At 47.1% G+C, this 70,324-nt stretch overlaps 3 protein-coding genes across 9 annotated transcripts; 1 reads left to right on the top strand and 2 right to left on the bottom strand.

The window, feature by feature from the left end:
* Positions 1-36,225: 36,225 nt before the first annotated feature.
* On the top strand, positions 36,226-40,539 carry gcnt4a (glucosaminyl (N-acetyl) transferase 4a). 2 transcript variants are annotated; one of them, XM_080480904.1, is made up of 2 exons: positions 36,226-36,446; positions 38,316-40,539. In XM_080480904.1, the coding sequence occupies exon 2, from the start codon at positions 38,317-38,319 to the stop codon at positions 39,592-39,594; it is 1,278 nt and encodes a 425-aa protein (XP_080337030.1). In that variant the 5' UTR covers positions 36,226-36,446; position 38,316; the 3' UTR covers positions 39,595-40,539. The 2 variants fall into 2 exon arrangements, with proteins under 2 accessions (XP_080337030.1, XP_080337031.1); XM_080480905.1 differs by having other exon boundaries at positions 38,407-40,539.
* Positions 40,540-48,369: 7,830 nt separating this feature from the next.
* LOC308119423 (uncharacterized protein) lies at positions 48,370-59,900 on the bottom strand. Of its 5 annotated transcripts, none has more exons than XR_013935952.1 (10): positions 59,799-59,900; positions 57,057-57,467; positions 56,936-56,972; positions 55,685-55,740; positions 55,528-55,608; positions 54,515-54,574; positions 51,546-53,379; positions 50,594-50,731; positions 48,538-49,176; positions 48,370-48,489 (listed from the first exon to the last, which is right to left on the bottom strand). XR_013935952.1 is itself a non-coding variant. In XM_080479425.1 (9 exons), exons 2-9 carry the CDS (start codon positions 57,465-57,467, stop codon positions 48,623-48,625), a joined length of 3,171 nt encoding a protein of 1,056 aa, XP_080335551.1. In that variant the 5' UTR covers positions 59,799-59,900; the 3' UTR covers positions 48,370-48,622. The 5 variants fall into 5 exon arrangements, 2 of the variants coding, with proteins under 2 accessions (XP_080335551.1, XP_080335552.1); XR_013935953.1 differs by having other exon boundaries at positions 56,877-56,972; positions 59,799-59,896; XR_013935954.1 differs by having other exon boundaries at positions 50,594-50,758; positions 56,877-56,972; positions 59,799-59,890.
* A 6,112-nt stretch (positions 59,901-66,012) lies between these two features.
* Positions 66,013-70,173, bottom strand: fxn (frataxin). 2 transcript variants are annotated; one of them, XM_080479374.1, is made up of 6 exons: positions 69,987-70,173; positions 69,825-69,911; positions 68,585-68,661; positions 67,060-67,180; positions 66,646-66,743; positions 66,013-66,306 (listed from the first exon to the last, which is right to left on the bottom strand). In XM_080479374.1, the coding sequence occupies exons 1-6, from the start codon at positions 70,068-70,070 to the stop codon at positions 66,159-66,161; spliced, it is 615 nt and encodes a 204-aa protein (XP_080335500.1). In that variant the 5' UTR covers positions 70,071-70,173; the 3' UTR covers positions 66,013-66,158. The 2 variants fall into 2 exon arrangements, with proteins under 2 accessions (XP_080335500.1, XP_080335499.1); XM_080479373.1 differs by having other exon boundaries at positions 67,060-67,183; positions 69,987-70,125.
* Positions 70,174-70,324: the final 151 nt, after the last annotated feature.

Here is a 70,324-nt window from a genome sequence, read left to right on the forward strand (position 1 = left end):
GAAAGGTGTTAGGAGACTTCCTAAAGGAGTTAGTGAAAGATGTTAGGAGACTTCCTAAAGGAGTTAGTGAAAGGTGTTAGGAGACTTCCTAAAGGAGTTAGTGAAAGGTGTTAGGAGGCTTCCTAAAGGAGTGAAGGAAATGTGTTAGGAGGCTTCCTAAAGGAGTTAGTGAAAGGTGTTAGGAAGCTTCCTAAAGGAGTTAGTGAAAGGTGTTAGGAGGCTTCCTAAAGGAGTTAGTGAAAGGTGTTAGGAGACTTCCTAAAGGAGTTAGTGAAAGATGTTAGGAGACTTCCTAAAGGAGGCTTCCTAAAGGAGTTAGTAAAAGGTGTTAGGAGGCTTCCTAAAGGAGTTAGTGAAAGGAGTTAGGAGGCTTTCTAAAGGAGTTAGTGAAAGGTGTTAGGAGGCTTCCTAAAGGAGTTAGTGAAAGGAGTTAGGAGGCTTTCTAAAGGAGTTAGTGAAAGGTGTTAGGAGGCTTCCTAAAGGAGTTAGTGAAAGGAGTTAGGAGGCTTTCTAAAGGAGTTAGTGAAAGGAGTTAGGAGGCTTTCTAAAGGAGTTAGTGAAAGGTGTTAGGAGGCTTCCTAAAGGAGTTAGTGAAAGGTGTTAGGAGGCTTCCTAAAGGAGTTAGTGAAAGGAGTTAGGAGGCTTTCTAAAGGAGTTAGTGAAATGTGTTAGGAGGCTTCCTAAAGGAGTTAGTGAAAGGTGTTAGGAGGCTTCCTAAAGGAGTTAGTGAAAGGAGTTAGGAGGCTTTCTAAAGGAGTTAGTGAAAGGTGTTAGGAGGCTTCCTAAAGGGGTTAAGAGGCTTCCTAAAGGACTGAGTGAATCAGTCAACCAGGAAACGGAGATCCTGGATGTGTTGATCAGGTTCCTGGTACAGGCCTCAGGTTCGGTCCTGGCACAAAGCCAGACAACGAGCTGCTCATTGAATGAGCCTGTTGAAGCAGGGAGACGTGGAGAACATGCAGGGCTGTGGCCCTCCAGGATCGGGGTTTGAGAACCCTGATTTAATGGTTAACTCAATATTCACCAGTGGCGGGCCGTGTATTTCAGACCTCAGCCTTCACGAGTGCTGGTCTGACTCAATCCATCCCTCAATAACTTTTTATGGCTACAAAAACCAAGTTATCATGCAGAAATGCAGTATAAAAAGGCTTCGCATCACAGATACTCGTGTAGCCGGAATAAATACCTTTATGAATGAAAAAAATCAGAGTTCACGTCTCACCTTCTGCTGCAGCTGCATAACATAGCGGCTGCTATTCCAGAAACCTCTGAGGGTTGAGGACGGAGACAGACGTCGGCTTTTCATGGTCTTGAAAATAATATAATGGCAAATAACATAATCCTGCATCCTGCCATTGAGTCTGTAGTGAGTGCAGATAAATTACACCGGACCTCTGCCTGGAGTTCAATGACCTCTGGGAAAAGTCCATTTTGAAAATTGTTTTGGCGAAAAATCTGCAACCAAATGTCTTTTTATCTTCTCCTTTAGTCTTTGTGGGTTGATAAAACCTCTATTAAATCAACCAACTATATTTTACTGCTCCAGATGCAGTCGGCTCGCTGGAGAGTGAACAGGAAGCATCTATTTGGAGTGAAACTATTTTTATCAGTGAATCCACATGAGAAAACTATTAATGGTTATGAGAGAAATTTAAATCAAATGTATAAAATGCTGCAATGAATCATTTGTTTGTCAATAAAGTTCAATGTTCACCTCCGTCTGTGCCACATAGAGAGAACTGAAATTGCATTTCTCTTCACACCCACATTTAAAAAGAATTTCACACGCTGAAAATATATAATATACGAATATATATATATATATATATATATATATATAAGAAATGATTGAGGTACACATATACAGGCTAAGAATATAATACGTTAAGAGAAGTATAAAAATGTAAATAAGATAAACACGGCAGTGAAATCAACACAGTAAAGTGAACAGAAAGTTATAACAAATATAAATGATGATGATTGACTTGGTTTTTTCAGAGACGGTTTCTATTGGATCATCAGAGCAAACAGAAGATTCCAGAACGTCTTCCAGAGACATCTGGTGCCACATGGCTGAGCAGAGAGGAGGACGGGTAGTAGTGGTAGACACGTCCACCCACACCTGGTCAGTGAAACTAGTTGTCAACAGTTAACAGGAACACCTGGTCAGTGAAACTAGTTGTCAACAGGTAACAGGAACACCTGACCAGTGAAACTAGCTGTCAACAGGTAACAGGAACACCTGGTTAGTGAAACTAGCTGTCAACAGGTAACAGGAACACCTGACCAGTGAAACCAGCTGTCAACAGGTAACAGGAACACCTGGTCAGTGAAACTAGCTGTCAACAGTTAACAGGAACACCTGGTTAGTGAAACTAGCTGTCAACAGGTAACAGGAACACCTGGTCAGTGAAACTACCTGTCAACAGTTAACAGGAACACCTGGTCAGTGAAACTATCTGTCAACAGGTAACAGCAACACCTGGTCAGTGAAACTATCTGTCAACAGGTAACAGGAACACCTGGGACCAGTGAAACTAGCTGTCAACAGGTAACAGGAAGACATGGTTAGTGAAACTAGTTGACAACAGGTAACAGGAACACCTGTCAGTGAAACTAGTTGTCAACAGGTAACAGGAACACCTGGTCAGTGAAACTAGTTGTCAACAGGTAACAGGAACACCTGTCAGTGAAACTAGTTGACAACAGGTAACAGGAACACCTGGTTAGTGACACCAGCTCCTTCCTCCCACTAAGCTTGACCCTCTGTTCTCCTTCCTTCGGACTCTTCAGCCTCGTCACTCAGGCCTCCAGCATGGACCCAGACTCTGCTCAGCCCTGATTCAAGATTCAAGATTCAAGATTCAAGATTCATTTTATTGTCATTCTACTTTTCAGTACAACGAAATTACATCAAGCACAGATGGAAAGAAGAAGACAACATTGGGAGAGGGAGGAGTTTGAACTAACAACATGTAACACATGAACCTTCACTCCTCCTCCTACATAACCTCTGATATGAAGATCACACCTGGTCCACCTGCTTCTTCAGCCTCTGCCAGGTGAAATGATGGTTCATAATGAGTGTGTGTGGGAGGCAGATCACTATAAGATTGCTCTTCTCTCCTTTTCATCCATTCACATTAAGTAGTTTTTTGTCCATATCTTTATTTATTTTATTCTAAATTAAATAAACAAACAAAAATAAAGTGAATACATCTCTTGTTTTGCAGGATTTTTTTATCCAGACACAGAAATGCTGGAATGGAAGCAGTGTAAACGTTGTAAAGTCTGGCTGCATGTTGGTTGTGCCTGAAAATCCCACCAACATCTAGATGAGTCATCCAGCTGTGGCTGTAACACCACGAATGAGAGCACAAGGTACGACAACAATAGTTATCAATTATTCAATAGCTGTGTGTCGCATGGCAGAAAGGACTGAAGCACTTGGCTGAGATATTTATTCTGGACTCTTTGTGTTGGACGCTGTGTCTTTAAATTACATCACTACATTCCCTAAAGAGGTTTTAATCATCAACAGTTGTTTGATGATCACATTGTCAAAGTAAAACATCAACTGATTCTACATCTTGTCTGCAGCCTGCTGTTAGTGGTTCTATTCTCTAGAGCTAATATATGTTCTCTCTTTGCTCTTTGTCTTCAGATCTTACATGATGACCTCATGGAGTCGAGGGTCTGTTCAGACAGAATAAACCTCTGGAAGATGCCGTCAGCATCACTTTCCCTGAAGCAGCAGCTCAAACTGAGGATGTTTCCTTTCGGTGACCAGCAGGTAAGAAAACACCTCATCAATCAGGTTGGACAGTTTTTAACGTAACATAAGCTGGATTTGTTTACTTGTCTTCCTCTGTATTGCAGCAGATGTTGGAGATGCTGAAGGAGATGGAGGAAGTCACAGGAACCAAGAAGGAGGACCAGAGACTCGTCCATTACGTTTTGATGTTTTGCTCCCAGAAGATCAATGGAATGGAGGACATCATAGAAGTAGAGTGGTCAATACTGTGTGTCTTTGTAAACCACTCTACCTGCACCTTGTCAAGGTCTTTCAGATCCTCATCAACATCCTGATGGCCGAAGGTCCTACAAGGCCTGAGGCAGAGGTCATCATAGCCAGAGGGAGAACGTTCTAACATGTTCTCACAGGGGAACCAACCGGACATGACAGTGGAGCTGAAGGTGGATTGAAGCCTCCTGTCCTGATCAGTCTTCACAGAGTGGATCTCTCTCTTGTCTATCTGTCTGTCCTCTCCTCTGTCCTCTGTCCTCTCCTCTGTCCTCTCCTCTGTCCTCTGTCCTCTCACCCCAACCGGCCAGCAGGAAGCCTCCACCTCTGAGTCTGGTTTCTGCAGGTCTCTTCCTGTTAGAGGGAGTTCTTCCTTTCCACAGTCGCTCATGTGGATTAGTTGGGTTTTCTCTATTAAAGTACCCTGTGCTTGTATATATAATAAAGAACTATGACATGATTTATGATGGTTTGATTCTTTTAAAGTTGTCATAGGTATTTGTTGAAGGTTTGTCATGGACATTTACTTCTTTCTGCTGAAGAAACTACAGTTATTCTCCATTCTTGTCGTTTGTTTTGCTTCATGCAGATCAGTTTAGTAGCTGACCTCTGACCTCTGACCCTGAGCTTCACTGTGGTTACAGCTGACCTCTGACCTCTGACCCTGAGCTTCACTGTGGTTACAGCTGACCTCTGACCTCTGACCCTGAGCTTCACTGTGGTTACCTCTGACCCTGAGCTTCACTGTGTTTACAGCTGACCTCTGACCCTGAGCTTCACTGTGGTTACAGCTGACCTCTGACCTCTGACCCTGAGCTTCACTGTGTTTACAGCTGACCTCTGACCCTGAGCTTCACTGTGGTTACAGCTGACCTCTGACCTCTGACCCTGAGCTTCACTGAGGTTACAGCTGACCTCTGACCTCTGACCCTGAGCTTCACTGAGGTTACAGCTGCAGCAGAGTTAGACAACGTAGTCAATCATGTAGGCAGCAGGTGTAAAACAATAAACTTCTGTTACGTGGCTCACCAACATTTTGGGATATAAAATGACACCGGTGCAGTGAAGTGAAATGTAAATGTAAAGCAGAATTTAGAATAGAGCAGAGTGGAGTTAGATGAGACACTTTTCTTATTTTGTCCTGAAGGTAAGGAAACATGACAAATAGAATATATTACTATTATTTCAGGATGTCTGAAATAATTTGACCTTGTTTCTTTGTCAATAATTCCTCTCCATTAAAACATGATTACCTCAAATAGCCACGTTTAAATTTCTTTTCAGAAAGTTTGTAGTGATTCCATCTGAGCCTGGAGATCAGTCAGAGGCTGTTTTCATGATGATACTTTAATTTTAAATCCTCCTCACAAACATTTCTAAAGGTTTCATCATTTACAGTAATAAATGATTTAAAGTAATTCAGCATTTTGTTTAGAATAAGAAGAATCATACAGGTATCTAAAGAAATTCAAGATCTCCTTCACGATACTTTTTGGTTCTAAGTATTCTTCCCCGTTCATCATGAGAGTGAATCTTTTCTTTCGAGGCTGTTCTTATAAATTGAATGTGGAATATGATGGTGTTTTCTCCTTCCTCAATCCACGTGGCTCTGGACCTTATAAATACTCTCTGAGCTTTATTCAGATACAATCTACCTGGATGTATGTGATGGAGCGGCTCCATCAGCAACCGGGCAACAACCCGCGCACGCCCTCACACCGCCCCTGCTGTCACGCAGGCAGCGGAGATCCTCCGTCAGTAAGAGCGCAGTGGCACATGGACACATACACACACACACACACACACACACACACACACACACACACACACACACACACACACACACACAACGATACACGCCACACTCATTTCCTCATTCCCCTCCGTATTTCTCATGACATCATTCACTGAGTTCATCTTTCGCTCCCCACCTGTCAGCACAGTGATCCAGGGGTGCAAACATCCAAACATCCTCACGCACACACAACACTGACCGGTGACGTGACGCCGCGGAGCTGGTGACAGGCAAGACGGGGCGGAGTTAACCCCGGGTTTAGAACAAAGCCTGAGCGCGAGTTTAAGGTCATGTGATCATTTGGTGTTTGGTTTAATTATTCATTTTTGTTCATAAGGGGGATTATTTCGTGATTTTATTTGGAAAATGTTTTTGTTCATTTCATTATAATGAAATAGAAAAATGTAGTGTCCCTAAAGTAGGATGTGAATATTATTTGTTTTATGAATTGATGATTGGTGAATACAACTCCACCACCCCCCTGGGAGGGGTGGAGCAGGATATAAGCAGTGGGCCAAGCTGCAGAATGGAGTCATTCCCTGAAGGTGCACAGTGGAGCAACACGATTCACACCAGAACTTCTTTTCAAACCCACCAGCTAAACGAAGAGCTGGGATCAGGTTAGGTTTTTCCGTTCTTGTTTTAAATATTTTTCTCACTGTAAATAACGAGCACCGGCACTGTTGGGGACAATAAAAGAAAAGTCGACTTGCCATTTGGAGTTGTTGTGGTTGTTCTTTGAACGGGAGCGAACCCCGCCACAATGTACCTTCCAGTTTACTTGTGCTTCCTGGAACTGAACATGATCCATGAAGCCATGACGTAACTTTAGCCAGTGACGTCACTCTGCCTTTTAAATATGGCGGCGACCACATACAAGTATGGCAGTGACCGTCAACAAGTATGTCAGTGCCCGAAAGCCACCATCTTGATACCGCACTGGCGGGGTTTCAATTCTGGAGAAGTACGGTCGCACTGCGCATCATGTACTCCGGCCTCCCACCGACAGTGGCGGAGCAATGTGGCGGCGATCATAAGGAAGCAGCCATATTGTCGGCCATCTTGGATTCCCCACTGGCAGCCTCTCCTAGAAGGTCCTGAGTCGTCAATATCTAAATCTGATTGGTTGAAGCAGCAGCGTCACCGACTCTTATTTTACACTGCAGACTTCTACAGAACTGAATCTGAAGGCCTCAGGCAGATTTCTTTACCCGGCAACAGGTGATGGCTGGACTGTGATTGGTTCAAAGCTTTAATATGGAAGTTCAGTCTGGAAGCAGCAGTCAGGGGAGAAACTATGAGAGGAAGCAGACAGACAGTTTGGAATTATTTATGGACGAAATATGATCAACATCAGTCTGATTCTGATCTTTTTCTTAGACCTGCAGAGAAGCCTTCAGGCCATGACGGCCCGCCACTGGTATTCATGGACAGAATACAGTTGACATTAGTCTGAGGCCTTGCAGGTGCTGACAGCCTGCCAATGCTGTAATGGATTACATTTACATTTCTTTGTAAATGCTGTTACATGTAATCTGTTAGTCCTCAAATCTGGTTTTGTGTGAAAGAAAAAAGAATTTCATGATGCGCAGCACAAACTCATCCCATGTTTACTCAATGACAAGTCAAATCAATGCTTGTGAATTCACCTCATCAAATAAAAAGTACTTATTAACGTCAACTGAGCAAGCTGAACAGGTATTTTGTATTCTTAGCAAAGCTTATATAGTTTATGTGGCTTCGTGGTGTTTTGTGATTTGGTGGTAAGGCGGCGCTCCCTCTGGGATGAAGGTCTAATTTCCCAGTGTCAGTGAACGCACCTCCGCCGCCCGGTAAGTGTCCAACAAGTTCAGCATTAGCTTCTTAAAACACCGTGTCGTCGCGTCTCACCGGCTCCCCGGGACATCTGCTGTCTGCGGGGGGGATGTGAGAACCTGAGGAGAGGAACATCCTCTAAATAAGCTGCGAACGACCATTCACTGATTCATGCTGCGCTGCTAGCTAGCAGCTGTTCGAAGCGCTCCTTCAATTTCTCTATTTGTCTCTGTCTGTCTGTCTCTGTCTCTGTCGGTCTCTCTGTCTCTGTCTCTCTGTCCTGGCCCTACAGTTTGACCTTGTGACCTCTGACCTGTCTTCAGGAACTCTTACCCTGGATTGTAGGGCGTCCTTACATCGGAGGTTTTACTGTATGCCATCTATTTGAACATATCTACAATGTAGACATGTTCTACGTGGTGGGGGATGGGGGGGGGGGGGGGGGGGGTAAGATGGGGGGATGGGGGGGTGTGGGAGGATTGGTTGACCATTCATGGCCCAACATATGTAGAGGAGTGAAACGACATCATGTTGTATGTAAAGAGCTATTAACAGGGTCACATTCACTCCTACCGAAGTGTCAGTTGATTCGGACTAAGATGAAACACTTGGTACTGAAAATGTTTACAATCTCAACATAAAGTCAATTTTAATGAAACATTCGGGTGGAAAATACAATGAAATGTAAAATAAACTAGTATAAATCCTCTATAACCTCCTTGCTTGGTGGGACCAGACTGGAGCCTCTTGGGTGGTTTTGGGCCCCCGGGCCTCATGTTCTCTGCTGGAAAGGGAAAGTCAAACTAACGGAGAGGAGCTTCCCCGCACCATGAAGCAGCGAGGATTCACATCTCAAACTAATCTCCTGACACCACAACGTCTGAATATTCCAATAATCTGGTCCAGTCCAGGTATTTTGGCCGTTTCAGCGTCGCTCAGCTTGAAATTTACCAGGAGAACCTGTCTGTTGTCCTCGTCAGCAGGTTGTCCTCATTAAGGTGAGTTAACAGGTAAATTTGTGTCTGTGCACAGTGACGTGTCCAGTACAGGGTGGAGCTCTGACCGGGTCCCCACAGGTTCTACTGTACTGCCTCCGCCTCCACCTCCACCTCGCTCTGTTTAACTGGCTCGGCAGGCTGAGGTTCTGTTTTTAAACTTTATTTCAGTCAGCCAGCGTTGATAAAGCTCAGAAGGTGACGTAAACGGCTCCGCAACATGGCGAGTGACGCATAAATCGCGCGACACAACGAATCAATACTGAAATTTGTTGCCAACACTTTTAATAATCAAATTTTATCGATTTTATTGATTCGTTGTTGCAGCCCTAGTCACATGACTAATGGCGTCTTCTACCATGCGGTCACCAGGTTTTCCTTTGTTTAAGAAAAACGTCCCCCCCCCCCCCCTCCTTTTTGTCAGGAGGGAGTGAACAATGGGGTTTAGGCTGGACACGAGGAACACACCGAACCGTGACTTCTGTACCAAAATATGTACTGAACAGTGACTTCTATACCGACGTGTGTACCGAACCATGACTTCTGTACCGAGGTGTGTACTGAACCGTGACTTCTGTACCGAGGTGTGTACTGAACTGGGATTTCTGTACCGAGGTGTGTACTGAACCGTGACTTCTGTACCGAGGTGTGTACTGAACCGTGACTTCTGTACCGAGGCATGTACTGAACCGTGACTTCTGTACCGAGGTATGTACTGAACCGTGACTTCTGTACCGAGGTGTGTACTGAACCGTGACTTCTGTACCAAGGCGTGTACTGAACCGTGACTTCTGTACCAAGGCGTGTACTGAACCGTGACTTCTGTACCGAGGTGTGTACTGAACCATGACTTCTGTACCGAGGTGTGTACTGAACTGGGATTTCTGCTGACTTTTCTGAGCAGATTGTACGCTTGGTTGTTTCTGCTCATTTTTCTCTCGTTACTACAATCTTGAGCTCACCAGGTAATGTTGCAGTAATGGGAATAGAATAGAAATAGAAGTTTTCATCACACGATGGTTTGATTGTCTCTCCACATCTGGATGTAGCTTCAGTTAAATGAACACACAAATGGCCTCATTGGCCAGAGCTTCTCCTTTGCCCAGGTTTTCTTGTCCTGTCTGGATCTCGTCCACCGTGTTGTTGCTCAGTCGCCTCTCCACACACTGAGTGCACAGTGCATGGAAACTAAATGTATTGCAGGTCAGTCTGTCTCCAGCATGAAGTTTACTGCTCATGTTGATATGTTGACATAATGGAGATAAGTATTGTGAAGTTCCACTCTGCAAGTTATGCTTGTTACTCAAGGCCTTGAATGCTAAAACAGTGACTACACAAAGACTCAATTATGACACCAGCAGGATTACCACTGCCAGCCATAAACATCCATTTACTGTGGGTCTTTTAAAAACTACAAACCCTTGAGTTGCAACATGCCGACTTGTGCAATGAATATAGTTTTTCTGGACAGTAGGTGAAACTCTTTAGCTGGCCATGCGACTGGGAAAACACCCTCCGTTGATACTGTATTTAGCTGACAGTGCAATCTAAAACACGAACCGAGCTACGTGGCAGAATCTGAAGTGAGAACGCCTCAACATAAAGAGCAGCTGCTGCAGCAGGAACATCAGCGTTACATCTGGACATGGAGAAATAACTGACGGGCGACACGTCCACGTGGTTTTTCTTACACTCCGTGTGACTGGTAGCGTGGAAGAAGATCTATGAGCTGTGTTCTAGACCAGTGGTTCTCAACCTTTCTGGGGTCCTAGACCCCCTGCATAATTAAGATCAACCCTGAGGACCCCCCGCTTCCACCCTTGTAAATGTCATAGGACAAAATGTCCTCAATTATTCCCCCCGAGGGCAAAAGTCAGACCAGCATGATATAAACCAAGGAACAGTCACAGGTTTTTTGCACCACGTCAGTAAAAGTTGTTTTAATTGCAGAAGTTTCAGCTGATGTTACCATTATTACTATTATCATTGTTATTATCATCATTATTATTATTATAGTAGTAGTAGTCAAGGTGGTTGTAGTAATAATTGAAGCCTGGGATTTTCAAAACTTGTGTTGAGGGTCACATGAAAAAGCACTCTTGAAAAAAGTAAGAGTAAAACCAACTGTCTAATGATTTAGTGACTGAGAGAGACAGAGACAGAAATACAGGAGAGATTTACAGTTTAACTGAGGCCCCGTTTACGAATTAGAGTGTATCCGCAAAACTTTCTTCACTTTTGGGGGGTCCGTTTACACGACACCAGTGTTCTGATCCACTGTATCCGCAAAGTTTTTAATCCGGCTCCCAAAGTGGAAAGATTCTTTCACGGGGCAAATCCCTCCTGCAGAGACTGATGGAGGCTACAGAGCCTGTTACTGCTCATCTCTCTCCCTCCCTCCCGCTCATTCAGTTTGTAAACAAACATGGCGGCCGCGTAGTGGTACGACCCGCGGTCCATATTCTATTCATAGTTGAGACTCACCCCTGAGTTCATTCCTGACATTCTTAATGTGACCTAATGCATCTGAAGATAGTTCTGACATTCCTGATATTCCTGGAACTTCTTTTTGGCTCCAATGAATCTTCAAGAATATCAAGAACCACCTGTATTGGTGAAGTTTGTAACTGAGCGTGTGGATTAGTAGTGATGTGTGTTGATGTGTTCTACAGAGTGACAGCATTCGCTCCCTGCAGCATCCTCCTCTCTGATAAACTCCATGGAGTTTCTCTGAATGCTGAGCGACCTGGAGTGTGTGAACTGTTCAGTAGCTGCTGGTAGAATAACTGGGGGGGTGGAGTCACATGTTTTTAAACTCAGTTGCTGACCTGACCTGTGTTCCCCCCCCGGTGTAACACCCGCCTCCACCAGACACACCTGAGACATGATTCTCATGTCCTCTGGTGCCTCCTTCACAGATTGAGCCCTGGGCGGCTGCCCACATCTCTCACAGCAGAACCCACAACTGAATGGAACAAATTCTCCTGATTCAGCACATTCCTGACAGATTTAATGAAAGTGACGATACTCAATAGCCAGAGCAGCCCGCTGCAGAGCAGCTTTACACATTAGCCCGTAACACGGCGGATAATACTGCTGACGGTGCGTAATGACTGGTGATGATCCTCCACCATTTCCTGCTCTTACTTGTAACTCATGATAAAAGCTGGCGACTGTCGGTGACGGCGTGACGCCTCCACCCTGAATCCTAGAATTCAGCTCAAAATGCTGATCCTGGTCAGGAACTGAGATTCCTGCCAAACTTGTGGTGGTTGTGTGTAAACGCTCCTTTAACAGCTCCTCTACCGTTTCCTGTCTTTTCTCCTCGTGACTTCAAACTTCATCAACCATATTAATTATTTTTTTAATCACCTCAGCATCAGCAAAAGGTTTCTCAGCTTTGACAAGGTTCCATGAAAGCAGCGATGCTGCTGCTGCTGCTCTCTTGTACCAATGCTGACAGAGCGTAGACACAGAGGGCTTGTATCACGTTGTGTTTTCTGTTTTGTGGCTGTGGGACCTTGGAGGGTCGTTGGTATTAAAGCTGCTGCATGCAGAGAGTTGAAGTGCTGATCCACTCTGCTGACCGCTCTGGTCTGCTGCAGATCAAGTATGGGCCGGTAATATCAAACTAACCTGTTCAGTCCAGTCAGAGTTCAGCTGAAGCTCTTCCTGCTGCAGCTCACGTTGTTCTTAGTTTAATTCTGACTTTCTGCTGGATGACGGGGGTTTGGAGGGTGGTGGAATTGAAAACCATGGATGTCTGAGTGGAGCAGCATTGACGCGATTATGTCAGATGCTCTTAGACTCCGGCTTCGACTATGGTGTGGGATGAGGATTAGAAAGGTAGAGCAGCACATTTTTTTACCCACAAATTCCACTTTATTTCAGGTTGATGTGCAGCTAAAGGGCCGTCCAGACAGCTGGCTCCGGTCCGCGGGCCGCCTATTGAGGACCCCTGTCATAGGATCTTTTTTTAAGAGATGTTTGATTTTCACGGACCCCTTGCAATTACACCACAGACCACTAGGGGTCTACGGACTCTCGGTTGAGAATCACTGTTCTAGATCACACCGGCTGTCAAGAACTCGGGATTCTCACTCCATTTCCACAGCTCCGTCTCATTCCAAGAGCCTCCCTCTATTCAACCTACTAGAAATGAGACATTTTCTCTGAAAACTATACAAGGATCATGGACTTGCAATTAAAATTGAGTCCTGGGGTTGTGTCATGTGTTTCTTTTCCAGAGATGGTGGGGATGGCTGACCAGATGAATGACGATGGGTACGAGGAGAAAAGTGACCCATCGTCTTCAGACGATGACTCGATAAGCCTGTTGCATAATCTCCATGTCTGCCGAGGCAAAAGTGCTGATCAAGTCGTGACTGGAAGTGATTTCAGTTCACATGTTGCTAACAAAGACATGACAGAAGAAAACGGAACCGAGATAAATCACTTCCAAACTGATCCAGCAGTAATGTCTGGCTGTACGGAGTCTACCACTGAATGTGTGGCATCTTCCCCACTATCAGGTAGTTTCAACTCTTTTAAAAATGCATATTTCATCCTGTTTTGTTTAGTTTTTTCATTTAATGTTGTTTAATTTGCCTCCAAAGTGAAGGACCCGCAGCCTTTGACAAGCTTCAAACGACTCCACAAGCGAAGCGGGACGGGAGAGACTCTTCTGCACAAAGCATGCAAGAGAGGAGACGTGGCCCGAGTCCAGGATCTCATTCAGGCTGGGATCAACGTCAACATGGAGGATTACGCAGGTTTGTCACTTCTCTATTGGCTCCATTATTCGCGCTCTCAAAAACCTGCTTTTGAAAGAAACTCTTGGCTCTGTGAGGTTGGACCGCTCTGCATGAGGCCTGTATGGTTGGTGAGGAGACGGTGGTGGAGGAGCTGCTGAAGGCTGGAGCTGATGTCAACGCTCAGGGCAGCCACGGTGTTACTCCCCTGCATGATGCCGTCTGCGCCGGACACTATCAGGTGATTAGACCCACAAAGAGTCTCAAAGCTCATTGTAGTTTTTAAGAAGTCTTTAGTAAAAGGAAGCACATTGTGGTACCTTCAGCCATGCGAGTTACTTGGACGCTAAAGCTGATTTCTGAATAAGAATCGTACTTTATTGATCCCCTTGGGGAAACTTCTTCACTCAATTGACCCGTCGCTCAGGTTGCTAAGCAGCCACATAGCATAGCGCTCCGGGGGGAGCTGGGCGGTCGAGGGTCTTGCTCAGGGACACCCTGTGCATGTGTTTTCTGGACTGTGGGGGAAACCGGAGTACCTGGAAGAAACCCATGTACACACAGGAAGAACATGCAAACTCCACACAGCAAGGCCCCGGGCTGGATTTGAACCCGCAACATTCTCGCTGTGAGATGAGTGCTAACAACTGCTCCACCGTGTGGCCAGTGATTGAACTGCTTTCAGATGACAGGTCAGATTGTCCCCTTTAAGGCTGTTTTATGCTTGATGCACGGGCGTGACGTGCAGAACTTAGATGTGCAGAATCAGCCTGAGAGAATGTGTGTGTGCCATTCATACTACACGCGGCTCCCAAACTGCAGGGGGCAGTGCATCGCAAACACACGTCCCCGGCAGTACTGAATGATGGTAGAAGAAGTAGACTTGTTCTCCTGGACACCAGCAGGTGATCCTGCAGTGGAGGACAGAACAGAGCAGCAGGACACAACAACTTGTTGGACATTAACCGTCACTCGCGCTGCAATTCCAGCTGGAAAGGACTTGAAATGATTGTTTGTGACGCCACAGAGACTTGAACTCTGCAGGACAAGGTGCTCAGAAAAGCTCTGCTGGAGAAAATACAGGACTTTATCAAATTTAGGATTCAACACTGTTTTAATGCAGGTAACATTATTGAACAAGTGACGTGTTTTTCTTTGGCAAAAACGGTGATAAAGAAAGTAAATGGTCAAGAAAAGAGAGACAGAATAACAACTCCCATGGGAATTGAACCAGGACCTAATAAGCTGCCAGCTGGGGTCACTACCACCAGACTACAGTGGCTGCATGTGAAATACAGTCGTACAAAGTTCTATACAGTCAGTTTGATCTGTTCATGTAACCATAGCTTCTAATTTAATGTTCCCTCTGTTGAAGTCTGACCCTGAAGCAAACCAGCGTCTCTGAGTCAAATCTTGACTTTTCAGTCTGGATGTGCAGCTTTATGCTTTTATTGTCTTTAAATCCAAGTCTTCAGTCCTCCTCCTCTGTAGCTCCGCCTTTTTTTCCTGCACGTCTCCGTCCGTGTGTCAGAAAGATTTGGAGGCGTACAGAGCGGTGATGTACCATGTGAACAGGGCCACACGGAGGGGCGTGGCTACTGGGATGATGTAATTCAACCACACAGAGGGGCGTGGCTACTGGGATGATGTCATTCAGCCACACAGAGGGGCGTGGCTACTGGGATGATGTCATTCCTGCACACGGAGGGGCGTGGCTACTGGGATGATGCCATTCAAGCACACGGAGGGGCGTGGCTACTGGGATGATGTCATTCAAGCACACGGAGGGGCGTGGCTACTGGGATGATGTCATTTGGCGAAACACTCATCTGTAGAAAATGAACCGAATACTGTTTAAGATAAGATATCCCTTTATTTATCCCGCATGTGGAGAAATTTGCAGTGGTACAGCAGGATAGTACAGAGAAAGAAGCACACATAGCAGGAACTAAAAAAAAAAAGCAGATAAAAATACAATATAATAGAAACAATATGCACACGGTGCCTATACGTGTGGACATGTACAGAATATGGGGGTGGATGTATTTTACATAGTAAATACGTTCTTATAGATTATTATAGTTATAGCACCACTTATTGCCCAGCTGGAGTGGAGTGATATTGTCCGGTGGTGGTGTGCAGTGGTCTCCTGGGAGCAGGCTTGGTTGAAGAGTCTGACTGCAGCAGGGAGGAAGGACCGGCGGAGTCTCTCCTTCAGACACCGCGGGTGGAGAAGCCTGTCACTGACGGAGCTGCCCAGTGATGTGACGGTACCATGTAGGGGGTGGGAGACGGTCTCCATCAAGGATGAAAGCTTCTTCAACATCCTCCTGTCTCCCACCACCTCCACAGGGTCCAGGGGGCAGCCCAGGACAGAGCTGGCCTTCCTCACCAGTTTGTTCAGTTTGTTCCTGTCTGCAGCCGGAGTGCTGCTGCTCCAGCAGACCACTCCATAGAAGATGGCTGATGCCACCACTGAGTCATAAAAGGTCCTCAGGAGCGCCATCTGCACTCCAAAGGACCTGAGTCTCCGCAGCAGATGGAGTCTGCTCTGGCCCTTCTTGTAGAGAGCTTGTGTGTTGTCAGACCAGTCCAGTTTATTGTTCAGGTGAACACCCAGGTACTTATAAGAGTCCACTATCTCAATGTCCTTTCCCTGAATGTTCACCGGTGTGGGGGGAGTGGGTCTCCGCCTGCGGAAGTCCACCACCAGCTCTTTGGTTTTACCCGCATTGATCAGGAGGTGGTTCCGCTGGCACCAGTCCACAAAGTCCAGGTTGAGTTCTCTGTACTCCGCCTCGTCGTTGTTGGTGATGAGGCCGACAATGGCAGAGTCGTCAGAGAACTTCTGCAGGTGACAGGTGGATGTGTTGTGGGAGAAGTCTGCAGTGTAGAGGGTGATGAGGAAGGGAGCCAGGACCGTCCCCTGTGGAGCCCCCGTACTGCAGATGACCAGGTCAGACACACAGTCCCGTGTCCTCACAAACTGTGGCCGGTTGGTCAGGTAGTCCAGGAGCCAGGATGTGAGGTGCGGGTCGACTCCAGTGTGCTGCAGCTTGTCCCCCAGAAGCGTGGGCTGGATGGATTTGAAAGCACTGGAGAAATCATAGAACATGATCCTCACAGTGCACAGGTTAGGGCCCATTCTTAGTTTGTTGGCATAAACAAAAGTGGACAGTATTGCAGCTTATTTATATATTTTCTTTTTTTTAAATTCCTTTTGCTTCCACCAGGGGGGGGCAGCGCTCCGGCGCCCTCTATTGACCAGCCACCACTGTGTGTGTGTGTGTGTGTGTGTGTGTGTGTGTGTGTGTGTGTGTGTGTGTGTGTGTGTGTGTGTGTGTGTGTGTGTGTGTGTGTGTGTGTGTGTGTGTGTGTGTGTGTGTGTGTGTGTGTGTGTGTTGTACAGGTGGTGATGCTCCTCCTTCGCAGTGGTGCGATTGTAGATATCAGGAATCTGACCGGTCTCACTGCGGTGGATATGGCAGAAGAAGACGACATGAAAGAGCTGCTCCAAACGTTTCAAACAGGTGAGAGGTGTGTTCACGGCCTCGCTTCATCCAAACTGAGGCCTCAAAGGAGCTCTGGGAAGGTATTTGGACATTATAGTTCAGTTTTACCAAAGTGTCACATCCTCCTGTGACCTCCCTGGCCTGTCTTTTCAGTTTGAAAGTGATATGATGGACAACTGGGGGTCCACTCTTTTAAAACACCAATCCAGGCCTCCACTGACCTTCTGCAAGTGTAGAATGTCTTGGAGGAATTGACACAACTGGACATGATTGGACATTAACATTACATTAAAAATCATTAATGTTATTGCCTCCACCAGAGATGGCGCCGTTGTTGAAGTCAGAGGCGTTTCCTCAGCTGGCCTCCACCACATTTATTGATGGACTGTAATATCAGAAGTTTCCTGTGTTCCACCCTTCTTGAGCTTGGAATCATTTCTGAGTCTCATGTGTTGCTCTCCCTTTCCCCCAGTTTTAACTTTATGAAACAAATCATCTCCGATATGGTGTTTTGATTCTTTTCAGTGAATCTTAAGAGTTCTTTGCTGTAACGCCTCCATATGTTGCATTGCTTCCTCCACCAACACGCCCCATCCCGTGGCATTTTGCATTGTGGTGTTCAGCTCTCCACCCAGGATGAGCACAAGCAGTCATGAACAATGTAGAGCAGAAAACGTTCATATTCATCATCCAGTGAACCAGTTGGAGGCGTAAAGTTTTTTTCTCCCCACAGTACCTTAGAATTTACTCCCTACTGTACAATCCATAACCAGGGCCGCGAGTGCTAATGCTAACCCGCTATCAGACATGATGCGCTCGGGGTTGGATGCGATTAGTAAAAAGACCAACAATCTCCAAACTGAGAAGAAGAAAGACTTGGCCACACTCGAGGAACAAGTCACAAAAGACATTAAGTCTGAAATCAATGAGCGAAAGCAACAAAAATACCAGCACCTCTCTGCTAACAGTAAAACTTTACAGGCACAGAGACAAATCGCTGAGTCAGAGGACGGCATGGTGAACATGGAGACGTGGAACATGGAGGTGAAGGACGCCCAGAAAAAACTGCAAGACAAGCTAACGGATATTGAAGGGACGAATAGGAAGAACATTTTTTGAGGTACCTGAAGATAAAGAAGGTGACTCAGCCATACAAACCTGCTCACAGTGGAGCTCTGGTTACCACCTGACGTCAGTCTGCACATCTAACGCACACAGAGCACCGGCCCAAAAGCCAAACCGCAACTCAACACCAAAGTCCTCAATCGCCAACTTTCTGGGATTCGGGTCAAAGAGACGGTCCTGAACAAAGCTTGGCATAAGAAAATTGTTGTGGAAAGGCGGCAGCTGATTTTTGACCATGATTGTGCAACTGAAGTGGTTCAGAAGAAGAACGAGTTCAGCAGGATCAAGAAGATACTAAAGGCAAGGCAAGGCAAAATTATCTATAGAGCACCGTTCAAACACAAGGCAATTCACAGTGCTTAACAAAGAAATACAGAATAAAGAAATACATCAAAGCTTTAGAAGAAATGAAAGAAATGCATTAAAACAAATAATGAAGAAAAGTATAATAAATAAGGTAAGATATTTATTAAGATAAGTTTAATAAGCAAGTAAAATCTATTGTTTATTCTAAAGCCTGTACATCTAGGAATGTTTTAAGTCCTGATTTAAAAGAAGTGAGTGTGTCAGCAGTCTTCAGGTGTTCAGGAAGTTTATTCCACAGGTGGGGAGGTAGGAACTAAAAGCTGCTTCACCTTGTTTCTTCTGACTTTAGTAACAGTGAGTCAACCTCTTCCTGATGACCTCAGAGGTCTGGAGCTTTGATCTTCTACAAGTCAATCTGGGATGATTTAGGCCGAGACCATTCAAAGCTTTCTAGAGCAGAAGGACCATTCTGAAGTTCATCCTTCGATACACAGGCAGCCAGTGGAGAGGGTGGAGCAGGGGGGATGAGCTCCACCCTCAGTGTGAGGTGTGGGGGGGGGGTGCCCCCTCAGTGTGGTGGTGTAATGTGCTCCACCCCCAGTGTGGTGGTGTAATGTGTTCCACCCTCAGTGTGGTGGTGTAATGTGCTCCATTCTCAGTGTGGTGGTGTATTGTGCTCCACCCTCAGTGTGGTGGTGTAATGTGCTCCATTCTCAGTGTGGTGGTGGAATGTTCTACACCCTGAGTCTGTTGGTGTAATGTTCTCCACCCTCAGTGTGTTGGTGTAATTTGCTCCACCCTCAGTGTGTCGGTGTAATGTGTATTCTCAACATAAATATTGTGCCAAGCAGTGGCACCGCCAGGATTCAATTTCATAGTACACACAATCAAGTTGAAGAATGAGAATTTACCAACATGCTGAAATTACTTGAGTGGTGGTTGTTTCTCCCTGTCTGATGGTGTGTGAGAGTGGTACCTGTCTCTGGTGTGACGGTGTTGGAGTGGTACGTGCCTCTGGTGTGACGGTGTGAGAGTGGTACCTGCCTCTGGTGTGACGGTGTGAGAGTGGTACCTGCCTCTGGTGTGACGGTGTTAGAGTGGTACCTCCCTCTGGTATGACGGTGTGAGAGTGGTACCTGCCTCTGGTATGACGGTGTTAGAGTGGTACCTGCCTCTGGTGTGACGGTGTTAGAGTGGTACCTGCCTCTGGTGTGACGGTGTGAGAGTGGTACCTGCCTCTGGTGTGACGGTGTGAGTGGTACCTTCCTCTGGTGTGACGGTGTGAGAGTGGTACCTTCCTCTGGTATGACGGTGTTAGAGTGGTACCTGCCTCTGGTGTGACGGTGTTAGAGTGGTACCTGCCTCTGGTGTGACGGTGTGAGAGTGGTACCTGCCTCTGGTGTGACGGTGTGAGTGGTACCTTCCTCTGGTGTGACGGTGTGAGAGTGGTACCTTCCTCTGGTATGACGGTGTTAGAGTGGTACCTGCCTCTGGTGTGACAGTGTGAGAGTGGTACCTGCCTCTGGTGTGACGGTGTGAGTGGTACCTTCCTCTGGTGTGACGGTGTTAGAGTGGTACCTGCCTCTGATATGGATCATTAAATATTTCTGGTTCCTCATCCTCAGAACTTGACTGTGACTCACCCCTGAGCGGCTGTGACACAACAACCCTCCGGTCCAGAGAAACAAACCATCCAGAAAGAGACCGAGAGCCCAACAAGACTCAGCCCAGAGGGAAAGACAGCTTCCCTGATACTGTGAGTACACGTGGCGTAGTTGCTCCATTCATGATACATACTGTATACTGTAGGGCAAAAAAGTATTTAGTCAGCCACCCATTGTACGAGTTCTCCCACTTAAAAAGATGAGAGGCCTGTAGTTTTCATCATAGGTATACCTCAACTATGAGAGACAGAATTGGGGGAAGAATCCAGGAAATCACATTGTAGGATTTTTAATGAATTAATTGATAAATTGGTAAATTACATGGTAAAATAAGTATTTGGTCACCTACAAACAAGCAGGATTTCTGGCTCTCACAGACCTGTAATGTCTTCTTTAAGAGGCTCCTCTGTCCTCCACTCGTTACCTGTCTTAATGGCACCTGTCTGAACTGGTTATCAGTATAAAAGACGCCTGTCCACAACCTCAAACAGTCACACTCCAAACTCCTCTGTGGCCGAGACCAAAGCACCGTCAAAGGACACCAGAAGCAAATTTGCAGACCTGCACCAGGCTGGGATCCTGAATCTGCAATAGGTAAGCAGCTTGGTGTGAAGAAATCAACTGTCACTGATAATCTCCCTCGATCTGGGGCTTCGCAAGGTCTCACCCCGTGGGGTCAAAATGATCACAAGAACGGTGAGCAGAAGTCCCCGAAGCACACGGGGGGAACTAGTGAATGACCTGCAGAGAGCTGGGACCAAAGTGACAAAGGCTACCATCAGTAACACAACACGCCGCCAGGGACTCACATCCTGCAGTGCCAGACGAGTCCCCCTAACCCAAGCCAGGACATGTCCAGGCCCGTCTGAAGTTTGCTCCAGAGCATTTGGACGATCCAGAAGAGGATTGGGAGAATGTCAGATGAAACCAAAATAGAACTTTTTGGTAAAAACTCAACTTGTCGTGTTTGGAGGAGAAAGAATGCTGAGTTGCATCCTTAGAACACCAGACCTACTGTGAAGCATGGGGGTGGAAACATCATGCTTTGGGGCTGCTTTTCTGCAAAGGGACCAGGACGACTGATCCGTGTGAAGGAAAGAACGAATGGGGCCGTGTATCGTGAGATTTGGGGTGAAAACCTCCTTCCATCAGAGAGGGCATCGAGGATGAAACCTGGCTGGGTCTTTCAGCACGACAATGATCTCAAACACATCGCCGGGGCAACGAAGGAGCGGCTTCAGAAGAAGCATTTCAAGGTCCTGGAGTGGCCTCGCCAGGCTCCAGATCTCAACCCCATAGAAAATCTGTGGAGGGAGTTGAAAGTCCGTGTTGCCCAGTGTCAGCCCCAAAACATCACTGCTCTAGAGGAGCTCTGCCTGGAGGACTGGACCAAAGTACCAGCAACACTGTGGAAACCTTGTGAAGACCTACAGGAAACATTTGACCTCTGTCATTGCTAACAAAGGGTATATAACAAAGTATTGAGATTAACTTTTGGTTTTGACTAAACACTTATTTTCCACCATAATTTGCAAATAAATTCTTTAAAAATCAGACGATGTGATTTTCTGGATTCTTTTTTCTCATTTAGTCTCTCATAGTTGAGGTGTACCTATGATGACACTTACAGGCCTCTCATCATTCTAAGTGGGAGAACTCGCACAATGGGTGGCTGACTAAATACTTTTTTGCCCCACTGTATATACAAGGTTGAGATGACGTGTAAAATGTAAAGAAGTAAGTTTTCACTGTAAGACTTTTAACACCAGGGACATGGGGTGGTGTTCATGGCTGGAGAGGCGCTGACTCAGCACAATACTTTTACACCTGTATGAGCCCATTCATTCAGTTCAAGGCTTACCGTTCAGCATTCTTATGGTTCAGCATTCTTATCGTTCAGCATTCTCTACGCCCACAAACTCTCACCCCCGAGGCCGACATCCCATTCACAAGATGTTTATTATTATGGTCTTCCCTTCACTTAGAGATGAAGTCTACGCGCCCTTCCTTCTGGACAAAAATGTGAATGACTTTTCCATAGAACTGTCCTTTCAGTTTAAAAGTCTCCCCCATCCAATGGGCTTTGATGGGCGAGTTTGACAGATAAAATTAATTCATGAAGCAACAACCGACCATGAAATAATAAGTGAAATGATTAAATATGTCTTTTACGTAAAATGAAGGGACGGTGCTGGAACAGTCAACAGGTTTGTCCACCAGGGGGCGGTGGTGGAACTTTAAATGGTAATCAGTATATCACACAGCTACTACCTATCATCAGCGTCAGTAGTGAGGAGACACACCTGGATTAATCAGTTTGTATTGATCGGGAAGTAGTGGAGCTGTATTGATCGGGAAGTAGTGGAGCTGTATTGATCAGGAAGTAGTAGAGCTGTATTGATCCGGAAGTAGTGGAGCTGTATTAATCGGGAAGTAGTGGAACTGTCTTGATCGGGAAGTAGTGGAACTGTCTTGATCGGGAAGTAGTAGAACTGTATTGATTGGGAAGTAGTGGCGCTGTATTGATCGGGAAGTAGTGGCGCTGTATTGATCGGGAAGTAGTGGCGCTGTATTGATTGGGAAGTAGTAGAACTGTATTGATCGGGAGGTAGTAGAGCTCTGCATAAAGCTCATACAGAATATTTTTCAGCAGTGTTTATGTGTTAAAGAATATGTAGTATTTTAGATGTCACAGCTTTTATTCCAAGTTATTCACTGTTAAAAATTCGGCCTTCCTCAGACCGTCAGGATCATTCTGTTGAAAGCTGTGGCCACTGTCACTATGTCTGTTACAGTGGAAGCATTGTGAGGCTGTCAAATCCGTTTTGGAGGATGTTGAGAAGAAACACGGAGAAATCTCCACTTGGCCTCTGACAGATCTGAAGGATGGAGGTAAAACTCTGGTTTTCTTTGGTGAATTGTTGAGTGATGACGTCATTGACTGGAGCTCTCCTTTCACTTTGTCGCAGACAAATATCACACAGCTCTCAGAGAAACCCACGACGTGCTGACCGAGGTGCTCAGCAAGCAGCGCTGGGAAAAGGATCAACTGAGCCGGAAATACCACAGGTTCCTATCAAACTTGCACTGGATGTTATGTTACACATGCAATAATAGATATATAATAATAACAGGAACTGATCCTTTTTAGAATAAGAATAATTAGAACCATTACATTGTACCTTCATTAACACACGTCTTTCTTTGTGGAACGAGTGAATGCGTGTTAATTCACAGATTCCATCTCCTGTGACCAGTAAAATCATCATTCATCACAACACATGAAAACTGGCAACTACAATTTTTCACCGTAGTTTTAGTGAATAAAAGACCATCTGAACACTGGCACACCGTTTCCACCATGTTTCAGGTGAAAACATAGTTTTGTTTCAGAAAGGCTTCGTTTCCATGGCAACATCCTGAAAACCATGTTTATCTACTTGGCAACAGGAGAAATGCTGAAAACGATGCAGTTTTCATGATGGGCCACTAGTGGGTGCTGTTGTGTTGTTTGTTTTAGTACTGATAGCACACACACACACACACACAGCAGACAACAATGAGCTCTAAACATTAACAACAGGAGAACACGGACATTCTAGTGGACAGACCACCAAGTTGGATTGTTATTACGGTGACTGTCAAAATAAAACCACCAAGTTGGAGTGTTATTACTGTGACTGTCAAAGTCCGGGAGAATATGAAGTGGGGGTCATGCCACTCAATGAGAGCTCTCCCACTGGACCAGTTACTTCATGTACAGTCAAACCTGTGACAAACCCTACAATCCAAGGGCAAGTGTCCCCTGAAGACAGGCGTCCTCTCTTAGGAGGGACGGGTCACGAGGATAAATAATAGGAGCAGTTGATATTGAAGGAACCAAACACCAAATATGTTCTGGTTATTTAAAAGCACATAACTGAACCAATACAAGATGTATACGATATAAATACATATATACATGTATATAAGATGTATAGAAAATAATTATTAATTAAGATTGAATTAACTTCAGGGACCACATGCAGTCCAGTTTCATCTTGAGTGGACCAGACTGGTAAAATATTACTATAATTACCTTTAAATTTACACTTCAAAGTTTTTATTTGTTGTGGTCACAGTGTGTGTGATGAAATTATCTTTGTTTTTACAGTTAGTACCGAAAATGACTATAATCTCAACATAAAGTCAATTTTAATGAAACATTCTGGTGCAAAATACAATGAAATGTAAAATAAACTAGTATAAATCCTCTATAACCTCCTTGCGCTGGTGGGACCAGACTGGAGCCTCTTGGTGGGTTTTGGCCCCCGGGTCTCATGTTCTCTGCTGGAAAGGGAAAGTCAAACTTTAGTGAGCGCAGTGACGTCAAAATCCTCCTCCACCCTGTGCGCTAGGCTCCGCCCCTCTGAGGTTGACTGCTCATGCTCCAGAGCTACTGGGTTCTTGTGTGAGGAGATCCTCCGTCTCCCCGTCTGAACAATCACAATTTCAATAAAATAAAGATCCAGAGGCTCAGAACTCCTGGAGTGAAACATAAACTACTTTAGGAAAGGTGGAGAACGCCGGGCAGCAGAAGTGGAGATAGTTTCTGGATTGTTTCATTGCGTTATGGAATGTTACGTTACGGTATGGAGCCTTACATTACGTTATGTTACGTTATGGATCGTTACGTTATGGAACCTTATGGATCGTTAAGTTACGTTGTGGAACGTTATGAATCCTTACATTACGTTATGGAACGTTATCGATCGTTAAGTTACGTTATGTAACGTTATGGATCGTTACATTACATTTTGGAACCTTAAGTTATGTTATGTTACGTTATGGATCATTATGGATCGTTGTGTTATGTTATAGAACGTTACGTTACGTTATGGATCGTTAAGTTACGTTATGGAACCTTACGTTATGTTATGGAGCGTTATGTCATGTTATGGATCGTTACGTTATGGATCGTTACGTTACGTTATGGAACCTTATGGATTGTTACGTTACATTATGGAACGTTATGGATTGTTAAGTTACGTTATGGAACATTATGGATCGTTACATTACGTTATGGATCGTTAAGTTACGTTATGGAACCTTGCGTTATGTTATGGATCATTATGGATTGTTACATTATGTTATGGAACGTTATGGATCATTACATTATGTTATGGAACGTTACGTTACATTATGGAACGTTATGTCATGTTATGGAATGTTATGGATCGTTACTTTATGCTATGGATCGCTAAGTTACGTTATGGAACCTTACGTTACGTTATGGATCATTATGGATTGTTACATTATGTTATGGAACGTTATGGATCATTACATTATGTTATGGAGCGCTAAGTTACGTTATGGAACCTTACATTATGTTATGGTACGTTATGGATCATTCTGGATCGTCACGTCATGTTATGGAACGTTATGGATCGTTACTTTACGCCATGGATCGCTAAGTTACGTTATGGAACCTTACGTTACGTTATGGATCATTATGGATTGTTACGTTATGTTATGGAATGTTACGTTACGTTATGGAACGTTATATCATGTTATGGATCGTTACGTTATAGAACGTTTTGGAACGTTACGTTACAGAACCTTATGGATCGTTATGTTATGTTATGGAACGTTATCGATCATTAAGTTATGTTATGGAACGTTATGGATCGATACGTTACGTTATGGAACGTTAAGGAAGTGAGTCCAGAGTGTAGTATGGATACAATCACGTATCACCACAACGTCTAAATATTCCAATAATCTGGTCCAGTCCAGGTATTTTGGCCGTTTCAGTGTCGCTCAGCTTGAAATTTACCAGGAGAACCTGTCTGTTGTCCTCATCAGCAGGTTGTCTTCATTAAGGTTAATTAACAGGTAAATCTAAAAACATCTGCTGTTCTATGTTGTTCTCTCTCACCTGTTGCTCTGCTCCTGTCCCTTCCTCACTTTGATTCACCGTCTCCAGTCCTTCATGTCCCTGCCTCCAGTCCTTCATGTCCCTACATGACTTTAATGTATTTACAATAGACAACATTACATATAGCCATGAAACAGCATTTGACTTAGAAAAGCTAAGAAAAGTCAGTGTTCAGGTTTTGTTCCTACAGAATAAAGACTTTTAACAAGTGATATGCAGATGTTGTATATTCATACAATGTTAACTCTGTTTGCAGCATCGCTTCACCTTTATCGTAGAATATTTCCCTACTTTATTTTAAGCCCTCCCCTCCAGCCCTGTGCTGTCCTCCTCCTCCTCCTCCTCCTCCTCCTCCTCCTCCTCCTCCTGTCTTCAGAGATGTGGGTCTAATGTGCAGCATAAATGTGAACCTTTTTAAAACTAAACTGGGAAAAAAACCCACTCATTGGTCCTGATGGAGCATCTCAGCATATATATACTGCACTATACCACGCTCATATTCAGAACATTCGTCCGGTATTGTTGCTAATCAAAACCCAATAAAATGAAATAATGATTGAAAGTGTATGTTTAAATACAAATCAACTTGAGATCAGTCCTCACCCGTTCTTGTTTCTGGATCTATTATGATCAATGACACAGTTTTTAAACCTTCCCTCACACCCTGAAGCTCCACCTCCTCTCCTGTCTCTTCCCTGGATGGATTACAGTTCATCTCATCAGAAAATAGTTTGTTTCTAAAGTATTAGGAGCTAATCCACATTTCACTCGTCAATTTAAAATCAATTCAAAATAAAAGAACACCAGTTAAAAATGTCAACGTCCAATATTTTTCTTCTCCGTGGTATGATTATTTGGGGGGACAAATGCACAAGTCTCCAATATTGGGGTGAGGGACACGCCCCCCCAGGTTCCTACACCTATGCTGCACTCTTCTGCTGGTACTCTGATCTAAAACACACCAAGGTGCTGCAGTAACGGTTCCTCTGTCGCCCTCTGCTGGTAGAAGCTGAATGGACCATTTGAAGCTCTCCCTGTCTGGACGTGTTGTTCGCTGTCATGACTGAGGGGGCGGTGCTACCTGTGGTTGCAGGAGCAGGTGTGATCGTCGTCAGCAGGCGGTGCTCAGAACGCAGCTGCTCTCCCTGGCCTCCCGCCAGAAGGACCTGCTGGAGGCGCTCTGCAGACAGCAGCGTTTGGTCCACAGGTGCACTGCTGTGATGGCCCCGCCCCCGACTCAGCCTCCCCAGCAACCAGGAGACGTGCTGGTGAGACATGCTCCGCCTCCACCAAAATCTTACCGACCAATCAGTCAATCCATCAATCAATCAATCCTGTCGAGATCAATCCCTGCAAACAAGATCAAGGAAGAACCACAAATATTAATGTACATAGAATGTACACTGTGTGTGTGTGTGTGTGTGTGTGTGTGTGTGTGTGTGTGTGTGTGTGTGTGTGTGTGTGTGTGTGTGTGTGTGTGTGTGTGTGTGTGTGTGAGAATAGTGATTTACACTGAACAAAAAAATAAACGCAACACATTTGTTTGTAGAAAATGTTTTAGATCTTTGAGTTCAGCTCATGAAAACTGGGAGCAAACACAAAAGACCTGTTTCTCTCAAATATTGTTGATAAATCTGTCTAAGCCGGTGTTTGTGAGCGCTTCTCCTTTGCCGAGATAATCCCTCCCACCTCACAGGTGTGGCAGATCAAGCTGGTTAGACAGCAGGAATATTGCACAGGTGTGCCTCAGGGTCGCCACAATAAAAAGCCACATTTAGACAAACCTGTCATCAATATTTGAGAGAAATACGTCTTTTGTGTTTATAGAAAATGTTTTAGATCTTTGAGTTCAGCTCATGAAAACTGGGAGCAAAAAGTGTTGAGTTTATATTTTTGTTCAGTGTAGTTAGTGATGTGCAGCAGGGGGGAGGTTTCAGAACAGAGTGGGTGGGGGGGGGGGTGACGTGGGAGGGGAGGGTGATGTGGGGGGATGTTGGTGAAAGAGGAAGCGTTCTGGTGCACAAGAGAAACGGTTGACAGGTGAACCATCCTGTCAGAAGCGACAAAGGAAGCGGAGGTTTTCTTTTGAAGCTCCTCTGAAGTGTTGCTGTGGCGACTGAAGATCTGTGGGTCAAGAAAGTCTGAGCGTATCTGACCTCTGACCTGCAGGACGACGCTCCACACACCGAGAAGCAGAGGAAGACGGGCCGTCTGTGCACAACCCAGCCTGGAACAGCTGGAACAGCTGGAACTCCCCGCAGGAGGTCCAAGGTGAAAGGACAGGAAGCAGCTCTGTCCAGGCTGGTGCAGCGAGGAGTCACTCCAGCTGGAAGTCTTCTTCAAGCGTGGCTGAAGGTCAGGAATCACTCCTGGTTCACATCTGGGCCTCAGGGATTCACTGGAACCTGGACACAGAATCCAGACCAGGCTGTGATTGGCTGCATTTATAAAGGCGACTGAATCACAGGAGATTCTCACACTGAACGTGTCCGTTGTTTCCAACTGAATTCTGAAACAGGAAGTTTGAACGTCTTCTTGTAGAGGTCAGAGTTCACCCTGGAGTCAAAACCACAACAACATTTGACCAATTCAACACTTTCACCACAGCTTATTCTTTAGAATAATTCACTTCTCAAACTCTGAAATTTACTCGTTCTGCAGCTCACTTGTTCTGAATCTGACTCGTTCCAGAGTTCCAACTCGTTTTCCAGCTCCCACTCGTTCTCCAGCTCCAACACGTTTTAGAGCTATAACTCGTGCTCGAGCTTGTTTTAGAGCTCTAACTTGATCTCCAGCTCCAACTCGTTTTAGTGCTAACTCGTTCTCCAGCGCCAACTCATTTTAGAGTTCTAACTCGTTCGAGAGTTCATTTTAGAGCTCCAACTTGTTTTAGAGCTCTAACTCATTCTCCAGCTCTAACTCATTCTAGATCCCTAACGTGTTCTTGAGCTCTATGTAGTTTTAGATCTCTATCTGGTTTTAGAGCTCTATCTAGTTTTAGAGCTCTAACTTGTTCTCAAGCTCGATCTCCTTTTAGAGCTCTAACTGGTTCTCCAGCTCTAACTTATTCTCCAGCTCATACTTGTTCTAGAGCTCTAACTCGTTCTCCAGCTCTAACTCATTTTAGAGCTCTAACTGGTTCTCCAGCTCAATCTTGTTTTAGAGGTCTCACTCATTCTAGAGTTCTATCACGTTCTCGAGCTCTAACTCGTTCTCCAGCTCTAACTCGTTTCCCAGCTCTAACTCGTTGTCCACCTCTAACTCGTTCCCCAGCTCTAACTCATTTCCCAGCTCTAACTCAATGTAAACATCCTACACATTCAAGAATTCTCACCTATTCTAAAGTTCTCTCACAGTCTAAAAATCTGACCAGTGATGTCGGTAACGTGTTACTCTAATGTGGCAACTTTTTTCAGTAACAAGTAATCACGTTACTATTTCCAAAACAGTAATCAGGTTAAAGTTACTTTTCCAAATCACTGTGTTACTATTGTAGCGTCCAACAGGACGAGTTTCTTGTCTGTAAAGTCTCTTTGTTATTAAACAACCGGACCGCTGCTTCGTTCTCCTGCACACACACACACACACACACACACACACACACACACACACACACACACACACACACACACACACACACACACACACACACACACACACACACACACACACAGGCTCACTTGACCCGCCCCCTTCTCCACTCTCAGCCAATCACAGGCCAACTCACTCTAACAAGAAACACAAAGGAATCAGAACTAACAAACGTGATCAGTAACCCTTATCATGGCAACAAGAACACAACTGCAGAGATGTTGTACAATTTTTGTAAAAAGATAAATTGGCAGGAAGCCTCCCCTTTTTTCAATCAATCAATCAATGAAAGACTTCATTTGTCCCTGGGGACAATTAAATGGTAGCATAGAGCAGCCATAGAGCAGTGCAAATAAATAATGCAACTACAGTTTTATTTATATATATATATATATATATCAGTAATTGTAAAAATCTGATTGTCAGATATAAATACAACAAAGAATGAAGGTCAAAGGTTAAATTATAAACATGGTGCAGGAGGCAGTGACCAGCAGAGTTTTCATTTTCATTTTGAGACGATGGGGGATGTTGTCAGCAGCGGCTGAGAGTAACTAAAAAAGTAACTTGTTCCTTCTTTTGGAACTGATGCACTTCAGGACTCTGACACTGTCTAGAGGTCTCACCTTCAAGAACTCTGACTCATTCTACCGTGGAACTCTGATTCATCAAGCACGTTCTAGAATTCTGGCACAATCCAGGACTTTGGCTCAGTACAGAGTCTCCATCTTAAACTTTAATTCTAGAACTTTGACTTATTCTTAAATGTCAGACTGTAGAGCTCTGACACATTCTAGAACTCTAGAAATACACAGCATTAGCATTAGCTGTTAGCCACAGCGGTGTTGATCAATCGTTTCTCTGAGCTTTAGCGTCTCTTCTCAAACCGAGATCTTCCTCCTTGTTGTTTTCTTGATCTGCTGTAGTAACATCGGTTCTAGGTGTCAGTGAATGAACCCTCCAGAGCAGAAACACAGTAGAAACGGAGTGTCGTGGTCGTTGCAGGGTCAGTGGCACTACGCTCACGTCCAGGCTGACGGCTCCATTCAGAGTAGAGGCAAAGTTCATCGAGCTCCAGAGCTCTGGCTGCAGAACATCCTGGGAAAGAAGATTCCGGTCAGCTCCTCCTACGCCAGGGACAAGGTCAGGACCAAGACTCTACTGTAGAGGGACAAGGTCAGAACCAAGACTCTACTGTAGAGGGACAAGGTCAGAACCAAGACTCAACTTTAGAGGGGCAAGGTCGGAACTAAGACTGTACTGTAGAGGGGCAAGGTCAGAACCAAGACTCAACTTTAGAGGGACAAGGTCAGAACATAGACTCAACTGTAGAGGGACAAGGTCAGAACATAGACTCTACTGTAGAGGGTAGAGGTCAGAAACAAGACTCTACTGTAGAGGGACAAGGTCAGAACCAAGACTCTACTAGAGAGGGACAAGGTCAGAACCAAGACTCAACTTTAGAGGGGCAAGGTCGGAACCAAAGCTCTACTGTAGAGGGGCAAGGTCAGAACCAATACTCTACTGTAGAGGGTAGAGGTCAGAACCAATACTCTACTTTAGAGGGTAGAGGTCATAACCAAAACTCTACTGTAGAGGGACAAGGTCAGAACATAGACTCTACTGTAGAGGGTAGAGGTCAGAAATATAAAGACTACTGTCGAAGGTAGTGCTTCCAGAAGAGACTAGGGTGACCTCTGACCTTGTGTCCAGGTGAGGTTCCAGGACAAGCCTCTGTCCTGTTACCTGGACCAGATGGAGGGTGAAGGACAGGAGGAGATGCAGACTGCAGGTGAGGGCCGTCTCCTTCAGACTGCTGCAGTCAGTAACAGGCACCAGGGAGCTGCTGGAACAGGTACAGATTCTGGTACGCGTTCAGGTTCAGGTTCTGGTACAGGTACAGGTGGAGGTTCATGTACTGGTTCAGGGACAGGTAGAGGTTCAGGTACAGCTGGAGGTTCAGGTTCTAGTACAGTTACTGGTTCTGGTACAGGTACAGGTCGAGGTTCAAATACAGGTACGGGTTCTAGTACAGGTTCAGGTACAGTTAGAGGTTTAGGTACTAGTACAGATAGAGGTACTTGTTATAGGTTGAGGTTCAGTTAGAGTTTTAGGGACAGGTAGGGGTACAGGTACAGATAGAGGTTTAGGTGCAGGTACAGGTCAAGGTCCAGGTACAGATAGAGGTTTAGGTACAGGTACAGGTACAGATAGGGGGCTTTTCAACCAGAAAGAACCAGGTACTAGTTCTGGTCCAGGGCCAGCCTTAGCACCAGTTCTTTGTCTTTCCACTGCCAAAGCCCCGGACTATCAGGGGCTAAACTGGTGCTACGCTGGCCCCAGTTCATTGCTGGACCAGAGAGGGGCCAGACTGGGGCCTGACCCGTCATCAGCTGGGGGCGGAGTTATCTCTGGAGTTATCTCTGGAGTTATCTCTGGAGTTATCGCAAACTACAAGGAGGAAGCGAGGTTGAACCGGCTTTCTGAAAACTACAGTGAACACGGAGCCCCAGAGTGGTTATAGAGAAAAACATAAAAATAACGTGTTGGAACAATATAATAAGTCGTTCCCTGAAGTTATATAAATACGAGGGAACGGGATTATTTAATCCGCGTTCGCGGAGCCGCGGCTCTCGAGATGCTGCAGAGCTCCTCCTGTCAGTCAGCTACGTCAGATATAATCTAGAAGCAGTTTTCCTTTGTGTTTTTTTTTCACGCTTTTCATGGTGACATTATTATAACTAAGGTCACGTCCATGTCTTGTTTCACGTTCTGACCGCCGGCTGAGGAGCTGCAGCCGCTGAGCAAGGCAGTGTGAGGCTGCAGGGGGCGCTCCGCTCCGCTCTGAGACGCTCCAATATTATTTTCTACCCACAGAACTTCTTTATATTGAAGCCAGACTTTTGGTTCATCAGGAACTACTAAACAAACTACAAACTACTGGAAATGAAAGCTTGGAGGTTTTAGACCTAAAATGAGCCTTTTAATGGCTTCATGTGAAAGAGAACTTTAATCACAGTGTTTACCTAGGTTACCATGGAAACGGCTGTAGAGCAGCGTTCTATCATTCTACACCTCCATTCCTCCATGTTGAAGCTTTTGATTCAGACACGTCCAGAAATAAAGTGAAAGGAGCAGAAAGTCACTATGGAATGTTGGAATGGTGAAAAATAAGACCCAAACTCATTCACGCGTTATTTTTTCCCCTCTATGTCCACTCTGGGGCTCTGGACTAAAGCAAGACGGACATGAAAAAACACCAATAGAGACAAGAAGAGACATAATGTCTTCTGGCTCTTTGGTGCATCTGAGGTTCAGGACAGACTAGATGGAGCGACCCGGACTAAACCGATGAATCCAGTCCGTCTCCTGGTTCCTGGATGAGCGCTGTCAGAGTGAAATTGTTGAAATCAGTGACGTATCATGTTTTGGAGTGACGCAATGACGTGGCTCTCACTTGGCTCCGTTAACGGTGGAAAAAGAACCGGTTCTTTGGTGGTGATCATTTAAGAACCAACCCTGAACTAGAACCTGGTTCTTTTTGGTGGAAAAGCCCTAATAGAGGTTTAGGTCCAGGTACAGGTCAAGGTCCAGGTACAGATAGAGGCTTAGGTACAGGTACAGGTACAGATAGAGGTTGAGGTACAGGTACAGGTCCAGGTACAGATAGAGGCTCAGGTACAGGTACAGGTACAGAGAGGTTTAGGTCCAGGTACAGATAGAGGTTGAGGTACAGGTACAGAAAGAGGTTTAGTTACAGGTACAGGTACAGATAGAGGTTGAGGTACAGGTCCAGGTACAGGTACAGGTACAGAGAGGTTTACGTACAGGTACAGATAGAGGTTGAGGTAAAGGTCCAGGTACAGTTAGAGGTTTAGGTTCAGGTCCAGGTAAAGACAGAGGTTTAGGTACAGGTAGAGGTTGAGGTCCAGGTCCATTTATCCTTCTGGTTCTGTGCAGAAGCAGCCAGCTCCAGCGACTGGATGAAGGTCCAGACCGTCTGTTTGGTGGGAGACGACGGGTGGCTGCCGAACGCTGTGGTGGACCGGTACTGGAACCAGCTGGTCTACGAAGACCACCTGGAGCCGGATGACTGGAACCAGCTGGTCTACAAAGACCACCTGGAAGAGGACGAGTGGAACCAGCTGGTCTACAAAGACCACCTGGAAGAGGACGAGTGGAACCAGCTAGTCTACAAAGACCACCTGGAAGGGGACGACTGAAGACTGGGACCAGGACTTCCTGTAACGTCCTTCTACCTGTGCTGAAGTGAAGCTAATAACTTGTTGGTTTGTTTGGATACCGAACACTGTTTAACTCTTTAAATCTCTTTTCTGACACAACGTTTTAATTTGAAGGCAGAAGACGTGGATGTTAGTTTTGTTTCAGTGTTCATTAACGTTTTAATTTGAAGGCAGAAGACGTGGATGTTAGTTTTGTTTCAGTGTTCATTAACGTTTTAATTTGAAGGCAGAAGACGTGGATGTTAGTTTTGTTTCAGTGTTCATGAACGCTTTAATTTGAAGGCAGAAGACGTGGATGTTAGTTTTGTTTCAGTGTTCATTGACGCTCCTCTGACATTAAAGTTCGTCTGTAACAGGAAACGTTTGATTGTCTTTTGTCTTCTTGTCACTCAGATGCAGATTAAATCAGTTTCACTCTAAATCCAGTCAATCATCTTGTGGAGCTGTGAAGGAGGAGGAGGAGGACAGAGTCGTCGGGTCGCCACAGCCTGCCAGGCTCCACCCACTGTTCACATAGCGCCCCCCACTGCGTAGTCCGGTGCCGTTAGAGCTGGGAGCTCCAGCATGGCGGTGTTGGATTGAGGAACCTTGGCCTTCTGGAATGTCAGGATCCTTTCTGGGGACCAGTCCACATCCTGCTTGGCCTTTCTGCCCCTCAGAGCTTCATACAGGGGACGCATCAGGTGAGCTGCAGGTGGAGGAAGCGGTTGTAAAAGTTCACCATGTCCAGGAATCCCTGCAGTGACTTGATGGTCTGAGGACGTGGAAAGGCATCAATTGCCTCCACCTTAACTGGTGAGGGGACTACTCCACCTGAAGAGACATGGTGGCCCAGGAAGTCAATCTCCAACAGCCCAAACCGACATTTCCCCGGGTTCACCGTCAGCCCAGGCTCATGAAGTCTTTCTGGGAGCCGTCGCAGGTGTAGCAGGTGGTCCTCAGGTGGTCCTCAGGTGGTCCTCAGGTGGTCCTCCTCTGAGGCGCTGGTCACCAGGATGTCATCCAGATAGACAAACAGGAAAGACAGTCCCCTGAACACCGAGTCCATCAACCGCTGGAACCTGTGCTGCACCTTTTAGCCCGAACGGCATCCTGAGGAACTGAAAAAGTCCAAATGGTGTGATGACAGCAGTCTTGGGCGCGTGCTGAGGATGGACCGGTACCTGGTGGGGGCCTCTCACCAAATCCACCTTGGAAAAAATACTTTCCCTGTCAGGTGGACAGAGAAGTCCTGGATGTGTGGGATTGGATACCGGTCATGTGTTGTGATATTGTTGAGGCGCTGAAAGTCCCCGCAAGGCCTCCAACTACCATCTGCTTTAGGGACCATATGCAAAGGTGAAGCCCACTGGCTGTCGGAGCCCCTCATGATACCAAGTCTCTCCATAGTGGCAAACTCCTCCTTAGCAATCGGCAGCTTAGCATCATCCAGCCAGCGAAGGCGAGCAAAAACCAGCGGCCCAGTCGTGGAGATATAATGTTCCACACCGTGTTTAACTATGGAGTTCCCAGCGCTCACCGCTGCAATGTCATCCTTCGTTTTCCTGCAGGGCTCTACTTCTTCTTGTCTTCTTGTCTATTTCCTCCTCCATTTCTTCCTCTCTTCCTGCTCTTCTTCCTCACTACTTCTTGCTCTCTACTTCCTCCTCTCTACTTCCCCCTCTACTTCTTCCTCTCTTCTTCCTTTCTACTTCCTCCTCTTCTTCCTCTCTTTTTTCTCACTACTTCCTCTTCTAGACTTCTTCCTCTCTACTTCCCCCTCTACGACCTCCTCTCTTCTTCCTCACCACTTCTTCCACTCTACTTCCTCCTCTACTTCTTCGTCACTACTTCCTCTTCTCGACATCCTCCGCTACTTCTTCCTCTCTACTTCCTCCTCTTCTTCCTCTCTTTTTTCTCACTACTTCCTCTTCTAGACTTCTTCCTCTCTACTTCCCCCTCTACGACCTCCTCTCTTCTTCCTCACCACTTCTTCCACTCTACTTCCTCCTCTACTTCTTCGTCACTACTTCCTCTTCTCGACATCCTCCGCTACTTCTTCCTCTCTACTTCCTCCTCTTCTTCCTCTCTTTTTTCTCACTACTTCCTCTTCTTCTCTTCTTCCTCACTACTTCTTCCACTCTACTTCCTCCTCTACTTCTTCCCCTGTTCTTCCTCACTACTTCCTCTTCTCGACATCCTCCGCTACTTCTTCCTCTCTACTTCCTATCTTCTTCCTCTCTACTTCTTCCTCACTACTTCTTCCACTCTACTTCCTCCTCTCTACTTCCTCCTCTACTTCTTCCCCTCTTCTTCCTCACTACTTCCTCTTCTCGACATCCTTCGCTACTTCCTATCTTCTTCCTCTCTACTTCTTCCTCACTACTGCTGCAGGTCCTCTCTCAGCGGGTCCTCTCTCTGCGGGTCCTCTCTCTGGTGTCTCCGGGTCTGCAAACGCTGTGAAGCCGGTCAGGGGGCGGAGTGTTCCGGTCTCCGCTCCGCTCACTCCCGCGGAGCTCTGGAGTCTGGACAGGCGTGAGTGCAGCTTGTGTCCAAGCGGAGGAGCCCCCCCCCTCCCCCCCCCCCCTCCCTCCTCCCAGCCGTCTGAGCCCCGCGCTGCCCGGGGTGTTTTGCAGAGTTGCGGAGGAGCAGAACTCTGGAGGTTTTTCTCCTCTGAAGTTCTGAAGCTGTGAAGAAATGATCTGGACCCACTACTTCAGGGAGCAAGGTAACGGAATACTTCTGGAGGGTTCAAATACTTCCTCTACCAGTACTCTCTAACAGTACATTATCTACCAGTACTCTCTTCCAGTACTTTCTTTACCAGTATTTCCTCTACCAGTACTCTCTACTGGTACTTTCTACCAGTACTTTCTTTACCAGTATTTCCTCCATCAGTACTTTCTACCAGTACTTTCTTTATCAGTATTCCCTCTACTAGTACTCTCTACCAGTACTTCTTCTACCACAAGAAACAGGATATTTGCCAGAAAGTTCTCATTTTGACCGACTTCATTCTATTCTGACTGTTAAAAGTTTGAATTTTGACTTTAATTTGTTTTACAACAAACAAATCTTAAAATAAATAGAAGTGTATTAAAGTCATAGTACTGACTTCAGATGTGACTGTTTCTGATGCATATTGATTTAATTTTGACTTAATTTAGGATTTGTCATTATAAAAACAACTCAGAATTGTAAGCTCAAAGTCACGATCTTCATTTTTAAACTCTAAGAATCTCAATCTGATCATATGAACCCGAGAAACCAACACAGAACCAACTTCAACACAGAACCAACTTCATCAAAACAGAACGAATCACAACACAGAGCCAACTTCATCAACACAGAACCAACATCAATACAGAACCGACTTTACAAACACAAAACCAGCTTCAACACAGAACCAACATCAATACAGAACCAACTTCAACACAGAACCTTCTTCAACACAGAACCAACTTCTTCAACACAAAACCAACTCCAACACAGAACCAACTTCGTAAACACAGAACCAACTTCGTAAACACAAAACCAACTCCAACACAGAACCAACTTCATCAACACAGAACCAACTTCATCAACACAGAACCAACTTCATCAACACAGAACCAACTTCATAAACACAAAACCAACTTCAACAAAAAACAACCTCAACACAGAACCAACTTCATCAACACAAAACCAACTTCTTGTTCTGCTCTGTGACTCATACCAGGGAGTTATGTCATTTTTAGCCGGTGTTTTACAATTTTCCCACTCTGGGACCTGAGTTGGAAAATCAGGTTTTTGGCTGCTGAAGCTCCGCCTCTTGTTGATGATTGGCCTAAAACAGTGTGTTTATGTGGACGAGGTCCTCAGCCTCGGTTGTTTGCCATTCCTCGGTTGACTCCGACCACGGCGTAGGCAGAGTCAACCGAGGAATGGAAAACAACCGAGGTAAATGCTGCTCCTCGCCCCCACAGGCTCCGCCCCCACAGGCTCCGCCATCATATCTTCCTCCATGTTTTCTGTTTCCTCTGTCTTCCTGGTTCATGGTGACTCCGACTGGTTAAACTGGGTAAATGTTGGGCTGCAGGAGCTCCGGCTTCTCACCGCATCAAGTCAACTTTCATTGACTTTAGTTTTTAACTTAAGGAGGACATGTCTGAGGTGCAGCCGTTCCCCAGGTCCTCATCATGTTTCTATTCCTCAGTCTGTCTCATGTTTCTATTCCTCATGTCTGTCTCCTCATGTTTCTATTCCTCCGTCTGTCTCATGTTTCTATTCCTCATGTCTGTCTCCTCATGTTTCTATTCCTCATGTCTGTCTCCTCATGTTTCTATTCCTCATGTCTGTCTCATGTTTCTATTCCTCCGTCTGTCTCCTCATGTTTCTATTCCTCATGTCTGTCTCCTCATGTTTCTATTCCTCATGTCTGTCTCCTCATGTTTCTATTCCTCCGTCTGTCTCCTCATGTTTCTATTCCTCCGTCTGTCTCCTCATGTTTCTATTCCTCATGTCTGTCTCCTCATGTTTCTATTCCTCATGTCTGTCTCCTCATGTTTCTATTCCTCCGTCTGTCTCCTCATGTTTCTAATTGTCATTTTCTTTCTAGAATGAAAATAAGATGTGGCCACTACATTCATAGATTGAGACCCTGGTTCTTCCTGTTGTGTCTGTCCCTGCTGGCGGTCTGTCTGGTCAAGTTGGCGTCCATGAGGGTGTCTGTGCGGGACAGCGTCTACGTTCAGCCCTCTGGTGTCAACATCAGCCACGCCCACAGGAATGACATCAACTGCACGGCCATCTACGAGCTGGACCCGGTGGAGGTCGGCCGGGCGCTGCAGAGGAAGCGGGAGTCGGCGGTGGACGTGGACGACGCCGGCGCCGCGCTGCTGACCTCCGACTGCCAGGCGTTCGTCAGAAACAGAGGTTACCAGCAGGTTCCAGTGTCGGAGGCGGAGCAGAGCTTCCCCCTGGCTTACACTCTGGTGGTGCACAAGAACGCCCCCATGGTGGAGCGGATCCTTCGCGCCATCTACGCGCCTCAGAACGTCTACTGCCTCCACTACGACCAGAAATCCTCTGCGGCGTTCATCGCGGCCATGAACAACCTGGCTGCTTGTGTCCCACACGTCTTCGTTGCCTCCAGGCTGGAGTCTGTGGAATACGCCCACATCTCCAGGCTCTACGCCGACCTGAACTGCCTCTCCGACCTGCTCCGGTCGCCAGTCCAGTGGAAATACGTCATCAACCTGTGCGGCCAGGACTTCCCCCTCAAGTCCAACTACGAGCTGGTGACGGAGCTGCGGCGGCTGAACGGCAGCAACATGCTGGAGTCCAGCCGGCCCAGCCCGCTCAAGGAGCAGCGCTTCAGCTTCCGCTACCAGCTGAGAACCGTCCCGTACGAGTACCACCGGATCCCCGTCAAAACCACGCTGGCTAAAGACCCGCCTCCTCACGGCATCCAGATGTTCATCGGCAGCGCGTACTTCGTTCTGTCGAGGGAGTTTGTGGATTACGTCAGCGGCAGCCAGCTCGCCAAGGACTTCCTGCGATGGTCTGAGGACACGTACTCTCCGGACGAGCACTTCTGGGCCACTCTGGTCAGGGTTCCCGAGGTCCCGGGACATGTTCCCAGAGCAGACCCTGACATTTCTGACCTGAGGAGCAAGACCCGGCTGGTCAAGTGGAACTACCTGGAGGGGGTCTTGTACCCGGCCTGCACAGGGACGCACATGCGCAGCGTCTGCATCTACGGTGCGGCCGAACTGCGCTGGCTCCTCAACTACGGCCACTGGTTCGCCAATAAGTTTGACCCCAAAGTGGATCCGGTCCTCATCGACTGTTTGGAGGAGAAGCTGACGGAGAAACGTTGGAAGGTGGAGACATGATGCCGAAGACCGGCTCGGTTCAAGCGCTACAAGTTTACAGGAGTTTACGAGAGAAGCAGCAAAGAAACCGTCCGGAGGATGTCCACCAAGATGGCCGCTACGAGGACCGCGCCCCTTATTTTAGAAACATTTTCTTTTCCATTGTTTGGCTGCTTCTGTCGTTCCTGTCGGGAAGCAGCTTCGATGTGAACGTATGCGGAGGTGGCCGGGCTGCAGACCTCCACTCTCAGGTCACCTCCACGGTCAGGACAGGAAACGCTCGGGGACATTTCAGAATAAAATCTCCATCCCCCCCGCTGAAATTCATTTCCCAAATTAAAAGCGATCTTCTTGTAGAAAGAACTACTTCTTCCTTGAACGTAGAACATATGCTGTGCTAAGGTGGGCATTTCTGTACATTCTGTGTATTAGTAACAGTATCTTCCGTGCAGTATTGATTTCTAATTGGACAAATGGGATAAATACTGCGTTTTGATATAAACGAATAGAATCAGTAGAGCTGGTGACCGGGGATTGAACTGTTCTCCAGGACCATGTGCAGAATTACAGGCAGTTTAGAGATTAATTTATTATCTAGAATAGATAAAGGTGGGTGATATATATGCTGTATAAGGATCAAGTGTGTTTCTATAAAGCTGTCCGTTAAAATAACTTCCTTTATAGGACCCGTTACTGTAAAGTCTTCAATCATCTGACGGACTCTCACCGTTTCTTTAGAACAGTTCTGCACTACTGCTTCAGTCGAACGTCCGTAATGTTTTGCCGTCGATGTGATCTTGTGTTTTCTTCTGGAGTCGAGCGTCGATATTCATTTCATGTTCGGTCCGGATCATTTCTGCGTTTTGCCTGTTTGCCCTGCTGGATTTACCCCTGGGGTCAATAGATTTACCACCGGAGCTGTGAGATGTTCAGGTGAAATATAAAGGACTCCATAAACACAAAGTCAAGAAACAAATGTTCTCTTGTCCTTTATTCACTCATCTGAGCAACATTCAGGACGTCCCTCGTCTCTTCTGTTGTCTTCCTCACAAAATGTCCACATTCCTGCAGCATTAGAGAAAATGAACCCGATATAAATGTTGGCTGGTTGCTTGGTTGGCTGGTTGGCTGGTTGGCTGGTTGGTTGCTTGGTTGACTGGCTGGTTGCTTGGTTGGTTGGCTGCTTGGTTGACTGGCTGGTTGCTTGGTTGACTGGCTGGTTGCTTGGTTGGCTGCTTGGTTGCTTGCTTGGTTGGTTAGCTGGTTGCTTGCTTGCTTGCTTGGTTGGCTGCTTGGTTGGTTGATTGGTTGGCTGGTTGCTTGGATGGCTGATTGCTTGATTGCTTGGTTGACTGGCTGCTTGGTTGGTTGCTTGCTTGCTTGGTTGGTTGGTTGGTTGGTTGGTTAGCTGCTTGGTTAGTTGGTTGCTTGGATGGCTGGTTGCTTGGTTGCTTGATTGGCTGGTTGCTTGGTTGCTTGATTGCTTGGTTGGTTGCTTGGCTGCTTGGTTGACTGGCTGGTTGCTTGGTTGGCTGCTTGGTTGCTTGCTTGGTTGGTTAGCTGGTTGCTTGCTTGCTTGCTTGGTTGGCTGCTTGGTTGGTTGATTGGTTGGCTGGTTGCTTGGATGGCTGATTGCTTGATTGCTTGGTTGACTGGCTGCTTGGTTGGTTGCTTGCTTGCTTGGTTGGTTGGTTGGTTGGTTGGTTAGCTGCTTGGTTAGTTGGTTGCTTGGATGGCTGATTGCTTGATTGCTTGGTTGACTGGCTGCTTGGTTGGTTGCTTGCTTGCTTGGTTGGTTGGTTGGTTGGTTGGTTAGCTGCTTGGTTAGTTGGTTGCTTGGATGGCTGGTTGCTTGGTTGCTTGATTGGCTGGTTGCTTGGTTGCTTGATTGCTTGGTTGCTTGCTTGGCTGGTTGCTTGGTTGGCTGGTTGCTTGGTTGCTTGGTAAGCCAATGAATATGTTAGATTTGCCGTCCCAGTTAATTTGTGATTGTCAGACAAGTTGACGGAGGCCAACGTTACGGTGGTACGACAACCAGCAACCTGTAGTTCCTCCACCACAAGTCACGACGTGGTGTAGCTACCACCGACCACGACTCACAGCCAATCACAAAGCAGCAGAATGGGAGCAGGACAGCAGCAGGTTGCAATGGGACATGTTCACACTCAGTCTTCTTGCTCTTCTCTTCTTTCCGTTCAAACTCAAGAAGAAAGTCTTGATTGTTAGTCGGTGTTTTGGGCGAACAGTGATGACATTCACCATGACGTCCTCACGTATTTACACGTGGCGTCGCCGGCGTCACCGCATGTTGACAGACGTCTCCTCCGGTTCAGCGTCGTGATGGAGTCATCAGGTTCATTCTGTCGCAGCCCAGCCTGGAACGTTTCCTCTCCAGCAGACTGGATCCTGAAGATTTCACAGGACTGAAAAACTCATTGAAATAAGTGCGACAGAGTCGATTTTACACTATCTTACACTATCTTACACTATCTTACATTAACCTTGTTGCCATCGGGTCGTGTGGTGAAGCGGCGACTGAAAGAACTTCTCACCAACAAACCGTGAGCTTGTGTGGCGCCGTGGCGCCGTGGCGGAGGGCGACGCTGACCGACGCCACAAGCTGCTGTTTGTCCTGTTGGCTGGGAGCCACACAAGGCTCCTATTGTTCACAGGTTTCCACAGTATGTAACACACCTCCACGGTGCGTAGCACACCCTTCCACAGTGTGTAACATACCCTTCCACAGTGTGTAACACACCCTTCTACAGTGTGTAACATCCCTTCACAGTATGTAACACACCTCCACGGTGTGTAGCACACCCTTCTACCGTGTGTAACACCCCTCCACGGTGTTTAATACACCCCTCCACAGTGTGCAACACTCCCTTCCACAGTGTGTAACCCACCCCTCCACAGTGTGTAACACACCTCCACAGTGTGTAACACACCCTTCTACAGTGTGTAACATCCCTCCACAGTGTGTAACACCCCTTCACAGTATGTAACACACCCTTCTACAGTGTGTAACATCCCTCCACAGTGTGTAACACACCTCCACAGTATGTAACACACCCCTCCACAGTGTGTAACATCCCTCCACAGTGTAACACCCCTTCACAGTGTGTAACACACCCCTCCACAGTGTTTAATACACCCCTCCACAGTGTTTAATACACCCCTTCACAGTGTGTAACATCCCTCCACAGTGTGTAATACCCCTCCACCCCTTCAGTTCCAGCTTCAGTGGAATTTGGTAATAATTCCTTCAGTTTATCTTCATAAATCAAATCACATAAATCATAATATGTTACTAAATTATTATATTGTTATATTCTGTAGTTTATTTTGTGGCTAAAATACTTTGATCACAGCAATGCCACAGTAACGCCGTAGTAACTGCGCCGGGCCCGGTGGTGGTCTTGTTGGGTGTTGTGGTGGTTCCCCCCCCCCCCGGCCTTGATCCCGGATGGGGGGGGGAGTGGGGGATGGCGAGGCTCCTGGGGTTGGACAGGCAATTCGGCCACAAACACACACACACACACACACACACACACACACACACACACACACACACACACACACACACACACACACACACACACACACACACACACACACACACACTCACACACACACACACACAAATGTGCTTTTTTCTGCCATAATTTCTTCAAATGTCCAAATCTGTATTTGTTGTTGCTCTTTTGCTAATCCCCCCCCCCCACACACACACACACACACACACCCCACCCCCCTCAGCCTGTTACATTTAATGTCGACATCCTTGAAGTTTTCCTTGTGTTGTCAGGTTCCATCAGTCCCTCCTGCAGCTGAACGTTCAGCACGATGGACTGATGGCAGGGTGACAGACACTTGGCCCGTTGCCAGACCTGGCCAGCATGGAGTCCAGGCTGAGGAAACAGAGACTCTGCTGTTGGTTCGCTGGGCGCTGCCGTTTAGGAGACATAACGAAATGCTGAGGTCAGCGATTCAGCTCTGAAGCTGCTTGAAGCGTAGCATTAGCATTAAATCTAACGGGCCTCCTCTGGAAACACTTCAGATTTTGTTCAGCGCCTCACGCCTAAAGTAAAATCACTGGACTCAAATGCTCAGCTGTTCTGCAGCGTCGTGAAAACAAGACGGAGAGGCTCAGTTTCTTGCAAAAGCTCAACATTTTGAGGTTCTGGAAGAACGCTAAAATGTTCCTTTTTTTTTTTTTTTTTTTTCGCTTTTTCCGCTAAAATGTTCCTATTGCTCAGAAACCTGCGGCGGCGGCAGCAGCGGCGGCGGCTGAGCTGCTCCAGAAGTCAGGATAAAGCCGCTGAGATCCAGAGGACATCAAACCTACTTCCTGTTCCAGCCGTTCCTCCTCTGCTTCACTTTACTTTGTCTCCACCACGTCCTGCTAAAAGCTTCTAACTCGGTGATTGGAAGCTCTACTCGCCACGTCTTTCTGCTGAACAGGATTTTATTCGCACAAAGAAAAGAAACAAGGACGAGCGCTCCCATCCATCAGCAACAAGAACCAGACATGGAGACGCCAGTACAAGAAACCTGGACGGGTTTTATTTTGAAAAACCTCAATATGAAGGTTCTTCTGAACTGGACAACTGACACAATAGTTCTTCTCAGGTCTTTATAGAACTACAGGAAGGGACACCTTCTCCTTTTCTCTTTCCCTGGTCCTCAGAGCTCCAGTAGATGTTCTCTGGTCTTTAGTCCTCAGAGCTCTGGTCTTTAGTCCTCAGAGCTCCAGTACATGTTCTCTGGTCTTTAGTCCTCAGAGTTCCAGTGGATGTTCTCTGGTCTTTAGTCCTCAGAGTTCCAGTAGATGTTCTCTGGTCTTTAGTCCTCAGAGCTCCAGTACATGTTCTCTGGTCTTTAGTCCTCAGAGCTCCAGTGGATGTTCTCTGGTCTTTAGTCCTCAGAGTTCCAGTACATGTTCTCTGGTCTTTAGTCCTCAGAGCTCCAGTACATGTTCTCTGGTCTTTAGTCCTCCGAGCTCCAGTGGATATTCTCTGGTCTTTAGTCCTCAGAGTTCCAGTAGATGTTCTCTGGTCTTTAGTCCTCAGAGTTCCAGTAGATGTTCTCTGGTCTTTAGTCCTCAGAGCAGAGCCACGGTAGAAGTTAGTTTTTCCTTCCACAGGAACTGGCTGCCTCTGGTCACAATGGGTTCTTTCAGTGGAGGAGCTCGGGGTCGTGGAGGACAGGTGAAACCTGAACACGCTGCTACGTCAGTCTGCAGCTCCACACTGAACAATGAGCCTCATTCTTCCTTCCTGCACTGCCGTTTCACACTAAACTCTCCTTCATGCAGCTCCTGCAAACATCCAAACCTGTACAAGTTCCTCCTCTGAGTCTGGTTCTGCGGGTTTCTCCTCATCTGAGTCTGGTTCTGCATGTTCCTTCTCCTTTGAGTCTGGTTCTGCAGGTTTCTCCTCCTCTGAGTCTGGTTCTGCAGGTTTCTCCTCTGAGTCTGGTTCTGCATGTTCCTTCTCCTTTGAGTCTGGTTCTGCAGGTTTCTCCTCATCTGAGTCTGGTTCTGCATGTTCCTTCTCCTCTGAGTCTGGTTCTGCAGGTTTCTCCTCTGAGTCTGGTTCTGCGGGTTTCTCCTCATCTGAGTCTGGTTCTGCATGTTCCTTCTCCTTTGAGTCTGGTTCTGCAGGTTTCTCCTCATCTGAGTCTGGTTCTGCATGTTCCTTCTCCTTTGAGTCTGGTTCTGCAGGTTTCTCCTCATCTGAGTCTGGTTCTGCATGTTCCTTCTCCTTTGAGTCTGGTTCTGCAGGTTTCTCCTCATCTGAGTCTGGTTCTGCATGTTCCTTCTCCTTTGAGTCTGGTTCTGCAGGTTTCTCCTCCTCTGAGTCTGGTTCTGCGGGTTTCTCCTCATCTGAGTCTGGTTCTGCATGTTCCTTCTCCTTTGAGTCTGGTTCTGCAGGTTTCTCCTCTGCTGAGTCTGGTTCCGCAGGTTTCTCCTCCTCTGAGTCTGGTTCTGCAGGTTTCTCTACTTGTTCATGTTCTGTGTTGAGATGACTGCGCTGTGTTTGACTCGTTATAAATAAAGTTGAGTTGAATGAAATGGGGAGGAGTCACATAATGGCTGAGCTGCTTCCTGTTTCAAACACACAGGATGCTTCCTACTAGTCCCTCCTATCTCCTTTCCTATCCACTGTCCCTTAACCCCGTGGATGACATCACAGGGTTCGGGAAAAGAGTTAGGAAAGGTGTTAGGAGGCTTCCTAAAGGAGTTAAGGAAAGGCGTTAGGAGGCTTCCTAAAGGAGTTAAGGAAAGGTGTTAGGAGGCTTCCTAAAGGAGTTAAGGAATGGAGTTAGGAGACTTCCTAAAGGAGTTAGTGAAAGGTGTTAGGAGGCTTCCTAAAGGAGTTAAGGAAAGGTGTTTGGAGGCTTCCTAAAGGAGTTAAGGAATGGAGTTAGGAGACTTCCTAAAGGAGTTAAGGAAAGGCGTTAGGAGGCTTCCTAAAGGAGTTAGTGAAAGGTGTTAAGAGGCTTCCTAAAGGTGTTAGTGAAAGGTGTTTGGAGGGTTCCTAAAGGAGTTAGTGAAAGGTGTTAAGAGGCGTCCTAAAGGAGTTAGGAAAGGTGTTAGGAGGCTTCCTAAAGGAGTTAGTGAAAGGTGTTAGGAGGCTTCCTAAAGGAGTTAGTGAAAGGTGTTTGGAGGGTTCCTAAAGGAGTTAGTGAAAGGTGTTAGGAGGCTTCCTAAAGGAGTTAGTGAAAGGTGTTTGGAGGGTTCCTAAAGGAGTTAGTGAAAGGTGTTAGGAGGCTTCCAAAAGGAGTTAAGGAAAGGAGTTAGGAGACTTCCTAAAGGAGTTAAGGAAAGGTGTTAGGAGGCTTCCTAAAGGAATTAGTGAAAGGAGTTAGGAGGCTTCCTAAAGGAGTTAAGGAAAGGAGTGAGGAGACTTCCTAAAGGAGTTAAGGATAGGCATTAGGAGACTTCCTAAAGGACTTAGTGAAAGGAGTTAGGAGACTTCCTAAAGGAGTTAAGGAAAGGCGTTAGGAGGCTTCCAAAAGGAGTTAAGGAAAGGAGTTAGGAGACTTCCTAAAGGAGTTAAGGAAAGATGTTAGGAGGCTTCCTAAAGGAGTTAAGGAAAGGGGTTAGGAAGCTTCCTAAAGGAGTTAGGAAAGGCGATCACGTTGTTTTGACAATCAGACCACACTTCCACCAGGTGGCGTAATAATAATCCGATGGTGGTGAAGGTTAGTGGACTTTACTGTGTTGGTTCTACAACATCCAGAACATCCCTAGTTGGGATCTGGGTTCTAGATGGGACTGGTGGGACTGGTTGGACCAGTAGGACTGATTGGACTGGTGGGACTTCTGGGACTAGTTGGACCAGTAGGACTGGTTGAACTGGAAGGACTGGTGGGACCAGTGGGACTGGTTGGACTGGTGGGACTGGTGGGACCGGTAGAATTGGTGGGACTGGTTGAACTGGATGGACTGGTTGGACTGGTGGGACTGGTGGGACCGGTAGGATTGGTGGGACTGGTTGAACTGGATGGACTGGTTGAACTGGATGGACTGGTGGGACTGGTGGGACCGGTCACTAGCTTGAATGAAGTCACATTGACTCTGTTGTATGTCAGACGGACACAAAGCTGTTCTTTCAGACTGCTGGACACTCCAGTTTGTTCATCCAGCCGTTTGGACATCGTGTTTCCAACAGTTTGAGAACAATGGAGCCTGTGTGAGCAGACGGCCTGGTTCTGACCACCGTGGAGCCTGTGTGAGCAGACGGCCTGGTTCTGACCACCGTGGAGCCTGTGTGAGCAGATGGCCTGGTTCTGACCACCGTAGAGCCTGTGTGAGCAGATGGCCTGGTTCTGACCACCGTAGAGCCTGTGTGAGCAGATGGCCTGGTTCTGACTACCATGGAGCCTGTGTGAGCAGACTGCCTGGTTCTGACCACCGTAGAGCCTGTGTGAGCAGACAGCCTGTTTCTGACCACTGTGGAGCCTGTGTGAGCAGATGGCCTGGTTCTGACTACCATGGAGCCTGTGTGAGCAGACTGCCTGGTTCTGACCACCGTGGAGCGGTTAGTATGACACATGAACAGGCCCGTCTGAACCAGGAACACTTGGAGAATGTGATCTGGTCAGGCGACACCCAAGCGGAGCTCTTTCCAATCAAGTCAGCGTTCTTTTGTTCAGAGGCAAGAACAAATCCACTGTGAGGCACGGAGGAGGCATCATCATGCTTTGGGGCTGCGTCTTTGCTCAGGGTGCAGGAAGACCAATGAACCTGAACTGTTGGATCTCAGATAAGATACTTCTTCCCTCAGACAGAACAATGAACTGACCCCAACCTCAACCCTGAACCCAACCTCCACCCTGACCCCAATCTCAACCGTGACCCCAACCTCAACCCTGAACCCAACCCCAACCCTGAACCCAACCTCAACCGTAACCCCAACCCTGAATCCAACCTCAGCCGTGACCCCAACCCTGAATCCAACCTCAACCCTGAACCTAACCTCAACCCTGACCCCGACCCCTTACAGACCTTATTTTTAAAGAAAATTAGTGGAGTCGTCGACAGAACATTCAGAATGAAGAGCGTCTGTGGAGGAGCTGGAGAGGATCTAGAAGAGGGACTGGAACAAAACCTGTCCTGAGATGTGCCGGGTCACCTGGTGACCAATTACGAGAAAAGTTTAACCTCTGAACCCAATAATCAACATTATTCCATGGACACACACACACACACACACACACACACACACACACACACACACACACACACACACACACACACACACACACACACACACACACACACGTGAATGTAGTCAATAATTCTTTATTTCCTGGTGAACAAAGTGAAAAAGAAACTCGTCAATATTCAAAACGATCTGAACTACGATGATAAAAACTGAAGAGTCTGGAGCCTCATGGGTCTGGAGCCTCAAGAGTCTGGAACCTCATGGGTCTGGAGCCTCAAGAGTCTGGAACCTCATGGGTCTGGAGCCTCATGAGTCTGGAACAGATGAATGTAGAAACATGCAAGAGGGAAACGCTTAACGATTAGGCATCATATCTACAGCTGCTGAAAATCCTCCTCCTCCTCTTCTTCCTCCTCCTCCTCCTCCTCTTCTTCTTCCTCCTTCTCCTCCTCTTCAGCCTCTTCTTCCTCCTCCTCTTCTTCTTCCTCCTTCTCCTCTTCAGCCTCTTCTTCCTCCTCCTCGTCCTCCTCCTCTTCTTCCTCTTCTTCCTCCTTCTCCTCCTCTTCCTCCCCATCCTCTTCAGCCTCTTCTTCCTCCTCTTCCTCCTCCTCTGTCTCCCCCTCCTCTTCAGCCTCTTCTTCCTCCTCCTCTTCCTCCTCCTCCTCTTCTTCCTCTTCCTCTTCCTCCAGCTGGGAGTGCTTCTTCGCGGCGGAGCCGCCGAGCCTCTTGAGGGTGGTGATGCGGTTGCGGACGTAGTCCTTGACGGCCCTCCAGGTGCGGGTCCTGAGGGGGCGGGGCTCGGCCTGCAGACACTCCATGCAGTGGTGCTTCTGCGGCACTCGGTGCTCCTGGATGAAACGCAGCAGGTGTCTCTCCACCGCACGCACCTCCGCCTGCTGCCACTTCTGCTTGGGCTTGTAGTGACACACTGTGGAGGGACAGGGACAGAGACAGGGACAGAGACAGTCACAACCAGCTCCATCCATCTGCATCACCACTAACAAGGAGTCTCCATCAGATCAGTGCATTTTATTGATCCATTCTCTGATCTGAACGAGCCTCAGTAACAACGGTTGGTTCTACAGGACAGATCCGAGGTGGAGCTGAGGTGTCGTTGAACAAACTGCTGACGTCCCACACCAACACCACCAACGCTGCACCGGGCTTCCTTAGATTTCATGTGTTGATGAAAAGCTGCCATCAAACTTCCAACATATTCCTCCCGGAACAAACTACGACAAGAAGTGAAGTAATGACGAGGATCGTCGGCATCGCGGTCGCCTGCTTCTCTCACATCGTTACAAACCAGAACCACGGGACCGATTCTGTTCAAGCCTCAACACACTTCAGTTTACTTCTGCAGCACAAAGACGCAAAGACAGAATCCAAACTAAGCCCAGAAGGAAGACATGAAAAGAGTCAGTGAGACTGGACGCACTGGTGACCCTGAGACTTGATTCTCAGGGGACCCCGAGACTGGACGCTCTGGTGACTCTGAAACTGAACACACTGGTGACCCTGAGACTTGATTCTCAGGGGACCCCGAGACTGGACGCTCTGGTGACTCTGAAACTGAACACACTGGTGACCCTGAGACTTGATTCTCAGGGGACCCCGAGACTGGACGCTCTGGTGACTCTGAAACTGAACACACTGGTGACCCTGAGACTTGATTCTCAGGGGACCCCGAGACTGGACGCTCTGGTGACTCTGAAACTGAACACACTGGTGACCCTGAAACTGGACGCTCTGGTGACCCTGAAACTGGACGCTCTGGTGACCCCGAGACTTGATCCTCAGGGGACCCCGAGACTGGACGCTCTGGTGACTCTGAAACTGAACACACTGGTGACCCTGAGACTGGACGCTCTGGTGACCATGAGACTAGACGCTCTGGTGACCCTGAGACTGGATGCTCTGGTGACTCCGAGACTAGACGCTTCGTTGACCCTGAGACTGAACGCTCTGGTGACCCTTGTGACCCTGAGACTAGATGCTCTGGTGACACTGAGACTGAACGCTCTGGTGACCCTTGTGACCCTGAGACTAGATGCTCTGGTGACACTGAGACTGAACGCTCTGGTGACCCTTGTGACCCTGAGACTAGATGCTCTGGTGACCCTGAGACTGGACGCTCTGGTGATCCTGAGACTGGATGTTCTGGTGACCCCGAGACTGGATGCTCTGGTGACCCCAAGACTGGACGCTCTGGTGACCCTGAGACTAGATGCTCTGGTGACCCTGAGACTAGACGTCTGGTGACCCCGAGACTGGACACTGGTGACCCAGACAAAGGTTAGAGGAAACCGTGAGCAGACAGAGGATCAGTTCTACAGCAGGACTACCTGGTTCCTGTGTTGGGGCGGGTCTGGGAGCTTCAGCCATGTTGGACCTGGTTGGTTTGGGTCCACAGCCTGAGGTGGAGGCCACAGAGTCGTTAATCCAGGCAGCAGGATGGTGGTCTTCATCCAGCAGTAACCTCACTGTGGTTGCGACAAAAACAAGCTGTTCTATTAGGGAGACAAAATCACTGATATGGACTGACTGGCCCTAGGCACCAGCTTCCAGATTAGAGTTCTAAAACTGAAGACCTCAAGAAGTAATCTGAAGATTTTATGAAATTAATCTAAAGACTAAAGTTAATATGAAGACGTCATGAAGTTAATCTGATGACCTCATGACGTTAATCTGACGACCTCGTGAAGTTAACCTAAAGATCTCATGAAGTTAATCTGAAGAGCTCATGATGTTAATCTGAAGATTTAATGAAGTTAATGTGATGACCTCGTGAATTTAATCTGAAGATCTCAGGGACTTAATCTGACGACCTCATGAAGTTAATCTGAAGAGCTCATGATGTTAATCTGAAGACTTTGGGAAGTTAATCTGAAGAGCTCATGAAGTTAATCTGAAGATCTCATTAAATTAATCTGACGCCCTCATGAAGTTAATATGAAGACGTCATGAAGTTAATCTGATGACATCATGACGTTAATCTGACGACCTCATGAAGTTAATCTGAAGATCTCATGAAGTGAATCTGAAGATTTCATGAAGTTAATCGGAAGATCTCCTGAAGTTAATCTGAAGATCTCCTGAAATTAATCTGAAGATTTCATGAAGTTAATCTGACGGCCTCATGAAGTTAATCTGAACAGCTCATGACGTTAATCTGACGATCTCGTAAAGTTAATCTGAAGATCTCATGAAGTTAATCTAAAGATCAGGTCATCAGTGGATTCCAGTCCCTCCAAGTCTCAAAGTAAAATCTAAATCCCCAGTGAGAAGCTGGATTACCTCCAGAGTCCAGCTCCAGATCCTCCAGCGAGGCCTCCCTGTTCTGTCGCAGGATGTGGACGTTGTTGTTTGGGCCGAATATCTGAGTGGTTTCATTGTGATCCAGGCTCATCAGCTGCAGCATGGTGGTGAAATGCTTCCTGATCTTGGCCGATGACAACACCTCCGGGTGTTTCGCTCTGCATTCTTTTACAAATGTCTGGATGCACGTTGACGCGTTGTAGAAAGTCAGCGCCCGCGGTCGCGCAAACAGGAAGAGATTGTCGCTGGGAACGCCACAGTCACCGCGATTATTGACAAGAAGCTCCAAAGCCGACACAAAGGAGGGCTTGAGCAGAACTGGAACCATCCTGCCACAGCCGGCTCGTACGTTCATCCTCACCAGGAGCCCACACAGCCTTCTTTCTAGGCGCGAGACGGATTCGTCCATGTCGTCCAGCACGCTCGACATCTCCCGTGACACAAAGTCTTGTAGCTTGAGGCTCGCTATGTTTTGGGGTTTTGGGCGGTTGAAGAGGATTATCCGAGCAAGAGTGACCCTGGCGAGAGCAGCGTAGTTCTCCACAGAGCAGCAGTCTCTGAGCTTCTTCTCGGCGAGCACCTGAACATGTTCCAAGTGGAAGAGCAGGCCTTTCACGTCCTGGATGAAGGGCACCTGCTGGGCCGTGTGTGATTGGGTCTCTTTGAGGGACGTTAACGCACTTGAAGAAATCATCTGAGTCCATTTATTGTGATACTCTGAGAGGAACTTGTCCGCAGACTGTGCCAGCTGGGCGTGGCCACGGTCCAGGGCGTTGGCCTGCACGATGCTGCAGGTCTTCTGCAGGTGGTAGCCCAGTTTCAGGGCCAGGGACGGGGCTCTGTACGTCTTCTTCTCTGGGTCGTAGCCTGCCAGGACGTTGACGGCCAACACAACGTGAGAGAAGTTTGAGGGATAGAAGAAGTCTTCCAGTGTCTTCATGGGGGTCGTTTTCTGGGCCTCGATAACGAGCCTGGCGATCTGACGAAGGTTCTGCCTGATGTATTCGTGCTTACTCGCGTTAGAACCGTACTGGTCGAACATCTGCTGTGCGAACTGCAAGATGACCTTGTCCTCCATGACGGTCTGCGTCACTCGGTCGTACACCATGTCCACCAGAACGCTCCTGACGCTGTCACTAATCCCCAGGTCCCCCACCGTTTGAAGCGCGCATCGTGAGGCGATGCGTTTTTTCCCGAGCCAGCACTCCTTTCCGGTCTTGTCCCTCTGAGGACACTTCTTCATGTGGCGGGGCAAACCTGTCTTGAAGTAGAGGCCGTGACAGTGCAGACAATGGAGAGAGTCTGTGCCTTGCACAATTGTTTTGGGTCTTTTTTTCATGACAAGCTCTCCCGTCCCCGTTTTTAGAACGTCTTTATTGTGCATAAAGTTTCCTTGATTGATGAGTTTGATCCATATCTTCCGTCTCTCTCTGGACCGTTTGGGGTACTGAAAGGCCACCGCCACCTCCGCTCTGTCACTGTGCGACCTCTCCATGTGACGGGACATTTTCACCACGGGCTTCTTGCAAAACAAGCAGTAGTTCTTCCTCTCCAGGAAACGGTGTTTCTCAGGGTTCTGCCGTGGATGTGCAGGTTTGGTCCGACTGGCTGAGCCAGTGTTTTGTCGACGAGGCTGAGCGGGTTCTTCCTGGCCACCGTCTGGAACCGGTCCGGAGTCCATGGGGCTGGAGGCTCTGCTGTCGTTGGACGATACGTCGCTCCCCGACTCCAGTCCAGCCGAGGCAGCGTCGCTGTCGGGGTGGAACTCCACATTGTCGTGCTCTTCTGATGCCCGTGAACTATGTTCTGTCACCTAAAGTCAACAAATAAGAAGATTAATTGATTTTGAAAAGGCCAATTACTTAGAAATACACCATTTGTTGAAGCCCGGCTCTATAAAAGTGTAAAACACATTCTATTGTGATTTAAATGAATTCAATGATTGAAACTAATCATTTCAAATATTTGTTCAATTTCAAATGAAGCTGTTGCACATTGCAAACCTTATCATGACAGCCTTTCAATGGAACACTTTCAAAACATGAAGATGCTGTTAACAAACCAAGGTAACTATATTATTTTAAAAAATATATATTTTGTTGACCATGGCAGTGGTTGCAAAACTTGCAGCAAAATTTTGTTGGCTGCATGTTTAAACTGTATAAATAATCACATTCCTCCTTATATACAGGCCGACTCTATCTGCAATGGATATATAAAGGCTAACACACACTTTTTGTGTAGTTTACAGGTTGGCAGGTTTGACATTGTGGAGAGACTTGGCCTCTCCACGACGTTTACCATATCTTTTATTGCCAAAATCGTGACTGAAACTTCTACTGAGCCTTTTGTTCCAGAACCTTCTGAGGATCTGTTGCTCCGCTGTGCCGTCCTGCTCTTAGCTCACGATCAGAATCTCCCTGTTCTTCATCACGGTGCAGTCTCCCTGCTGCTCTCCTCACACTCTCTCAACTCTTTCTGCCACAGGTCATCAGTCCACATTATTTCATTTTCAAAGATTCACATCAGTGTCATTTGTCCAACAAGTGTTTTTCCCCAAGTCAGCCTCGGCCCTGAATTTCAGTATAAAACTCCCTCTAGTGACTTAACCGAGAACAGGCTGTGTCCACTGTAGATTTAGTCGATTAAAACCAGACTAAGACTACTGATGACTAAAATGAGACGAAAGCTAAATGTGTGTTACTCAAATGATGAAGACTAAATCAGAATTGTCAGAATCACCACTGCTCTGTGTAGTAATGTGTGAAATCCTCCAACGAAGCAGATCAGTACTTTGACATTATAGTCGTCCATCGTTTCACAAGCCACCTTTTGGTCTTGGTCGATGGCAGGTGAGCAACAATCTGCTGAAAGGTGCAACTGAAGAACAGAGAGGGACAGAAGGAGCTGGTATCATCCACTGCACACATGAAGCGTATTGAGCCTACCTGAGCTGATATGTGTGTCGATGGCTCATCACTGCCGTCATCTGGAGGCAACGATTCCAGCTAAAGATGGAGAATAAAGTCCAGTTGAGGCGTTGTAGCAGAATGATGTCATTTTGAACTAAGTTCAATTCATCAGGATCCTCCACTGCACTCGCACTGCAAAGACGTACTGACCGCCACCAAGCTGCACAGGTTCAAGGTGTTTCAAAAGCTGTTTCCCCTCTTCACAGAGAGACGCAAGAGAGAGCCAGGTCCTACTGACCTCTGACCTCATCACCAGGTGATACTGACCTCTGACCTTATCACCAGGTCATACTGACCTCTGACCTCATCACCAGGTGACACTGACCTCATCACCAGGTGATACTGACCTCTGACCTCATCACCAGGTCATACTGACCTCTGACCTCATCACCGGGTGATACTGACCTCTGACCTCATCACCAGGTGATACTGACCTCTGACCTTGTCACTAGGTGATACTGACCAGGATCCTGATGAGGGTGCGAAAACACGACCGATCGAGTATCAGTATGAGTAAGGAAATCCATTCCACAGTTTGCAGCCAGCTTGCAGGCTAACGTAGCAGCACTGTGCTATTCAACTTTTCATGACAACATGTTGCTGTTTGGACGGATTTTAAGTTCAAAACACCACAAGGCAACAAAGCAACGTGGATGTTAGCAAAGCAACACAGCGACGCAGCAACGTGGATTTTAGCAAAGCAACAAAGCGACGCGGATGTTAGCAAAGCCGTGGTACAGCGAGGCGGCGCTCTGCAGCCAGACGTCAGCGTTTTCAAACTCCAGCTCTCGGAGGAGAACAGCACTGACATCAAAACAATGAACAGCAGCTCCTCCAGGCTGTCAGCAGGCGATTCACACCTCCGTGAAGCTGCGTCCTACTCCACGCTAAACTCCCTGAAAATGGGGGGGCGAATTTGCCTGTGTGACAAGCAGCAACTCGACTAAAGAATCCGTAGCTTTTCCAATAATGAGGTTCGACACACTTACAAGTTTTTCCATTTCTGCCAGTTTCTGGAGAAGCTGTGCGCGCCGACGTACGAGTGTGGAACGTTGTCCTCCATTACGGACCTGAAAGCAAACAGAAGAAACATGCTGCCAGATGCAGTGACACACAATCAGCCTCCAAACAGAAGTTCCTGCTCACCACCACGGGAGGAGCCGTTTCCTCTTCTTCATCAGGGACCAACGTCTCAACAGCTCCTGAAAAACACAAGTTTGTACATCAAGGATTTGAAGCAGTGAAAAGCAGATAATTTAAGAAAAGGACTGTGAACGTTCTACCAGCATACTATCACAGGACCCGGTTCTACCAGCACACTATCACAGGACCCGGTTCTACCAGCACATCATCACAGGACCCGGTTCTACCAGCACATCATCACAGGACCCGGTTCTACTTGGGTCTACCGGCACACTATCACAGAACCCAGTTCTACCAGCACAGGATGGAGGGGGCGTGAGGTGATTACACAGCTAATCATTCGACTGTGAGGCTGTGAGTCTAGTTTAAATAAAGTAAAATCTAAAGCGTTGAATCAGCAGAACAAACTGAACTGTTCTCCATTTCCTCTTCACTGGCAGACTCACACAGTCACAACTCCAAATTTAACATATTTGGCTGAAAATAAGTTTGTGCTCCGGATAAACTTCACACTTTTCTTTTGCTGTTCCAATTCAAATAAATGTGTTGACAATATATTCATCTTCTTAACGAAGACAGGAACCTGACAGGTCTTGAGCCTTCTGCTCTTAATATTCAGATGTTTTGGTGTCTTATTGGTTTACTAATAATAAAAAAGTCAAATAAGCTGTTTAAGCATCATATTGAAGAAGAATGTCAGGTCCTGTTGGCGACGCCCCTCCTCCTCCACCTGACTTCCTTTCTTCAGTACATGAAGCCAATAATCAGCCGAGGCTGGTTCTCAATTACCAACAACAACGTGTCACCTCCATGGTTCTCCAGTGTGAACATCGTGCGCCGGAGATATTCTGTGACAATGGATTCGAATGTGAAGAGTGTGATTATTACCAAAAGTCTCCCTTCTGGGTGGAACGTGATTCATACACATGCGGATATCGACATTATTTGTGGTGTTTGGACAACGGCCACATTAATAATGTTCCTCCAATTGAATTCTACTTTTAAGGAAACGTAATGTTTTAGAATGGATTCAAACTTCGTTTTAAAAAGTGTACGAATAGTTATTACCATGACTTGCCACCTGATAGCGTACAAGACAAAGAAGGATTATAAAGAAGACAAACAGCTGATTTGGTTCCTATTCTGGTGAATTTACGGTTCTGAGAACGAGCTGCTCGTGACTCTTCTTACTCACTGTTGTTGCCAGGTATTGAAAAGAAGTCAGGACCAGAGTATATTGCTGCTCCAGCTTACCCCTGCGGCGTGGCCCAGGTGTCCACTGGGGGGCGTCCTGCGGAGTGAGAGCAGACTAAGGTGTGATTATGGAGAGCAGCAGCAGCAGGAGTCTGTTCAGCAGCAGCCTGGCGGTACTTACCCGTCGTCCAGGTGGCGGCAGGCCTCGGCGCCCGTCAGCTGACCTCCGGCTGCTGGGTGGAGTGTGACTCGAGGGCCGGCAGGTGGAGGAAGTGGGGGGGGTGGTCCCGGGGTCTGTGGTGACGGGTGCTGGAGAGGAAGAGTGGGAGCTTTGCTGATGGAAGGTACCGAGGACAGCAGGGCCGTGAGCCCACGAGGCGCACAACGAACCGCCGCCACTGGGGAGCGCTCTGTGCAGTGCGGCGTGCTGACGGGGAGGTGAGGCGCTGTGACCGCTCTGCATGGGCCGGAGGCCGGGGGAGGAGCTCTGGACCAGGTGCTGAGAGCCTGCAGGTGGAGCCGCCGGCCAGCCATTCTGCCCCTTCGACGACCGACGGGGCATGTGGCTCCTCCTCCTGGGGGCGCCGTCCATCTGTCACCAGCACAACCAAACAGACACATGGCTGATTACTCCAGCGCCCCCTGATGGGAAAGAGGCGGGGTTTGTATGTTGATGACGTTTCAATCAAGAGGAACTTTCCGGGGCTGCTCTCAGCAGGTGTGTGTGTGTCTGGGTCTAATCCACCAATGAACTCTAACTAGGGATGGGGCCGATCCAATCCAGGATCGGGATCGGGTTCTGATATCAACGTGATTCACGGATCAGAAATTTCCGATCCAACCTGCAGAGGTTTCTGACCCATGAAGCCTCGTCTGCTTCACTGTTACTGAAATGACTCCACAGTGTTTCCCTGCTGCTGCTCTGCTCGCTGGCTGCAAACTGTGGACTGGATTTCCTGAAGGGAGGCGGGTCTCAATGAGACCAGGAGGAACGAGTCCGGAAATCCAGTCCACAGTTTGCAGCCACAGAGCAGGCTAGGGAAGTAGCACTGTGCTATCCAACTTTCCATGACAACATGTTGCTGTTTGGATGGATTTTACACTCAAAACACCACAAAGCAACACAGCAACGTGCAATGTTAAAGCAACACAGCAACGTGGATGTTAGCAAAGCCGTAGTCCAGCGAGGCGGCGCTCTGCAGTCAGACGTCAGCGTTTTCAAACTCCAGCTCTCGGAGGAGAACAGCACTGACATCAAAACAATGAACAGCAGCTCCTCCAGGCTGTCAGCAGGCGATTCACACCTCCGTGAAGCTGCGTCCTACTCCACGCTAAACTCCCTGAAAATAGTCCCAATGGTTGGAGCTGCGTTAGAACTGGAAACATTGTGTTGCTGCTGCCTTGCTAAAGAATTTCCCCGGGGATTAATAAAGTCATTCTGAGCTTTTAAAGATAGAACTAGTTTATTATGAGATGATGACGTCATGCAGACCCCCACATTGTCCACATGGAACAAAAATACTTTGTACTGCTTCCTTTTTCTGTCCTGATACTAACCTCAAGTTGTCTTTTGAGAGAATACATGTATACATTAGTACAATTCATACTTTACTGTAGAGAGGAGTTTATTACAGCCTCATATAAAGTCAACAATAATGATTAGAATAATAATATTAAAGCAAACAGCTCTGGTGTCGGAATAGGGATCCAATCAGAAGTGAAGAAATGTGGATCGGTGCGTCCCGAACTGCAACTTCCTCACTACTGCTCCGTGTGGCGGATCTGAAGAGTCTCTAGACCGGAGCCTTGGTTTACTGGCCATCGCAGCTCCAACTTGCCCCGCCTCCCAGATATAGTGTTGCAGTGGCTGAGGAGGGTATTAATACTGTGGTTAACATTGTGGAGTGTGTCAGGAGTCAGCTAAAGGGGCGGGACTTCCTCTTTTGTCTGGACCAATAAATGAGCTGGTTTATTCTTTGTCATGCTTCTTTTACTCTCTGGACAGTTGTTGGTTTGGGGCAATAGCGCCCCCAAAGCAACACCTGTTGTATTTGCGTGACGTTGTCCAAGTGGTTTGTCTGCTCTCAAACCACCTGTCCAGGTGTGACCTGTCCTCACCTGTCCAGCACTACCTCACCTGTCCATGTGTGACCTGTCCTCACCTGTCCAGCACTACCTCACCTGTCCAGCACTACCTGTCCAGGTGTGACCTGTCCTCACCTGTCCAGCACTACCCGTCCAGGTGTAACCTCACCTAACCTGTCCAGCACTACCTGTCCAGGTGTGACCTGTCCTCACCTGTCCAGGTGTAACCTCTCCTAACCTGTCCAGCACTACCTGTCCAGGTGTAACCTGTCCTCACCTGTCCAGCACTACCTGTCCAGGTGTACCTCGCCCAGAGTTAGCAGGGATTGGCTGCAGCGCCCCTGAACTGGATGAAGTGGTGTTGAAGATGGACTTTACAGGTAGATTATGTCCAACATGTCAGTTAACAGACGTATTGCTGCCTTGTCCTCTAACAGGGAGGAGGAATGAGACTTTGAGTTCTCAGCATGTTGAGGAATCCCACTGGAAACACTTGGGCTCTCTTCTCAACCTGAATAACCGGGGAGCTTGTTACTCAGGTGTTAACCTGGTTAAACATCCAGGTCTGCTGACAGTTCATGTGCTGCATCAACTAACATGTTTAATCTTCAAACAAGCTGCATTCTGCATGTATTAAAGTGCAGAAAGAAGGGAACGTTCTCAGAAAGCAGGGGTCTTTAATCACATCACTTCACTAGCTGGCTAGCCATGTTTATTAGCTGTTAGCATGTAGCATGGCCCTAACTTCCCGCTGTGGACGAACTGCTGACTGTCTTACTTGTGAAATGCAGCTGTGCGCAATAGTTTCATGTAATTCTCCGAAGAAGACAGACGATACCTGAGAACGAGACCTGAAGATGGTGCTTGTTTCTCTCTCTGTCTCTCCGAGGGCTAACGACGAGGCTAGCTTCTTCTTCTACGGCTCTTCATGCTTCCAGTCAGACAAACAGCACAGCTCCGGCGAGCTGCTGCCCCCTGGTGTCAACAGGTCAAACAGGCTGAGACAAGCTCAAGACGTCCTCAGACAGGATGAGGTGACATAACAAACTTCAGGGTCTGAGTCTGAGTCTGAGTCTGAGTCTGAGTCTGTGGGTACGTCTAAAAAGTCCCTCCTATCTCCTTATCTATGGACTTTACCTTAACCCCTGGATGACATCATGGGGCTAGTGAAAGGTGTTAGGAGGCTTCCTAAAGGAGTTAGTGAAAGGTGTTAGGAGACTTCCTAAAGGAGTTAGTGAAAGGTGTTAGGAGGCTTCCTAAAGGAGTTAGTGAAAGGTGTTAGGAGACTTCCTAAAGGAGTTAGGAGACTTCCTAAAGGAGTTAGGAGGCTTCCTAAAGGAGTTAGTGAAAGGTGTTAGGAGACTTCCTAAAGGAGTTAGGAGGCTTCCTAAAGGAGTTAGTGAAAGGTGTTAGGAGACTTCCTAAAGGAGTTAGGAGGCTTCCTAAAGGAGTTAGTGAAAGGAGTTAGGAGACTTCCTAAAGGAGTTAAGAGGCTTCCTAAAGGAGTTAGTAAAGGTGTTAGGAGGCTTCCTAAAGGAGTTAGTAAAGGTGATCATGGTGGTGAGGCAGTCAGACAGCACTTTCACTTAGTGACGTCATAAAAATGCGACGGCGGCTCAAGTTAGTGACGTCTGCCATGGTGGGGAAAGAACTACAAGTTTCTGAAAATGGACTACAAAAAGTTCATCTGGGTTCTAGATGATTTCAAGTTGTTCTAGGCAGATTATTGCTTTGGTAATTTACATGATCTGCTCCTCTTTCAGTCATCCTGAGTTTCCCTGAACGCTCCGATGAGCGGGTTCCTTTAAATGTTGTCGCTGCAAGGAATTGTGGGGGAACATGAGCTGGTCTCTTTTGGTAAAGGAAGCATCAGTGGTTCCTATGCTAAAGGAGGTTCTAAAGGAAGCATCAGTGGTTCCTAGGCTAAAGGAGGTTCTAAAGGAAGCATCAGTGGTTCCTAGGCTAAAGGAGGTTCTAAAGGAAGATTCAGTGGTTCCTAGGCTAAAGGAGGTTCTAAAGGAAGATTCAGTGGTTCCTAGGCTAAAGGAGGTTCTAAAGGAATCAACGAGGCTCCTTTTCTTTGCTTATTGAGAATTCAGACAGTCCTTATCATGGCCGCCACACAGAACACTTCCGGGGTGAAAGAGAAGTGGGTGGAGAAGGAGACAGGAGGGACAATTCGGAGGTATCCTGTGTCTGAGTGTGAGTGTGAGTGTGAGTGTGAGTGTGAGTGTGAGTGTGAGTGTGAGTGTGAGTGTGAGTGTGAGTGTGAGTGTGGGTCTGGGTCTGGGTCTGGGTCAGACACATGTGTTGAGCTGCTCCTTGTCCCAGACACAGAAACTGAGGTCATAAACAAAGTTCAGTCTGTGATCAGCTCATTGATCAGCTCATTGATCAGCTCATTGATCAGCGTTCAGCTTGTCTTGTTTTGGTTGAGTTTGAGTGAAAAGTTAATTCATCCTCTTATCCGATCACTTTTCATGAGTCAGGTTTCAAAGTAAAGTACTTAGGTTCTTTTTATAGTTTCCACACGGTCTCAACACTTTCGTCTGTTTGCTTTTGATTTGCGTCGTGACGACGAAGCGAGTCCGATTTTTCCAGCTGAACTCCCTCCAGCGTTTAGAGCCCGTAGAGCCGCGTTGTGTCTCACATAATGAACTCCCGTCACCCTCTGAGGTTTCTGTCTGTAGCTCGTCCTCCCAGTTAGATCTGATATACTAAGAGGTGTTACCATGACCTTTCTGTAGACATGCATCCAGTGTAGCGACAGCTCCTGAAGGTATCCGTCATCACTGTAACCAGCGCTCTGCGTTCTGATGAGGTACCTGCTTGTACCTGTTTGTACCTGTTTGTACCTGCTTGTACCTGTTTGTACCTGTTTGTACCTGTTTGTACCAGTTTGTACCAGTTTGTGTATCAAAGTGTCTGAGTTGTAAATAACAAAACAAGTCCTTATTTTCAAGTTAAAATGAGTTTTTAACCCTCAAGAAGACTTCAAACGGTTCCCTTCTGTCAGTGTGCATGTGGCTGTCGTCCCTCTGTCTGTCCATCTTGTGAAGGTCTTCTCAGTTTGTCCTGGATGAAGACAGTTTGTCTGTGAAGGCCGAATCAATGACCTACAATCACCTTCCAATTGACATTTTCTAACTTTATCCAGGTTTTTAGTGTTTCACAAACAGTAAAGTTGTGGTGTTCCTGATGTCAGTAGTACTCGTCTCCTGGCCTGGTCTGAGGTAAAGTTCTAGTTTCTTCCATTTGGCATAGTATTCTGGAGTATTTCAACTGAGCAGCATAAAAGTATTCTCACTCCCCTTTGTTTCTCTAATTGAAGTGTTTTGAGTTTGACTCTGGGCCTTTGGCCTCCCCAGATGAATCCTGATATTTGCTTGTCCCATGTCATACATTGGGAGTCTGGGATCTGAACTGGTCAAGAGGACTAGGTACTGCACTCTGGAGAGTATATTCACTTTTATCTGCCTCAATTCTTGAGCTACAATCTAAAGTTAATGAGAACCATTTCGACTGGTCCTTCTGTATGTTGTTGTTAATTCTATTATAATTTGTTTCATAGGGTTTACTCAGGTCTTGTGTAATGAAGACTCCAAGATACTTTATACTTCCCAAGTCCCATTTTGATTTATATTTCTGTCTGAAGAAGCTGCTGGGTGTGGAGTACACACACAGAACCCGTGTTTTAGTTAGATTAAGTTTGTCACCAGACTTCCGGCCATAATTATCTTTAGGAAATGTTGAGTCTGGGTTCTTTAAGCTTGTGATCATATCGTTGGTGAATGATCCTACTTTTAGTTCTTCCTTTAAGTTGGTCATTCTGTCTCGTTCCCTGGACCAACGGCTCTATGAAAAGAGCAAATAGAGCGGGGCTCAGCCGGGGGCCTCTAGAGGGAAATTATCTGTTGAGGTGCCACTGATCTGAATCCTGGCGGTCGGCTCATCGTAGAGGGTTTGATAGAGTTACTAAAGTGACCGTTGAAGCTCGTCCTGTCCAACACAGACAAATGAAAGAGACAGCTGACTCGGTCCAAGGTCTTCTCATCGTCAAGGTCTTCTCATCGTCAAGGCTCATTAAGGCTGCACTTGTTTTTTCATTGTTAATTCCATCTATCAGCTTTATTGTCCTTCTAATATTATCTTGGGTCTGTCTGGTCCAAGTCTTAGCATGCTGGAGTGTCCAGTTAAAGGACTCCAACAGTAAAGAGGACACCTCCTGCCTGAAGGTCCTCCACCTCTCATTCAGCTTCCATCACTCCCAGGACCTTGGTTAGTCTTCAGTCTCCAGGTTCTCCTGGATCCTGGTTTTGGTTCGTCCCTATGGAGGGGAGATCCAGTTTGAACAAGTAGTTCTTAATCTCCGTTTTGTTTATATTCTCAGGAGATGAATAGAGCATTGTAGAGTAATCTCTAAAGGTTTGTTGAATTGAATCTGGTTCATGTATTATTTCATTGCTGGTTCGTACTCTGGTTTTGTGTTCTGAGGTACTTTGCCAGAGTCTTTGTGGTTTCGGGTCTGGATTCACAGAATATTTGTTTTGTGAATCGTAGTTTCTTCTCCATGTCTTCAGATGCCATACTGTCTATGTCTTTCCTTATTATTTTTATTTGTCCTTTCAGTTGGTCACTGTGGTCCGTTTGTTGTTTTTCTAGTTTCCTTAACTGTTGTTGTGATTTGTCATATTTAAGCCTTTTCATTTTATTTATGTAAGATGTCCTTGAGACCAGACTGTCTCTCATTACTGCTTTGACAGGGGCTCAACCTCGTTGTCTCTATTTATGTTAATACGTTCTTTAATTTCTCTCTTTATATCTTCCACAGTTGTCATTTTGTTTAGAATCCTAAATCCAATCTCCATAGAGATTTTTTGTTTATGTTGTCCAGGTTTATGGTTAAATAGATTGTATTATGTTCCGATATGTCTGCAGTCCCACTGGTACATTCTTTAACCCTGTGTCTGTCCATAATGTCCATCAGAAAGTCCTCTATTCTGGACTGTACCTTATCAATTACTGAGTAATGTGTAAAGTCCCTCTGTAGTGGATGGAGGTCCCTCCACCCATCAAACAGGCTGGATTTCTTCATTAATGTGTGTCTTCTAATTCTTGTTGTGTCCATATTATAGTTTAAAATAATGTCCCAGTCCTCTGAACAGATTAGGATTCCCTCACTCAATGATTGAAGTTGATCCAAACAGATTGTAGAAATGTTTTGTCGCCCTCTGGTGGAGCGTATACATTAATTAGAGAGACTAAAACACTGTTTATCCTTCCTTAGACAGTCACACATCTGTCCTCTGTCCATTCCTTCTTTGATCAATTCAAAATGAACAGAATTAGGGAGCAATGTTATTACACCTCTTTTTCTACTCTTCTTACATGAGCTGTAAAAAGAGTTCCCATCGCCCAGCTTTTTAAACGTTTCATGTTCTTTTGTTGATAAATGTGTTTCTTGCAGGAACACTACACTCGGTTTAGCCTTTCTCAGGTTTGCTATAACTTTACTTCGCTGTATGGGGACACCAAGGCCATTCACATTTAGAGACATTATATTATGTGTCACACTCAATCGCCCCGTAAACAAAGAAAAAACAGTGACAGTATCAGTGGAACATCTGACTTGGAAGAAAACGAAAATACCTGGAACTCCAAAGGAGGAGCAGATTTCTCTCCTCCTCCATCACCCCGTTGGGTGGGTCCCCCGTGGGTCGAGGGTAAAACCTGTCATAAAGAAAGGCCCTATGAGGGGGCGTAGTAGTGAAACTCCTCCCAACCGATGTGTCCAACGGTCTCAGTCCTGTCCCTGGAGCCGCTCCCAGCTCAAAGGTGTTAATCCAGAAAGTGAATTCCATGTCCATCGTATCACTGCTCCCAAGGCCGACTTTCCTGTCACTCTGTGGGGCTCCTCTGGAACTCCCGGAGTCTGTCCCTTCGCTCTCTCAGCTGCAGTAGGTGTCGTTCCCGGGTTCCAGCCCAGCAGCTCTTTCGGCCGGGTCACCCCGGGTCCTCCTCGTCCGTCGCAGCAGGCACCTCCACCCTGGAGCCCCGTCTCTGCCGCTCCCGCGCCACGTCATGCACGCTTGTGTAGGTCCCAGTGGATTCTCATACTGGTGTAGGGGGTCTGGAACCGTATGCCCTTCACCTTCAGGCATTTCTTTATCTCCTTGTATTCCTGACGCTTCTGTAGGATCTCTGCGGCGTAGTCATGATCAAAGAGCAGCGGGTGGTTGCCAAGTTGGATCTAACCCCGTTTCCAGGCTTCTCTTAACACGGTTCCTTTAGTGGTGAATTCCTGGAAGTTAATGATGAGGGGTCTCGGGGGGGGGGGGGGGGGCCTCTGGTCTTGGTTTCGGAGCGATGAGCCCGCTGTATCTTCGGGTCCATGTCTGGGTGGTGGCAGCTCTCGTTTGAGAAGCTCTGAGACGAAGCGCGTCACAGAGCCTCCCTCTTCGCCCTCGACAACTCCGAAGATGCAGAGAGTTTCTTCTTGATTCTGGCGCTTCATAACTGTTGTGAGCGCTTCGGTCATTTCCACGGCCATGTCCTCCACTTGTTCCACTCGTGTCTCCGTCTCACCCACTCGCCCCTTCAGCCCCTGCAGTTCTTGGGCTAAACCACCGAGTTTCCTGCTCACCTCAGTGGCAAAGGAGCTAATGTCCTTTCTCAAGTTGTCGTCGTCCCTCTGGAGCTCAGATCTCCCGACGTTACGCTCGTTCCGGGGCGTCCTGCAGCTCCACATGGGTTGTCGTTAGCTTGTGATGCTACTTTGCTGGTTTTATCTTGAGCTTTCGGCAGGATGGCTTTTGTCTGTTGAGACTTTTTGTTTCGGTTTCTTTCTGTTTATCCAGAGGTTCACTTTCTGCTAGAGTAACGAGTCTTTTCGCAAAGTTATTGAATCTACGCTGGGGAGCCTCTCTCCACACGTCCTCCTGCTCCATCTAGCAACCGGAAGTCGGTGTCATTTCTCTTTTAAATAAAAAAACCTTCACAAACTGTTCAAATCTCTCCTCAGACTGGAATCACACTGCTGGGAAGACGTCAGATCGCCGAGTTAACGATTTTATTTAGAAAATAAAACACCTCAAATTATTTGAAAACAAGCAATTTTCAACTATTACATTATTTTCAAACGAGGGGGACTCTGGTCTGTGGAACTGGGGGGGGGGGGCTCTCTGGTTGTACCAGCTGGTCAGCAGGCTTCACCAGGTATCAGAGCCTTCAGGTCGATGTTTCGACGGTAGATGGTGGAGAACTCTTCAGAGAGCAGCTGGTGGAGCGCCACGCCATCGTGAGAGTAGATCCAGCCTGCCCCCGTCCAGTCGTAGCGTTTCGGTCCACTGCAGACACAGAGACAACCTGAGATCAGGAACACTGGACCCCTGACCTCAACCCTAACCCTGACCCTGACCCTGACCCTGCAGGCAAGATAGACACTAGCCCGGCCTGGCAAATACTGCGCAGTGGAACCGTGGCTTTAGGGACCTGGACCGGTCCCAGTCTGACCCCTGGATTCACATTAGAAGACATTAATGTTCCAGACTGGATGTTTGTGCTGCTCATCAGGTTCCTGAACCAGGTTCTTCTGGGTCTCAGTCAAGACCTCAAGGAGAACATCAGGTACCTCAACACAAGGGTGAACACAGTGGTTCATGTGTCCATTCAGGTCCTGGTCTCACCTGCTGGGCGAAGAAAGCCAGATCTGTTTGTTTGGTGTCTGCTTGTTGATGACGTAGGTTCCATAGTCCCCGCCCACCTTCACCGTCAGCACGCCGCTCTGTGAACACATGACACACGCTCACTTCCTGCTCATCATCTTCACTTCTGGGATTCATGTCAACATTCAGCCTGCCTGGAAGTCTTCACACGTTCATCTGCTGGAACCCTGCAGGGTTCCCAAAGAGTAACTGGAACTGAATGTAACTAACATGGAACATTAACTTGATGGGAGTAAATGAATGTAACTTAGGCCCTGTTCAATCTTTCACATGTATGGTGAAAGTAGTACTTCACCTGAACATACAGGGTGATCAATGGCGTAACAATCAGCAGAAATACTCTTCGTCCTCGTCTTCATCATTCTCATCACTCACAGCGAAGACGACGTCGGAGTCCGCCCCGGTGAAAGACTCGTCCATCAGGTCTTCAAAGTAATCTGCCAGAGCGTCCAGAGTCTGGTCGGCCAGCTTCTCGTACTCCGCTTCAGACATCTCACTGCTCCACAGAACAGAGGACTCAGAGGACAGAGTACTCGGAGTACTCTGGGGGCTTTTCCACCAGAAAGAACCAGGTGCTAGTTATGTTCCAGAGCCAGCCTTAGCACCAGTTCTTTGTCTTTCCACTGCCAAAGCCCCGGCCAAACAGGGGCTGAACTGGTGCTACGCTGGACCCTCTTCGTTGCTGGACCAGAGAGGAGCCAGACTGGTGCCCGACGCGTCATCAGCTGGGGGCGGAGTTATCTCTGGAGTTATTGCAAACTACAAGGAGGAAGCGAGGCTGTACGAGCTTTCTGAAAACTACAGCGAACACGGAGCCCCAGAGTGGTTATAGAGAAAAAAATTTAAAATAATGTGTGATGTTAATAGTTAATAATACGAGGGAACGGGATTATTTAATTCGCGTTCACGGAGCCGCGGCTCTCGAGATGCTGCAGAGCTCCTCCTGTCAGTCAGCTACGTCAGATATAATCTAGAAGCAGTTTTCCTTTGTGTTTTTTTTTTCCACACTTTTCATGGTGACATTATTATAACTAACGTCACGTCCAGGTCTTGTTTCACGTTCTGACCGCCGGCTGAGGAGCTGCAGCCACTGAGCAAGGCAGTGTGAGGCTGCAGGGGGCGCTCCGCTCCGCTCCGAGACGCTCCAATATTATTTTATAACCCACAGAACTTCTTTATAATGAAGCCAGACTTTTGGTTCCTCAGGAACTACTAAACAAACTACAAACTACTGGAAATGAAAGCTTGGATTTTATAGACCTAAAATGAGCCTTTTAATGGCTTCATGTGAAAGAGAACTTTAATCACAGTGTTTACCTAGGTTACCATGGAAACGGCTGTAGAGCAGCGTTCTATCATTCTACACCTCCGTTCCTCCATGTTGAAGCTTTTGATTCAGACATGTCCAGAAATAAAGTGAAAGGAGCAGAAAGTCACTATGGAATGTTGGAATGGTGAAAAATAAGACCCAAACTCATTCATGCGTTATTTTTTCCCCTCTATGTCCACTCTGGAGCTCTGGACTAAAGCAAGACGGACATGAAAAAACACCAATAGAGACAAGAAGAGACATAATGTCTTCTGGCTCTTTGGTACATCTGAGGTTCTGGTCAAACTAGATGGAGCGACCCGGACTAAACTGATGAATCCAGTCCGTCTCCTGGTTCCTGGATGAGCGCTGTCGGTGTTAAATCGGTGAAATCAGTGACGTATCACGTTTTGGAGTGACACAATGACGTGGCTCTCACTTGGCTCCGTTAACGGTGGAAAAAGAACCGGTTCTTGCTGAACCTGAACTAGCTCCTGGTTCTTTTTGGTGGAAAAGCCCTAATAGAGAACACATAGAACCAGCCCAACCGTCAGTGTGGCCCCCGAGGGAGAGGAAGAGGAGAGTAGATACCTGCTCTGCAGCAGCAGCGCCACCGTCAGGTGGAGGTTCTTCCTCCATCTCACTGCGTCTGTTGTCCAGCTGGGGCTCTACCAAAGACAATGTTCACATAGTCAAACCTCTAAACCCCTGGTCCATTCAGTTCAGGATGGAGAGGTTCAGGATGGAGAGGTTCAGGATGGAGAGGAGTGGTTCAGGATGGAGAGAAGAGGTTCAGGATGGAGAGGAGAGATTCAGGATGGAGAGAAGAGGTTCAGGATGGAGAGGAGAGATTCAGGATGGAGAGAAGAGGTTCAGGATGGAGAGGAGACGTTCAGAATGGAGAGGTTCAAGATGGAGAGAAGAGGTTCAGAATGGAGAGGTTCAGGATGGAGAGGAGTGGTTCGGGAGGGAGAGATTCAGGATGGCGAGAAGAGGTTCAGAATGGAGAGGAGAGGTTCAGGATGGAGAGGAGAGGTTCAGGATGGAGAGAAGAGGTTCAGGATGAAGAGGAGGGGTTCAGGATAGAGAGGAGAGGTTCAGGATGGAGAGAAGAGCTTCAGAATGGAGAGATTCAGGATGGAGAGGTTCAGTGGAGAGGAGAGGTTCAGGATGGAGAGAAGAGCTTCAGAATGGAGAGATTCAGGATGGAGAGGAGAGGTTCAGGATGGAGAGGAGAGGTTCAGGATGGAGAGAAGAGCTTCAGAATGGAGAGATTCAGGATGGAGAGGAGAGGTTCAGGATGGAGAGGAGAGGTTCAGGATAGAGAGGAGAGGTTCAGGATGGAGAGAAGAGCTTCAGAATGGAGAGATTCAGGATGGAGAGGTTCAGTGGAGAGGAGAGGTTCAGGATGGAGAGAAGAGCTTCAGAATGGAGAGATTCAGGATGGAGAGGAGAGGTTCAGGATGGAGAGAAGAGGTTCAGGATGGAGAGGAGAGGTTCCATCAGTCAGTACAACACCTTTGTGTTCAAGGTCGAGCTGCTGCCTTGCCTACTTTTATATTTTAATTACTTGTTTAACTTATGACTGAATCCTTTGTTTGTATTACATCTTCTGTTGTAACAGTGACTTTTACAGTGCGAACTGCTGAACAGAAGCAGCTACGCTCACAGTTCACCTCTAACAGGTACTTCATTCAATTCTGTTCATCTGTTTCAATGTTGTGCCGGAGACCCATCCAATATGGTGGCAGGGACCCATCCAACGTGGCGGCCGGCCGCACTGTGTCTTGCCTGCCTGCTTCTCTATGTTTGCAGTGTGAGCGGGACTCACGGTGTATGGCGGCCGGTGGGCGGGGAGCATTGCGGGCGAGGGAGGCGGACCGGTCCCGGTCCCGGTCAACAGCGACAGGCTCCTCAGCTGAGGGGTCAGACAAACATGCTGTGAGTGCGGGTTGATGAGGCTGACACCAGAGCCCCGGGGAGCGGTCGGTACCTGCTGGGAGAACTGCCCGCTCCTCCGCGCCGTCCCCGCAGCCAGCTGCCGGCAGACACCCGCCGCCGAGCGGAGGAAAAGCATCACTCCCGGCAAACTTGACCAGAACGTCCCCGGCGTCTTCAGCTGTCCAACTTCCGGTTATGCGTCTTCTACTTCCGCTCAGCCGAGGTCATGCTACTGCCACCTACTGGACACATGATCGCACTGCATGAGGAACGCTGAGCGGTTAACACTCGCTGGTCAAATGGACCAAAATGAAGATGATTAAACTTTCACCATAAAAGCACTTCGATCTGATCATATTTGCTCCATCCGATTGAAATTCTGATTGCTCA

The sequence above is a fragment of the Lipophrys pholis genome, assembly GCF_963383615.2.
Source record: "Lipophrys pholis genome assembly, chromosome: 14".
Classification (NCBI taxonomy): domain Eukaryota; kingdom Metazoa; phylum Chordata; class Actinopteri; order Blenniiformes; family Blenniidae; genus Lipophrys; species Lipophrys pholis.

What these genes read in the sequence shown, in the direction of transcription:
- gcnt4a (XM_080480904.1), top strand. Translation starts at nt 38,317, where the DNA reads ATGAAAATAAGATGTGGCCACTACATTCATAGATTGAGACCCTGGTTC.
- LOC308119423 (XM_080479425.1), bottom strand. Translation starts at nt 57,467, where the DNA reads ATGGACGGCGCCCCCAGGAGGAGGAGCCACATGCCCCGTCGGTCGTCG. An exon ending in TGGCAGAAATGGAAAAACTT is followed by an intron (nt 54,575 to 55,527) that starts GTAAGTGTGTCG and finishes CTCCATCTTTAG; the next exon opens with CTGGAATCGTTGCCTCCAGA. An exon ending in CGACACACATATCAGCTCAG is followed by an intron (nt 53,380 to 54,514) that starts GTAGGCTCAATA and finishes TGTTGACTTTAG; the next exon opens with GTGACAGAACATAGTTCACG.
- fxn (XM_080479373.1), bottom strand. Translation starts at nt 70,070, where the DNA reads ATGCTTTTCCTCCGCTCGGCGGCGGGTGTCTGCCGGCAGCTGGCTGCG. An exon ending in GCGCTGCTGCTGCAGAGCAG is followed by an intron (nt 67,184 to 68,584) that starts GTATCTACTCTC and finishes TGTTCTGTGGAG; the next exon opens with CAGTGAGATGTCTGAAGCGG. An exon ending in ACTCCGACGTCGTCTTCGCT is followed by an intron (nt 66,744 to 67,059) that starts GTGAGTGATGAG and finishes ATGTGTTCACAG; the next exon opens with AGCGGCGTGCTGACGGTGAA.